The sequence below is a fragment of the Phyllobates terribilis genome, unplaced genomic scaffold (assembly GCF_046119375.1).
Source record: "Phyllobates terribilis strain yellow unplaced genomic scaffold, ASM4611937v1 Scaffold_259__1_contigs__length_2703414, whole genome shotgun sequence".
Taxonomy (NCBI): Eukaryota; Metazoa; Chordata; class Amphibia; order Anura; family Dendrobatidae; genus Phyllobates; species Phyllobates terribilis.
The window spans coordinates 882,580-954,668 of NW_027363019.1; the positions used below are offsets into that span (position 1 = coordinate 882,580).

At 44.9% G+C, this 72,089-nt stretch overlaps 2 protein-coding genes across 2 annotated transcripts; both read left to right on the forward strand.

The window, feature by feature from the left end:
* Positions 1 to 4,903: 4,903 nt before the first annotated feature.
* LOC141219288 (gastrula zinc finger protein XlCGF66.1-like) lies at positions 4,904 to 10,053 on the forward strand. Its single transcript, XM_073666060.1, has 5 exons — positions 4,904 to 5,089; positions 5,409 to 5,594; positions 5,841 to 5,964; positions 6,382 to 6,463; positions 10,041 to 10,053. Exons 1-5 carry the CDS (start codon positions 4,904 to 4,906, stop codon positions 10,051 to 10,053), a joined length of 591 nt encoding a protein of 196 aa, XP_073522161.1.
* Positions 10,054 to 17,238: 7,185 nt separating this feature from the next.
* On the forward strand, positions 17,239 to 55,028 carry LOC141219289 (uncharacterized). The gene is made up of 3 exons (XM_073666061.1): positions 17,239 to 18,338; positions 53,342 to 53,451; positions 53,621 to 55,028. The coding sequence occupies exons 1-3, from the start codon at positions 17,274 to 17,276 to the stop codon at positions 55,026 to 55,028; spliced, it is 2,583 nt and encodes an 860-aa protein (XP_073522162.1). The 5' UTR covers positions 17,239 to 17,273.
* The last annotated feature ends 17,061 nt before the right edge of the window (positions 55,029 to 72,089 follow it).

Sequence of the window (72,089 nt, forward strand, 5' to 3'; positions counted from 1 at the left end):
AGAGGCAGATTGGGAGAGGAGATCATTGATGGGGATGTTAAAGTCTCCCATGATGAGGGTGGGGATGTCACAGGATAGAAAGTGAGGAAGCCAGGTGGCAAAGTGATCCAGGAACTGGTGGGAGGAGCCTGGAGGGCAATACACAACCGCCACTCACAGGGAGAAGGGTTTGCGGAGTCTGACGGTGTGGACTTCAAAGGAAGGAAACATAAGTGAGGGAACTGGGGGGATGACCTGGAAAGCACATTGTGGTGAAAGGAGCAAACCAACACCTCCACCCTGTCTATTCTCAGGTCTGGCTGTATGTGAAAATTTTAGCCCACCAAATGAGAGAGCAGCAGCTGCGGTGGTGTCTGAATGCTGGATCCAGATTTTTGTAATAGCCAGAAGGTGAAGGGAATTGCTGAGGAAAAAATCGTGAATGTAAGTTAGTTTGTTACACACAGACCGTGTGTTCCAGAGAGCACAATGAAAGCAATAGGAGAGGGCAAGCACTGAATGTTACTAAGATTAGCAGGATTTCTATATGCAGCTGGAGGAGAGTATATGCTAGTGCAGGGAGGCCCAGGATTGGGGGAGATGTCGCCAGCGACTAGGAGAAGGAGAAAAAAAGAGAAAGAGCAGGTGGTGCAATGATTTGTATGAACATTTTGAGTGCTGCATGGAGGTAGTGGATGGTTTGGAGTGGGTGAGAAATGTCAGTAGAGCCTCAGAGTTATACATGAGAGAGGGGAGAAGGGAGGGGTGGATATGGAGAGAGTGCACAGAATGTGTTAAAGGGCGGACGAGATGTGAGAAAGCAGAAGTTAAAACAAGTAAGAGGCAGATTGCTATGACTAATGCATAATGCAATACAACTGACCAAGAAGCAGCATGTTTGTATGAATATCTTATGCACCTTACCTGTCTCCTGCCCTGTCCAACTGCCATTGTATAACTGCTTATTAAAAGCACTTTAAGCTATTGCACTTAGTCTGTTGCACGCATGACCCAGCACGCGTGCTATCCTGAGCCAGAGCTGAATATATATGAATTGAAATGTCTGCTAACATGCAGCACCTAATCTAATACTCTATATATACTCACCCTATAACTAACACATCAGACATTAGGTCACATACATACTCATATATAAACACAGGGTACAGCAATATGTGCAGAAAGAGGGAAGAGGCGCATGACCGTCCTTGTCTCCCTCTTACACATTTCCTCCCCCGTGATATTAATATCTCACTCCTCTGCTACGTGTTATCTCTTCTGAAATCTGCATTGTATTTCCATGTTACTTGCAATGCTCTGCAGCTAATCACTGGTATACACACTGCTCAAAAAAATAAAGGGAACACTTAAACAACAGAATATAACTGCAAGTGAATCAAACTTCTGTGAAATCAAACTGTCCACTAAGGAAGCAACACTGATTGACAATCAATTTCACATGCTGTTGTGCAAATGGAATAGACAATAGATGGAAATTATTGGCAATTATCAAGACACCCTCAATAAAGGAGTGGTTCTGCAGGTGGGGACCACAGACCACATCTCAGTACCAATGCTTTCTGGCTGATGTTTTGGTCACTTTTGAACGTGTAAACCTGCCGCCGTTTCACTTGGGTGCGCCAGTTACGTTGCCTTCACCAGCCTTTGTTGCGCCTTCACCCAGGCTGCATTGTACAGCGCCTCCTGCTCTGCAGCTTAGGAAACAAACCACTGACACACCCAAACCTTTGATGAAGGCTTTTTAATGGATTCTGTAGCCATGAGCCACTTGTAAGACTCGGCAGGAGGGAGTGGACCGCCCCACTGCCACCTGCAGATCACTCCCAAAATAAAAGCCCACGCTGGGTTTTCTTAAATCCAACTTGGTCAAATAGTTTGACTTCTGCATTGCTGATCACCATTATTGGCATCCCTTCATTTTTTCCATGGCCTGTACAATATCTTCAGAAATAATGAAAGTTACAGTATATCCTTAGGATTTTTTTAATTGGTGGTCCAAAGTAATACAACAATAGAACATTGTTTAACCTCCTTGTGGCAATTTCAAAGAAGAATCCGAATAAACAGCATGTGCAGCAATAAAGGCCCCCCTAAACCCCTAATTAATACTTGGCAGAAAAACAAGAACATCCTCCAGCGGTAGCCAAAAATATAAAAAGCAAAGTTTATTGATCACATTAGAAACTGTAGTAGCAAGTCACCAAAAGAGATCCATAGATATTCTATTCTATTTTCTGCTGTTTGTCTCCACGTCCGAGACTGGGACGGCTCCGCGCGCTGCCTTACAGATGAAGACTGCTAATCAACGTTGGGTGAGCTGACTATTCCTTTACCCCATTCCCCTCTGTTCTTCAAGTAATTAATACTTGGTTGCACACCCTTTGGCATTGCTGACGGCCTCCAAACATTTCTTGTAGCCATCTATAAGCTTCTTGCACTTCTCAGCTGGGATTTTCTCCCGCTCTTCCTTTGCAGTTTGTTCGAGCTCTTGAATGTTTGCAGGTTCTTTTTCCCAACGGCAGATTTCACCTCACCCCAAAGATTTTCAGTGGGATTGAGGTCTGGACTCGTTGCTGGCCATTATAAAACAGTCCATGTTTTTTCTTTTTCAACCCTTTTGGATATGTGCTTTGGGTCATTGTCTTGCTGGAGGACCCATGATCTTTGACTCAAACCAAATTTTCTTTCACTGGGTAGGACATTTCTGTTAGAACCCTCCTGTTTGTTTTTTCCATCTTGTGTTTTGCGGTCATGTGACCATCTGCCTTTATATTCCAGCTCCGCCCTTGTGGCTGTGCTGGACTTCAGTGTTTGACTGTTTCTCTAGCCTGGTGCTTCGGTGCGTTTCTCTATCAAGTTCGCTTGGTCCTCTGGGACCTCTAGTACATTTTTGTCAGTTTGTCTTTTTGTGTTCTGCAACAACTTCTCTGTTTAGGAGGTGTCCCATTTTTGTCCCAGTCCTTAGTTCTTTTAGGGACCCCTCCCTTTATTCTATAGGTCTTCGTTCTGACTAGCCGAGGACTAAGGCAGGTCTGTTCACTAGGAACAGGCTGCCTGCTACATCGTAGGGATTCAGCTTAGTCTTACTGTAGGGACAGCTTTCCCCTATCTTTGCTTAGTACTTGTTGCAGATCATAACAATTTCGCTCTAAAACCTCTTGATAATTCTTAGATTTCATGATTCCTGTGATATGGTCAAGGCCTCCAGTACCAGATGCTGCAATGCAACCCCACAGTATTGTGGATCCTCCACTATGCTTAAGTGTTGGTAAGGTTTTCTTTCCTTATATCAAAAGAATCTAGTCAGCACTCCGTACAGCTGGGGTGGTGCACGTGGAAAACAGTGTTTCTGGGAAAAGCAAATCCCGGCACTCACATGTTGATGATTAATTTGTTTATTCCACAACTCACATTGTGAGTTGTGGAATAAACAAATTAATCATTAACACATGAGTGCCGGGATTTTCTTTCCTTATATAACCTTCATTGCGTCGTCTGTAAACAAACTGTTGCTTTGCATTGTCAAAAAGCTCTATTTTTGTTTAATCTGTCCACAGAACATTTTCCCAGAAGGATTGAGGCTTGTCAAAGTACTCTTTGGCAAAGATCAGTCGTTCCTTTTTATGTCTTTTATTCAGCAATGGTTTCTTCCTTGGCCTTCGCCCATAAAGCTCTGCTTGGTTTAGTGTGCGGCGTATGGTACTTGTTTTAACCATGACCCCAGACTATTCCAGGTTGGCCTTCAGGTATTTGGATGTTTGACGTGATGGTTTTTTTCCACTATTTCCACCAATCTTTGAAGACCTCTTTTGCCAATTTTCCTCTTTCCAGGGAGGTTCTTGATGGTTCCATGCTTGGCAAACTTATTAATGACATTGCGCACTGTTGAAACTGGGATACCAAGGTTTTTGGAGATGGCCTTCTACCCTTTGGAAGTCTTGTGTTTGCTAATAGCAGTTCTGATGTCCTCAGGCAGCTCCTTTGTCTTCACCATTGCGACAAAGGAACGGGGCCTACCATGTGGCTTTTTAAAACACTGAAGTCATCATTCATTGGCTAATTCTTGTCACATGGGCACTGACAATCAAAGGAGAATCTCTTTTGTGATTTACCACAGGTGAGTCAAAATGTGTTTCCATACTAAATTAAGGTAAAGGTGGAAATACCAGTGACACAGAAAGCTTCAGATTTTTCTATTTTTCCCTCCCATTGGTTTTTGTTTTAAATTATCATTTGCTCTTTTGTATTTAACATGAGTCTCTATACAAAAAACTGTTTCACTTTATTCATTTTTTTCAGGAGATATTCCACATTATGTACTTAAAGCGCACCTGTCAGCAGGATTGTGCTTAGTAAACTACATAGACTGTCAGGTAGGCGACATTACACTGATTAAAATGATACCTTTTTTGATGAAATCCGTCCTGTGGTTCTTGTGTAATCTTTACTTTCAGTTTGGAGATAATGATATGCTCGTGCTCCAGGGCGACCTGTGGGGGGCACTCTATCTGGTGCTCTGATTACATATTCACCTGTATGCTCTTATGGCAGCTCACTGTGCCTTCACTGACCTGCCTCCTATTTTACCTAGCCACGCACTACTAGATGCATTATGTAAAATAGGAGGCAGGTCAGTGAACGATAAGTGAGCTGTCATAAGAGCATACAGATGAATATGTAAGCAGAAACCCAGATAGAGCGCCCCCCATAGGCTGCACCGGAGCACGAGCATATCATTATCTCCAAACTGAAAGTAAAGATTACACAAGAACCACAAGACGGATTTCATCAACCAAGGTGTCATATTAATCAGTGTAATGTCGCCCTCCTGACAGTGTATGTAGTTTACTGAGCACAATCCTGCTGACAGGTGCCAATAACGATTAGCAGGAATGTATCGCAAATGATGTTGTCCTCTATTTTCATCTTCTCCTTTTATTGTAAAGACGCCGGCAGGACGAGATCCCTCCAGCTGATCCAGTGTTCATCACTCCTTCTCCTGAATGACCCCCCGAGGATGGACGAGGACGAGACCACCAGAAGATTATTACACTTCACCCTGGAGATCATCTCCCTGCTGAGCGGAGAGGTAACTCCTCTACATTTCTATCAGCTTTATTGTGTTATGTAACAAGTCCGACATCGGGAAGAGGAAATCCAGAAGAGGAAGAGAAGGATTCTTTACTGTAAGAGCAGTGATTGTGTGCAGCTCTCTGCCAGGAGGAGTTGTCATGGGGATTCCCTATAAGAGCTGTAGAGGGGCCTGGATGTCTGTCCTGAGTGTAATAATATTCCAGGTTATGGCCCCAGATTACTGGAGACGGTTATTGATCCCGGGATTTTTACTGATTGTCAGATCTGGAGTCGGGAAGGAATTCTTCTCCCTAAGTGTCTCTCTCCATACACAGGATTACACAATAGTGAGGAAGACACCGGGGGAGGGTGTGACTCCCATCATCCATCTCCAGGAGTCAGGAGGGCGGAGCCCGGACCCCATAACACAGCCTCCCCCGCACCTCCCGATACATGAGAGAAGGAAGAAGAAGAAGATCCTAGTGCTCAGCAACAAGATGATTGAGCTGCTGAGCGGAGAGGTGACTGCTGGGACATTATACAGGACAGCACTGGAGGATTCTGGGTGATGAGCGGAGAGGTGACTGCTGGGACATTATACAGGATGGCACTGGATGATTCTGGGTGATGACTGGAGAGGTGACTGCTGGGACATTATACAGGACAGCACTGGAGGATTCTGGGTGATGAGCGGAGAGGTGACTGCTGGGACATTATACAGGACAGCACTGGAGGATTCTGGGTGATGACGGTGTCGTTGTTGTCAGGTTCCTATAAGGTGTCAGGACGTCGCTGTCTATCTCTCCATGGAGGAGTGGGAGTATCTAGAAGGACACCAGGATCGGTACCAGGAGGTGATGATGGAGGAGCTCCGGCCTCTGACATCACCAGGTGAGAGGAGACTCTTGTTGGCTCCGGTGGATGTGATGACATCTCTCGGCCTCGTCCTATAATAGATGATTTTTCTCCAGACTTGCTCTGGTTTTCTCTACATTTTCTCACAGCTTTCATTCCCTGATTATTCTCTTCTGATCTGTGAGTCGCGGTTTCTCCGCTGTCGTCTTCATCAGTCTTGAGTCTTCGTCCTCGGCGGCTTCTTTCAGAATCTTTCACCTTCCTTAGAGCATCGGTCACATTTTGTCTGCAGATGTCCCAGCGCTTCTGTCCCTTCTCTCCTATGGTATTTTTCTGTACCGGAGTCTGAACGTTACTCAGCATAGTCGGGGTTAATTTACTGTTGATTTTCCTCCTAATCTGCTGTCGCTCGTCCATACCTCTGAATCTGTGCCGGCTCAATGTCGTCATCAGTCGTGGTCGGGCTTCTTGCTTTTTGGGTTTTGTTTCTCAGCATTTATTGGGCGGTAAGAACGACGTCGCTGCCATTTTCCAGGTCAGTACAGTTACAGCAATTCCAAACTTGTCGGGTTTATTTTTTAGAATATATTTTATAGGTTAAATATTCAGAACTGTTCCTGACACCCATCACTTTATCTTCCGTTATCGGAGCTGTGTGAGGGCTTCTCTTTTTGAATGGCCGCTGACCTTTTTGTTGGTGACTTTTTTGATCGTTGTTTTTTCATTGCCTTTTTGGGGAGGTGTTTTTGATGTGTTTTTTTCTTTTGACGTTTACCGTGTGAGATAAAACCTGATTTGAAACTGCCAAATAATATATATATATATATATACAGTACAGACCAAAAGTTTGGACAGACCTCATTTAAAGATTTTTCTGTATTTTCATGACTTTGAAAATTGTACATTCACACTGAAGGCATCAAAACTATGAATTAACACATGTGGAATTATATACTTAACAAAAAAGTGTGAAACAACTGAAAATATGTCTTATATTCTAGGTTCTTCAAAGTAGCCACCTTTTGCTTTGATGACTGCTTTGCACACTCTTGGCTTTCTCTTGATGAGCTTCAAGAGGTAGTCACTGGAAATGGTTTTCACTTCACAGGTGTGCCCTGTTAGGTTTAATAAGTGGGAATTCTTGCCTTATAAATGGGGTTGGGACCATCAATTGTGTTGTGCAGAAGTCAGATGGATACACAGCTGATAGTCCTACTGAATAGACTGTTAGCTGCTTTTTTCTTGCCATAATACAAATTCTAAGTAAAGAAAAACGAGTGGCCATCATTACTTTAAGAAATGAAGGTCAGTCAGTGCGAAAAATTGGGCAAACTTTGAAAGTGTCCCCAAGTGCAGTTGCAAAAACCATCAAGCGCTACAAAGAAACTGGCTCACATGAGGACCGCCCCAGGAAAGGAAGACCAAGAGTCACCTCTGCTTCTGAGGATAAGTTTATCCGAGTCACCAGCCTCAGAAATCGCAGGTTAACAGCAGCTCAGATTAGAGACCAGGTCAATGCCACACAGAGTTCTAGCCGCAGACACATCTCTTCAACAACTGTTAAGAGGAGACTTTGCGCAGCAGGCCTTCATGGTAAAATAGCTGCTAGGAAACCACTGCTAAGGACAGGCAACAAGCAGAAGAGACTTGTTTGGGCTAAAGAACACAAGGAATGGACATTAGACCTGTGGAAATCTGTGCTTTGGTCTGATGAGTCCAAATCTGAGATCTTTGGTTCCAACCACCGTGTCTTTGTGCGACGCAGAAAAGGTGAACGGATGGACTCTACATGCCTGGTTCCCACCGTGAAGCATGGAGGAGGAGGTGTGATGGTGTGGGGGTGCTTTGCTGCTGACACTGTTGGGGATTTATTCAAAATTGAAGGCATACTGAACCAGCATGGCTACCACAGCATCTTGCAGCGGCATGCTATTCCATCCGGTTTGCGTTTAGTTGGACCATCATTTATTTTTCAACAGGACAATGACCCCCAAACACACCTCCAGGCTGTGTAAGGGCTATTTGACCAAGAAGGAGAGTGATGGGGTGCTACGCCAGATGACCTGGCCTCCACAGTCACCAGACCTGAACCCAATCGAGATGGTTTGGGGTGAGCTGGACCGCAGAGTCAAGGCAAAAGGGCCAACAAGTGCTAAGCATCTCTGGGAACTCCTTCAAGATTGTTGGAAGACCATTTCCGGTGACTACCTCTTGAAGCTCATCAAGAGAATGCCAAGAGTGTGCAAAGCAGTTGTCGTCACTGCATTCTGGGTCTTCTGTCCTTTGGATTACGATATCGGAGAGAATGAGACACAGGACAGGATGTTTGTGTCTAAACATGCTCTAAACTTTTTTACAAAACACAGGGTTAATATACACCCTGAAGGCAGGAAACGGATTTGCCATATATGGTTCGATTATACAGTTTAGCTGAACAAGCGAGAAAGCTAGTTTCTGTATGCTTTAAAATATTTAATTAGACGTATCTGGCTAGCAAGGCCACGTTATCTTCTTGCAAGAACACATTATTGCTACAAGAAGAAACATCTGGCCAGGGAGGACACGCTATTGATACAAGAAGGAACATTTCAACTGGTGTTGTTTTCACCTAAAATAACTGTCAGACTTATATAGCATAGATGGGGTCTTTGAACTTGAGGGGCCTCATCTTCTGCTATAACACAGTCATCAAAGCAAAAGGTGGCTACTTTGAAGAACCTAGAATATAAGACATATTTTCAGTTGTTTCACACTTTTTGTTAAGTATATAATTCCACATGTGGTAATTCATAGTTTTGATGCCTTCAGTGTGAATGTACAATTTTCATAGTCATGAAAATACTGAAAAATCTTTAAATGAGAAGGTGTGTCCAAACTTTTGGTCTGTACTGTATATATATATATATAGATATATTATATATATATATATATTATATATTTTTTTTATTTATTTTTTTTTTTTTATACAAAAACATTTGTTCTAATTTTGGGAGACAAAGCAAAAATAATAAGGACTTCAATCTGAGATCCTGGTCTGGTGATAATAATAAGTGTAAGTCTCCCTTAAAGGGATGTTTGTTCAGAAGAATATGTATTATGGAGCTTTTCTGTGGAATCTGACCAGACAATCTCTCCTTGGCTCCCCGTGTGCATCAGTAAGCGCCCATGACCCCGGTGCCGGCTCTCTAGTTGTCCTTTCTACACATTGATAGGTACTAACCGCTGTGTACCGGGTGCTCCCCACAACACCGTCCTTCCGGGTTCTGTGACTTCATCCGTCAGCCGTACATGTGCCCTTTTTTCCTCCTTTAGAGACAAACGCAGAACTTGCTGCCTATTTAAATGTTTATACCAAGGCGGATGTTGAGATTTATCTCTATTTAGAGAAGAAAAACACGGTAACCCGTCTTTTAATAGAACGGATGGCTCTCTCCTCTTAGTGGTCCCAGAGGATCCTGTCCAGGAGGGAGGCCGTGTCCTCATGGTGACATCATGAGCTCTCAAAAAACAATCACTGGTAAATGGTCACCATCCTTCCCCCAATCTCCATAAAGTGAATTAGGAGAGAAGAAACCATTGGATGGAAATGTGGAGCTTTCTCCAGCTCCTCTGTGGTTCCATCCCTGGTGGAGACGAGACTTGGAGAAGTTGTGTTTTTTAGTACGGTTCCTTCATCTGACTGACGAGGGTCTTCTCTGTCCCTCTCCTCAGGGTCCTCATCCTCCGAGTGCAGAGCATTAGGTTTTGGCCTCGCTGATTATCACTTCATACTTGAGGCCCACAATGTGCTGGGTCCTTGGTACCAGTGGTGAGGACCACAACAATGTAATTTATTCCCTGATACATAAACATAGAATTACCGGTTCTGAGAGACGAATCTAATATATATAGACAGATACACGGCAGGTCATGTATTCAGTCTCTGTGTCTCCACAGATGGATCCAGGAGGAGAAATCCACCAGAGAGATGTCCCCGTCCTCTGTATCCCCAGGACTGTCCAGAGGAGAATCACAACATCCCGGAGGATCATCAGGTAGATGACACTGAAGTCCCCACAATATCTGACCATGACGTGATGGGATTTGAGCTCATCTTACATTGTTCTTTTTAGGGTGAAGATCTGATTGATATTAAGGTTGAGGTTATACATGGAGTACAAGAGGCGACCGCAATATGGGCCGATCAGCAGGGTGAGGAGGGGAGACTGTCATGTCGGTTCTGTGGTCACCTACTACTGCTTCCATCATTGCATGACACAATCTACAGTGGCATGTAAACATTTGGGCACCCCTGGTCAAAATTACTGTTATTGTGACCAGTTGAAGATGAAATGATCTCTAAAAGACCTAAAGTTAAAAATGACACATTTCCTTTGTATTACTCTTGGAGATTTGTGTGCTCAGATAACTTTGACCAATGATTCAGACCTTACTTAGCCTGTTAGGGTTAGGGCTCGTTCACTATCATCGTTAGGAAAGGCCAGTGTTATAAAAACCCAGCCTACTCTAACAATGTGCCAAAAAAACAGCAGCCATGGCTTCTTCTAATACGCTGTCTAGCACTCTGAAAATGGTGGAGGCCCACAAAGCAGGAGAAGGCTATGAGCTAAGCGTTTTCAAGTTGCCCTTTCCTCGGTTCAAAATGTAATAAAGAAATGGCAGTTAACAGAAACAGTGGAGGTCAAGATAAGGTCTGGAAGACCAAGCAAATTTTCGGTAGGATTGCTAGAGAGGCAAATCAGAACCCCCGCCTGACTGCAAAAGACCGTCAGAAAGATTTAGCAGACTCTGGAGTTGTGGTACATTGTTGTACTCTTCAGAGACACCTGCACAAATATGGCCTTCATGGAAGAGTCATCAGAAGAAAACCTCTCCTGCGACCTCACCATGAAATTCAGCGTCAGAAGTATGTAAAAGTACATCTAAGAAGGTCTGATGCATTTTGGAAACAAGTCTTGTGGACCGATGAGGTTAAAATAGAGCAATGATCAAAGTTGTGTGGAGAAAAAAGTGCACAGAATTTTAGGAAAAGAACATCTCGCCAACCATTAAGCATGGTGGTGGATCAATCATGCTTTGGGGTTGTGTTGCAGCCAATGGCACAGGGAACGGGTAGAGGGAAGAATGGATTCCATGAAATTTCAGCAAATTCTTGATGCAAACATAACACCATCTGCAAAAAAGCTGGAGGTGAAAAGAGGATGGCAAATGATAATGATACTAAACACACGTCAAAAGGCGCAAGCTGAAGGTTTTACAATGGCCCTCATAGTCCCCTGATTTGAACATCATTGAAAATCTGTGGCTAGACCTCAAAATAGCAGAGGATGCAAGACGACCCAAGAATCTCACAGAACTGGAAGAATTCTCCAAAGAAGAATGAATGAAAATCCCTCAAATAAGAATTGAAAGACTATTGTCTGGCTACAAAAAGCATTTACAAGCTGTGATACTTTCAAAAGGGGGCGCTACTAGCTACTAACCTTGCCGGGTGCCAAAACTTTTGCATTTGCCCATTTTCCCTTATTGAATTTTTTTTTTAAATGTAAAAGATGAAAATATATATAATTTATTATTTATTGTTTTGCCTAAAATACAAAGGAAATGTCATCTGTAACTTTAGGCCGTTTAGAGATTATTTCATCTTCAACTTAACTGTTCGCAATAACAGTAATTTTGACCATTGGTGCCCAAACTTTTACATGTCACTGTATTCTGTCACTGTGTGTTTCCTACAGATGGATTCATAGAAAGAAATCCACCAGAGAGATGTCCCCGTCCTCTGTATCCCCAGGACTGTCCAGAGGAGAATCACAACATCCCGGAGAGTCATCAGGTAGACGGTGCTGAGCCCTGTACCGGATCTGTATATGGGGGAACATTTCTGATCGAGGTCATAGATGTCACAGATTTTGGTGGTTTCTTGTATTGTGCTGATTGTTACATCTGATATATCAGGAGGAAGATCCAACTAAGAATAAAGTGAAGGACGAGACAGAAGAAGAAGCGATGACGAGGAGGGATCAGCCGTGTGTGAGTGACGGGAAGGAGGAGATTCCTGTAGATGTTTCCACAGGTGTGTAATAATGACCGGCGTGTGATGATGATGATGACTGGCATGTGTCTATGATTAGCGGCGTGTGATGATGATGACTGGCGTATGACGATGATGATTGGCATGTGACTATGATTAGCGGCGTGTGATGATGATGACTGGCGTGTGATGATGATGATGATTGGCATGTGACTATGATTAGTGACGTGTGATGATGATGACTGGCGTATGATGATGATGATTGGCATGTGACTATGATTAGCGGCGTGTGATGATGATGATTGGCGTATGATGATGATGATTGGCATGTGACTATGATTAGCGGCGTGTGATAATGATGTCTGGCGTATGACGATGATGATTGGCATGTGACTATGATTAGTGGTGTGTGATGATGATGACTGGCGTATGACGATGATGATTGGCATGTGACTATGATTAGCGGCGTGTGATGATGATGACTGGTTTATGACGATGATGATTGGCATGTGACTATCATTAGTGGCGTGTGATGATGATGACTGGCGTATGACGATGATGATTGGCATGTGACTATGATTAGCGGCGTGTGATGATGATGACTGGCGTATGATGATGATTGGCATGTGACTATGATTAGTGACGTGTGATGATGATTGGCGTATGACGATGATGATTGGCATGTGACTATGATTAGCGGCGTGTGATGATGATGACTGGCGTATGATGATGATGATTGGCATGTGACTATGATTAGTGACGTGTGATGATTGGCGTATGACGATGATGATTGGCATGTGACTGATTAGCGGCGTGTGATGATGATGACTGGCGTATGATGATGATGATGATTGGCATGTGACTATGATTAGCGGCGTGTGATGATGATGACTGGCGTATGACGATGATGATTGGCATGTGACTATGATTAGTGACGTGTGATGATGATGACTGGCGTATGATGATGATGATTGGCATGTGACTATGATTAGTGACGTGTGATGATGATTGGCGTATGACGATGATGATTGGCATGTGACTATGATTAGTGGCGTGTGATGATGATGACTGGCGTATGATGATGATGATTGGCATGTGACTATGATTAGTGACGTGTGATGATGATTGGCGTATGACGATGATGATTGGCATGTGATTATGATTAGCGGCGTGTGATGATGATGACTGGCGTATGATGATGATGATTGGCATGTGACTATGATTAGTGACGTGTGATGATGATTGGCGTATGACGATGATGATTGGCATGTGACTATGATTAGTGGCGTGTGATGATGATGACTGGCGTATGATGATGATGATTGGCATGTGACTATGATTAGTGACGTGTGATGATGATTGGCGTATGACGATGATGATTGGCATGTGACTATGATTAGCGGCGTGTGATGATGATGACTGGCGTATGATGATGATGATTGGCATGTGACTATGATTAGTGACGTGTGATGATGATGACTGGCGTATGACGATGATGATTGGCATGTGACTATGATTAGTGGCGTGTGATGATGATGACTGGCGTATGACGATGATGATTGGCATGTGACTATGATTAGCGGCGTGTGATGATGATGACTGGCGTATGACGATGATGATTGGCATGTCACTATGATTAGCGGCGCCTGACGATGACCGGTGTGTGATATTGTATGAAGTCTCCGGTGCAGTGAAGCTTTATCCGCCGTCCACATCACAGCAGAAGCGTCCGGTGATGGCGCGGCTGCTCCTGTACAGAGTCCGATTGCGCACCGATGAATAACTGGGCCGCCTTCACACCTCTTAATGATTTAATAAGCACATTTTTAATTTTCCTAATTGTGTTTTTTAATATTACTTCCATCTTTTACTTCCATATTATTCTTACACAAGTCTCATGCTGCCATATAAATGACTGAGCTTGCGATTCGGACAGAACCCCGGGGGAAGATTCCGTATAATGAGGCGCTGTGGACGCCGTCTGGCCTATGATCCAGTGATGTCCATCTTTTTCAGCGTGCATAAAAGCGCAGTCGACCAGAGGCTAGACGGAGTCCGGTGTAACTCTGCTGCCTCATTATTCTGAATGGATCCCTCGGGGGTGTCATCTGAATCATGTATTTTGTAGATTTAGATGGAAACCCCGATGTACAGTGGGTACGGAAAGTATTCAGACCCCTTTACATTTTTCACTGTTTGTTTTATTGCAGCTATTCGGTAAGTTCTAAAAAGTTCATTTTTTTTTCTTATTGTAGTACACTCTGCACCCCATCTTCACTGAAAAACAAGAGAAATGCAAACATTTTTGTACATTTATTAAAAAAAACAAAACTGAAATATCACATGGTCATAAGTATTCAGACCCTTTGCTCAGTATTGAGTAAAAAGCCCCTTTTGAGCTAGTACAGCTATGAGTCTTCTTGGGAATGATGCAACAAGTTTTTCACCCCTGGATTTGGGGATCCTCTTCCATTCTTCCTTGCAGATCCTCTCCAGTTCCATCAGGTTGGATGGTGAACGTTGGTGGACAGCCATTTTCAGGTCTCTCCAGAGATGCTCAATTGGGTTTAGGTCAGGGCTCTGGCTGGGCCAGTCAAGAATGGTCACAGAGTTGTTCTGAAGCCACTCCTTTGTCATTTTAGCTGTGTGCTTAGGGTCATTGTCTTGTTGGAAGGTGAACCTTCGGCCAAGTCTGAGATCCACAGCACTCTAGAAGAGGTTTTCATCCAGGATATCTCTGTACTTGGCTGCTTTCATGTTTCCTTCAATTGCAACCAGTCATCCTGTGCCTGCAGCTGAAAAATACCCCCATAGCATGATGCTGCCACCACCATGTTTCACTGTAGGGATTGTATTGGGCAGGTCATGAGCAGTGCCAGGTTTTCTCCACACATACCGCTTAGAATTATCACCAAAAAGTTCTATCTTCGTCTCATCAGTCCAGAGAATCTTATTTCTCATAGTCTGTGAGTCCTTCATGTGTTTTTGAGCAAACTCTATGAGGGGTTTCATATGTCTTGCACTCAGTAGATCCTTCCATCTGGCCACTCTGTCATAAAGGCCCGACTGGTGGAGGGCTGCAGTGATCGTTGACTTTTGTGAGCTTTCTCCCTTCTCCCTACTGCATCGCTGGAGCTCAGCCACAGTAATCTTGGGGTTTTTCTTTACCTCTCCTACCAAGGCTCTTCTACCACGATTGCTCAGTTTGGCTGGACGGCCAGGTCTAGGAAGACTCCTGGTGGTCCCAAACTTCTTCCATTTAAGGATTATGAAGGCCACTGTGCTCTTAGGAACTTTGAGTAATGCCGAAATTCTTTTGAAACCTTGGGCAGATCTGTGCCTTGTCACAATTCTGTCTCTGAGCTCCTTGGGCAGTTCCTTTGAGCTCATGATTCTCATTTGGTCTCACATGCACTGTGAGCGGTGACGTCTTATATAGACAGGTGTGTGCCTTTCAAAATCAAGTCCTATAAGTTTAATTAAACACAGCTGGACTCCAATGAAGGAGTAGAACCATCTCACGGAGGATCACAAGGAAATGGACAAGGAAATATGAGTGTCTGAGCGAAGGATTTGAATACTTATGACCATGTGATATTTCAGTTTTTATTTTTTAATAAATTTGCAAAATTGTCTGCATTTCTGCTTTTTTTCAGTCAAGATGGGGTGCAGAGTGTACTTTAATGAGAAAAATAAATGAACTTTTTAGAATTTACTGCAATGAAACAAAGAGTGAAAAATGTAAAGGGGTCTGAATACTTCCCGTACCCACTGTAAGTGTTCAGCGTACAGCACAGGATAAATATGATCCAAAATGTTCTGTACCCCAAAATGCCACCATTAAGAGCTTCTACTCAACCCACAAAAAAAAGTCCCCACTCAGGTTCATCTGTAAACAGTAATATAGGGGGTGTCCATATCACTGGTAGCACAAAGGCTCTGGAAAAGTGACTTGGCTCCCACTTAAAGAAATCCAGTGACATCTGCACTCCCAAATCCAAATGCCCCCTCCTCCTGAGCCCCACCGTGTGCAGTTAGCATCCACATGTTTGGCATTACTGTAGCGAGGAGAGACAATTTATTTCTCCAGAAGGCACTAGCTGGGAATCATGTACTGGGCGCTACAACGTAAGGGCACTGCAATGTACCGGACACTACAATGTACTGGCCACTATAATGAAATATTTGCATTTTCACTTTGCAACATCCATTACTGCTCGTTTCTGGAAATCACCCATGGAGTCAGATTCATCACTACACCTGTAGATACATTTCCATAGGGGTGTAATTTCCAAACTGTTGTTCCTTACGGGGGAATTCTGCTCTTCTGACGCTTAGGGGCTCTGTATATGGAGTCTGCAAACTGTTCTACTAAAGTTTGTTCTCCAAGAGTCAAATATTGCTCCTTCCCTCCCGAGTCTCGCCATGTGGCTAAGCAGTACAGTACAGACACATATGGGGTATCGCGCCGTTCAGCAGAAATTGTATAACAAATTATGTGGTCATTTTTACCCATTTTCCCTTGTGAAAATGTAAAATCTGGGGCTAAAATAACATTATAGTGGTAAAAATGTAAAAAAAATTTTTCTTCACCGTTCAATTGTATAACATTTTGTGCATCACAATTACCTTGTATTCATTGGGAAAGTGCGCGGTGGATGCTGGGTGTGACGCGTGGGGAAACCCCACCCACAGCCCGGCATCCACCGCGGGGATCGCATCACCGAGTCACGCCTCACTTGACGTGACATCAGGGGAAGGAAGAGCCGGCTGCAGCCGGGGGTCGCGTGATGCCGGTGAGTGGCCAGCGATAGCGCCGCTCACAGCCAATAAAGACAAAGCTAGGTAATTAGAAAAAATCTTCTCTCAACGGGTTAATTACATTGGGGGCATTTTTAATAGTAGTGGACAACTTCTTTAATTGCATGGACACTTTTCTATACTGAGGGCAAGATAAGGAGCTTGAGAGAGTGAAATGGCACTGGAGGTCCATTAAGGGAACCTGTCATCAGTAATTACCACTTAAAGAGCTATTTGCTATCTAATCTCTGCCACCCCTGACTTGTGCCAATGTCACCAGTTTATAAGTGTCATTCACTTTACCCGTCATTGTGTTAATGTTATGGCATGTAGTTGTCTTCCTTATTCCCGGTACTTTCACTGACGAGGGTCTTCATTGTGAGATCCAGAAAATACATTCAGAAATCTCTTTTGTGTTGAAGAAAAAAACACATCTAATTTATCTTTCATCCTAATAGGAAATCCTTGTGAGAATAACGGTTCATCACTAAATTGTAAAAAAGAAGATCTCATGAAGCAGTCTAATGGAGAAAACCTCATCACCCTTCCTGCACCTCCTGGACTTCACAGCACTTCACTTTCTTATAATCCTCCTAATCATGAGGAATCATCTCCTGAGCAATCTCACATTATTACCAAAAGTCCAGGAGGCAAAGTAGATTCAAGATTTCAGTGTGACAAGAAATTTACAAAAAGCTCAGATTTTTTAACACACAGAAAACACAAAGGAAAAAAGCCATACTCCTGTTCAGAATGTGGGAAATGCTTTACATATAAATCACAATTTGTTATACATGAGAGAATTCACACAGGAGAGAAGCCGTATTCATGTTCAGAATGCTGGAAATCTTTTATGTGTAAATCAAATCTTTCTGCTCATAAGAGAATTCATACAGGAGAAAAGCCATTTTCTTGTTCAGAATGTGGGAAATGTTTCAAAAGTAAATCAGAGCTTGTTATACATCAAAGAATTCACACCGGGGAGAAACCGTTTTCATGTTTACAATGTGGAAAATGCTTTACAGGTAAATCACAGCTTGTTACTCATCAGAGAACTCACACAGGAGAGAAGCCGTATTCATGTTCAGAATGTGGGAAATGCTTTACAAAAAAAAATTATCTTGTGCAGCATGAGAGAAGTCACACAGGAGAGAAGCCGTATTCATGTTCAGAATGTGGGAAGTCTTTTATGCGTAAATCAACTCTTGCTGCACATAACAGAATTCATACAGGAGAAAAGCCATTTTCTTGTTCAGAATGTGGGAAATGTTTTATATATAAATCAGAGCTTGTTAAACATCAAAGAAATCACACCGGGGAGAAACCGTTTTCATGTTTACAATGTGGGAAATGCTTTACAAAAAAAAATTATCTTGTGCAGCATGAGAGAAGTCACACAGCAGAGAAGCCGTATTCATGTTCAGAATGTGGGAAATCTTTTATGCGTAAATCAATTCTTGCTGCACATGAGAGAATTCACACAGGAGAGAAGCCGTATTCATGTTCAGAATGTGGGAAATCTTTTATACATAAATCATACCTTGTAAAACATGAGAGAAGTCATATGGGAAAGAAAGTGTAATTATGTTCACTGTGTTTTATAAAGTTTAATAAACATTGTTCAGCATAAATGAGTACACCCCCTTTGATGAGTAAGATTTTATTTAATAGCTCACTGAACACAAGATCAATTTCTACAATTTTGCCAACACTAAGTTTCATAGAACATTTTTTTGTAATCAAAACATGAAAGTAAGGGTAATAATATAACTCTCATTACAAAATCTTCAGTTTTACTCAAATTAGTTGATGCAAAAATGAGTACACCCCACATCAAAAGCTACTACATCTATTATTTTGTATGGCCTCCATAATTTTAAAGGACGGCACCAAGTTTTCTAGGCCTGGAATGAACAAGTTAGTGACAATACTACATCTATCTTTTTTCTCTTTTTCAATAACGAGCTCTTAGAGCCTGGATGCTGGATGGAGCGATGACAACTTGTCTCTTCAGAATCCCCCATAGGTGTTTGGTTGGGTTCAGATCAGGAGACACTTGGCCACAAAATCACTGTCACCCTGTTCTTCAGAAATGTAACAGTGGCCTACCAAGGGAACAGAGTGATGGCAGCATCTTTTCTGTCACTACAGAGCAGAACATCTGTGAATTCACGATACCATCAATGAAATGTAGCTCCTCATGCAGCCGCACATAAGGACACGGCCACCACCAGGTCTCACTGTAGACACCATGCATTCTCATTGTATTCCTCACCTCTTCAATGTTATACAGTTTTGAAGCCATCAGTTCCAAAAAAAACCTTTATCTTGGTCTCATCACTCCAGAGTATAAAGTCCCAGGAGTCTTCATATGTTTCCGCATGTGTCCTGGCAGATTGTAGGGCGGCTTTTTTGTGCATGGGATTTAGGAGAGGCTTTCTATGTGGACAACACCCATGTCTGCCATTCCTCTATAGAAAACATTGTCTGCTTTCAGCTCATCTCTCAATGCTTGGTGAGATCCATGGGAAGTGCTCGGAGGGAAAATCACAGTTGGGAAGGAATGGACAGGACAAAGAAAGTTACTGATAATCCAGCACTTGTTTTCCAGTGTGAATAAAACCAAAAACTTTTATTGAAAAATCCAAATTAAAATCATAGAAACATTAAAAAACAGATAGGAGCAAAACATCTCTGCGTTTCTACCTGGTATTTGTGTTCAGTTCTTCTTCATGACATAATAAATCACCAGTAACCGGCTTCTTATACACATCATAGTGTCTAATGCACAGCAGAGACCCCCAGACCCAAATGGACATGTGTGCAAGTATGTCTACATTACCCCTATGGTCACATATGCTGTGAGCGGATATTATCAGGGTGGGAAGGTCCTCGGTTATTGGGCCCTTCCCAGCCTAAAAATACCAGCCCTCAGCCGCCTCAGAAATGGCGCACCAATTCAGGTGCTTTGCACGGCTCTTCACGATGGCCCTGGTGCGGTGGCAATCGGTGTAATGGTGGTTAGGGTTGATGACAGCTGTGATTTGTCAAAAAACACAGCTGTCTTCATGCCCTCAGGTTAGTAATGGAGAGGGAAAGGAAAGAGATCCCGGCACTCACCTGTAGTCAATCATTTATTCCACATCCACAGATCTGCAAAACGTTTCAGCTCCTCCAGAGCTTTTGTCAATTGTGGCCAATCACATAGAAATACAACATTTATATAGAAAAAAAACAAGGAAATGACATCACAATGAAATAAAAATGAAGAAAACTACAAACATTCATATAATCATATTAGTCTCATTATATAAAATATACACTGCTCAAAAAAATAAAGGGAACACTTACACAACAGAATATAACTCCAAGTAAGTCAAACTTCTGTGAAATCAAACTGTCCACTTAGGAAGCAACACTGATTGACAATCAATTTCACATGCTGTTGTGCAAATGGAATAGACAATAGATGGAAATTATTGGCAATTATCAAGATACACTCAATAAAGGAGTAGTTTTGTAGGTGGGGACCACAGACCACATCTCAGTACCAATGCTTTCTGGCTGATGTTTTGGTCACTTTTGAATGTTGGTTGGGCTTTCACACTCGTGGTAGCATGAGACGGACTCTACAACCCACAGAAGTTGTTTAGGTAGTGCAGCTCATCCAGGATGGCACATCAATGCAAGCTGTGGCAAGAAGGTTTGCTGTGTCTGTCAGCGTAGTGTCCAGAGGCTGGAGGCGCTACCAGGAGACAGGCCAGTACACCAGGAGACGTGGAGGGGGCCGTAGGAGGGCAACAACCCAGCAGCAGGACCGCTACCTCCGCCTTTGTGCAAGGAGGAACAGGAGGAGCACTGCCAGAGCCCTGCAAAATGACCTCCAGCAGGCCACAAATGTGCATGTGTCTGCACAAACGGTTAGAAACCGACTCCATGAGGGTGGTATGAGGGCACGACGTCCACAGATGGGGGTTGTGCTCACAGCCCAACACCGTGCAGGGCGCTTGGCATTTGCCACAGAACACCAGGATTGGCAAAGTCGCCACTGGCGCCCTGTGCTCTTCACAGATGAAAGCAGGTTCACACTGAGCACATGTGACAGACGTGACAGAGTCTGGAGACGCCATGGAGAGCGATCTGCAGCCTGCAACATCCTTCAGCATGACCGGTTTGGCAGTGGGTCAGTAATGGTGTGGGGTGGCATTTCTTTGGAGGGCCGCACAGCCCTCCATGTGCTCGCCAGAGGTAGCCTGACTGCCATTAGGTACCAAGATGAGATCCTCAGACCCCTTGTAAGACCATATGCTGGTGTGGTTGGCCCTGGGTTCCTCCTAATGCAGGACAATGCCAGACCTCATGTGGCTGGAGTGTGTCAGCAGTTCCTGCAAGATGAAGGCATTGAAGCTATGGACTGGCCGCCCGTTCCCCCAGACCTGAATCCGATTGAGCACATCATGTCTCGCTCCATCCACCAACGTCACGTTGCACCACAGACTGTACAGGAGTTGGTGGATGCTTTAGTCCAGGTCTGGGAGGAGATCCCACAGGAGACCATCCGCAACCTCATCAGGAGCATGCCCAGGCATTGTAGGGAGGTCATACAGGCACGTGGAGGCCACACACAAAACTCAGCCTCATCAGGAGCATGCCCAGGCGTTGTAGGGAGGTCATACAGGCACGTGGAGGCCACACACAATATTCAGCCTCATCAGGAGCATGCCCAGGCGTTGTAGGGAGGTCATACAGGCACGTGGAGGCCACACACAATACTCAGCCTCATTTTGACTTGTTTTAAGGACATTACATCAAAGTTGGATCAGCCTGTAGTGGGTTTTTCCACTTTGTACAGAACAAAGTATTCAATGAGAATATTTCATTCATTCAGATCTAGGATGGGTATTTCAGTGTTCCCTTTATTTTTTTGAGCAGTGTATATACACAAAGATGAAAAAAACGTCCAGAACAAAGTATAATAACTATCAAATTAAATATTTTATTTTACACCAATACACATTGCCACAAATATATATATAGGCGTATATACAGTGCTGGCCAAAAGTACTCAGTTTCTTCCTGAAAATGATTGCAATCACAAATTCTTTGGTCTTATTATCTTCATTTAATTTGCTTGCAAGGAAAAAACAAAAAAGAGAATGAAGCAAAAATCAAATCCTAGATCATTTCACAAAAAACTCCAAAAAAGGGCCAGACAAAAGTATTGGCACCCTCAGCCTAATACTTGGTTGCACAACCTTTAGCCAAAATAACTGTGAACAACCGCTTCCGGTAACCATCAATGAGTTTCTTACAATGCTCTGCTGGAATTGTAGACCATTCTTCTTTGGCAAACTGCTCCAGGTCCCTGATATTTGAAGGGTGCCTTCTCCAAACTGCCATTTTGAGATCTCTCCACAGGTGTTCTATGGGATTTAGGTCTGGATTCATTGCTGGCCACCTTAGAAGTCTCCAGTGCTTTCTCTAAAACCATTTTATAGTGCCTTTGGAAGTGTGTTTTAGGTCATTGTCCTGCTGGAAGACCCATGACCTCTGAGGGAGACCCAGCTTTCTCACACTGGGCCCTACATTATGCTGCAAAATTTGTTAGTAGTCTTCAGACTTCATAATGCCATGCACACGGTCAAGCAGCTCAGTGCCAGAGGCAGCAAAGCAACCCCAAAACATCAGGGAACCTCCGCCATGTTTGACTGTAGGGACCATGTTCTTTTCTTTGAATGCCTCTTTTTTTTTCCTGTACACTCTATGTTGATGCTTTTTCCCAAAAAAGCTCTACTTTTGTCTCATCTGACCAGAGAACATTCTTCCAAAACGTTTTAGGCTTTCTCAGGTAAGTTTTGGCAAACTCCAGCCTGGCTTTTTTATGTCTCGGGGTAAGAAGTGGGGTCTTCCTGGGTATCCTACCATACAGTCCCTTTTCATTCAGACGCCGACGGATAGTACGGGTTGACACTGTTGTACCCTCGGACTGCAGGGCAGCTTGAACTTGTTTGGATGTTAGTCGAGGTTCTTTATCCACCATCCGCACAATCTTGCGTTGAAATCTCTCGTCAATTTTTCTTTTCCGTCCACATCTAGGGAGGTTAGCCACAGTGCCATGGGCTTTACACTTGATGACACTGCGCACGGAAGACACAGGAACATTCAGGTCTTTGGAGATGGACTTGTAGCCTTGAGATTGCTCATGCTTCCTCACAATTTGCTTTTTCAAGTCCTCAGACAGTTCTTTGGTCTTCTTTCTTTTCTCCATGCTCAATGTGGTCACACAAGGACACAGGACAGAGGTTGAGTCAACTTTAATCCATGTTAACTGGCTGCAAGTGTGATTTAGTTATTGCCAACACCTGTTAGGTGCCACAGGTAAGTTACAGGTGCTGTTAATTACACGAATTAGAGAAGCATCACATGATTTTTAAAAGGGTGCCAATACTTTTGTCCACCCCCTTTTTTAGGTTTGGTGTGGAATTATATCCAATTTGGCTTTAGGACAATTCTTTTTGTGTTTTTTCATTGAAGGCAAATTAAATGAAGAGAATAATACCAAAGAATTTGTGATTGCAATCATTTTCAGGAAGAAACTGAGTATTATCTGACAGAATTGCAGGGGTGCCAATACTTTTGGCAAGCACTGTAGGAAATGCAAAAAAAACATACTAATAAGTTTTACTTATATAGCGCCAACATATTCCGCAGCACTTTACAATTAAGCGGGGACATGTACAGACAATAAATTCAATACAAGGTAAGACAGTTTAAACAGTTACATTAGGAGCGAGGGTCCGGCCGCTCGCACGCTTACAATCTACAAGGGAATGGGGGGACACAGTAGGTGAAAAGTGCTTGTTATTTCAGGTCTGACAATTATAATAAATAGGGATTTTTATATAAAGCTGCATGATCCGGTCATCAGCCCGTATGTATAAGTGCAATAATCAAGTATCGAGTGCAGTTATCTTGTGCATGGAGGGTGAGGAGACAGATGAATAGTAGGGAGCAGATTCTGAATAATATTTAGAAGGAGGAAAAAGGGGAAAGTTGGTTTACTGAGTAGTTGAGGTGGTGGGCTTGTTTAAAGAGATGGGTTTTTAAAGCGCGCTTGAAGACATGGGGGCTAGGCATCAGTCGGATCGCCTGGGGTAGAGCATTCCAGAGAACTGGCACAGCACGAGAGAAGTCTTGGAGACGGAGGTGCAAGGTTCAGATTATGAGGGATGTTAGGTCATTTGTAGAATGGAGGGCACGTGTAGGGCGATTTACAGAGATGAGAGAGGAGATATAAGGCGGTGCCGAACTGTGGAGAGCTTTGTGGGTGAGAGCTATGAGTTTATATTGGACCCTGTAGCGAATGGGCAACCAGTGTAATGACTGGCACAAGATGGAGGCATCGGTGAAGCGGCTGGACAGAAATACGACCCTGGCTGCCGCATTCAGGACGGATTGGAGAGGAGAAAGTTTGGTAAGAGGGAGACCGATCAGAAGAGAGTTGCAGTAGTCCAAACGAGAGTAAATAAGAGCGACAGTAAGAGTTTTAGCAGTTTCAAAGGTGAGAAAAGGTCGGATTCTGGAGATGTTTTTAAGATGCAGGTGACAAGAGTGAGTGAGTGATCGGATATAGGGAATAAAGGAAAGGTTAGTGTCGAATATGACCCCAAGGCAGCGGGCGTGCTGCTTGGGGGTTATGGTTGTACCATCCAAGGTAATTTCGATGTTAGGTAGAGTTAGGTTAGTAGAGGGGAGAAACACAAGAAGTTCAGTTTTGTAAAGATTCAGTTTAAGATAGAGGGAGGACATGATGTTAGAGACAGCGGACAGACAATCCTTAGTATTTTGTATTAGGGTAGGGGTGATGTCAGGTGAAGAGGTGTATAGTTGGGTGTCGTCAGCATAGAGATGATACTGAAACCCAAATATGCTGATTGTTAGTCCAATAGGGGCAGTGTATAGAGAGAATAGGAGGGGGCCTAGGACTGAGCCCTGCGGGACCCCGATAGTAAGGGGACGAGGAGAGGAAGAGGAGCCGGCAAAAGATACAGTGAAGGAGCGGTCAGAGAGGTAGGAGGAGAACCAGGAGAGAACGGTTTCCTTGAGGCCTATAGAGCGGAGCATAGTGAGGAGGAGCTGGTGATCCACAGTGTCAAATGCGGCAGAGAGATCCAGGAGAACCAGCAGGGAGCAGTGACCTTTGGATTTAGCTGTTAGTAGATCATTAGAGACTTTAGTGAGGGTAGTTTCAGTGGAGTGTAAGGAGTGGAAACCAGATTGTAGAGGGTCGAGGAGAGAGTTATCTGAGAGATAGTGGATTAGACGGGAGTGGACCAAGCGTTCCAGGAGTTTAGAGATTTAAGGAAGATTAGAGACAGGTCTGTAGTTAGCAGCGCAGTTCTGGTCCAGGGATGGCTTTTTAAGTAAAGGGGTTATGATGGCGTGTTTAAATGAGGAGGGAAAGATACCTGACGAAAGAGAGAGGTTAAATATTTTAGTCAGGTGAGTGGTGACCACCGGTGAGAGAGACTGCAGATGTGAAGGAATGGGGTCACTGTTGCAGGTTGTAGGTCGAGAAGAAGTGAGGAACTGGGTAACTTCTTCTGTAACAGGCTCAAAGATGGCTAGTGAGCTTGAAGTGCGGCAGGGAAGGGGATCCAGGCACTGAGGAGATTGGACCAAAATGACCTGATGGATGTGGTTGATTTTTTCTAGGAAATAAGTGGCCAGATCCTCACCGCTGAGGTTGGTGGTGGGGGCCTGTGCATTAGGTTTCAGGAGGGAGTTTAAGGTTTCAAAAAGTCATTTTGGATTGTTGGACAGTGAAGTGATGAGGGGGGTGTTATAGCAGAAGATGAGGTCCCCCAAGTTCAAAGACCCCATCTATGCTATATAAGTCTGACGGTTACCTTAGGTCAAAAACAACAACTAAATGTTCCTTCCTTGTATCAATAGAAACTAACGTGTCCTTGCTAGTCATCAGAATGTGTCTGATTAAATGTTTCAACACAAGCATAGGCATCACGAGAACAGAAACCGGTCTTTGTTTGCACAGCTAAATTGTATGATCGGACCATATATGGTAAATCCGTTTCTTCCTCCAGGGTGTATATAAACCCTATGCTTTGTAATAAAGTTAGAGTCTGTTGACGCATACTACCTGTCTTGTGTCTTATTCTCTCCGGGCCTGTATACTAAAGGATAGAAGAACCAGAAAGCAGTGACGACAAGCTGGCGCCCGAACAGGGACCTGAGTTAATCTGCCCAGGGGTGCTCGACCGGTCCGAGATGTGGGACGAGCGAAGCTCTCTGTTGGTGATATATACAGCGCTGAGGTAAGAATAACTGTTATATTCTACCTAAATTATATCACTACATAGAAGAGACTCCCTCACCCCCGAGCGGTCGGCTCCCAGGTAATTCACAGATTGTTGTCTGCCTCAGGTCCCTTTGAACCAGTAGAATCCCCTCAGATAAATTGTCAGTCCTGCCTTCTATCCTTTGGAAAAACGTAAGAATGACAGCATGGATCCGATGATTGTGTTGTGGGTGTGTCTCGGGATCGGTGTTTTTGGTCTGTTTTTCTGGTTGGCGTATAAGTCCTGGAGGGCAAGTAGTGGAGTGGTTCAGAAATCTTTGTGGCCCATTGTCTAAGTGACTGAGGAGTCTACTCTGAGTGAGGAGAACCAAAAGAATGGGGAACCAAAATGCCAAAGAAGGCGTTACAGCCAAAGACTTAGTAGTACGCAGAGAAGGGAAGCAGGCACTGATTGGAATTGACAAAATATTGTGTAAGGCGGGAATGAATGAAAATGGAGAGATGAACGGAGAGAAATGGAAATCCTTCTTTAACTCCTATCATGGATGGCTGAAAGATAAGGGACTGTTGGAGACAGTGGATGTATGGATGAATGCATGCGCTCATTTTGAAGGGAGAATTGAAGAATTAGGAAACGGATGTTACAGACTGACAAAAACCGGAATGACAGATTTTTCTCCCAATCTGCCCCCGACGTCACCCCCACCCCAGTACCAGAATTCCCAGGAACCCAACTGCTGGGTTTGCCCCAGATGTGGACAGCAGAATCCCTTGACTGTAGATATCTGTGTGGCATGCTGAGGACCAAGACCCCACCCAGCTAGTCTATTCCCAATGAGGACGGTAGTTGTGCCAGGAGCACCGGGAGCAGCAGCAGCAGCAGTAGGGGACGCAGTTGTTCCAGGTCAAGAAGCCCGTACAATGTTAATGTATAGACCATGGAGTCCCTCAGAACAATTGGCGTTGATTTCCCAGTTGCCAGATCCGTCCCAGTCCCCGATGGGTTTTACCAGAATGATAAGAACCATACAGGATACGTACAATGCAACTAGGTTGGATTTACAAGGGGTAATTAAGGGAAAATTGGCAGATGAAGCCCGCTATGATAGGTTGACAGACGAAACGTACAAGCAGTATAACAATGGGACCGGACCCGAAGACGCATAACCCAATAATGCAGCGGCCGGAGTCCTGTTCACAACAGCATTGGTAAAAGCATGTAAAGACAGGCAGGGAGAAAGGCAGGTTACACTAGAAGACCGAGTTCAGGGTAAGGAAGAGGACCCCAAAGACTACTTTTGGGCTCTAAGGAAGACTTGGTCGGAAATGGGGTTCATTCCTGAAAATAAGACTAGTGAGAGGGTATTAGCAAGTGCTTTCATGAACGGACTAAAGAAAGAGATTGCAGAAAAGGTAAAAGCAAGTAGACCAGAGTGGAGATCAGTGAAGGCAGAGGATTTGGCCAGGATAGCTCAGGGGGCACAGCATGACATAACGCAGGCAAAGAGAGCTGTCAGAATACACATAGTAGAGACGACCCCCAGAAACAACAGAGGCAGAGGACGGACTGCAGGAGGGGGACAGAGACTATGTTACGGATGTAGAAAGCCAGGACATTTTAGAAAGGACTGTAGGACCAACCCGTATCCAGATGCTCAGAGTACGGATCCTACAGCCAACCAAACAACGCCCCCATAGGATGAGGGTAGCTTGCACATGAACCCCCTCATCTCCTTACCCCCAACTCCCAGTTGTATAGTGCAGGTGAACCTACCAGGGGGACATGAAATCGATTTCCAAGTAGATACGGGGGCCGACAATTCAGTAATTACGCGAGGTGATTGGCCATACACTGACACTGATTTTTCACATCATGTCATTGCCACCCCTTTCAATTCCCCGTCTGTCCTGCTCCCTGTCACCAAGAGAATTCCCCTGCAAATTCAAGGAGCTACTGTACATAGCCAGCTCATGGTATCGCCCCGAGGCTAATGTAACCTTTTGGGAAACGATGTATTGTCTCAATTACAAGCACATATTGAATATCATCCTGATGGCACCGTCACCATGACCCCAGGTTTAAAACCAAGCACCCTTTGCAAAATTATGTCACTAGATATTGCCAGCATAGAAGAGAAACGATTTTCCCCTGATATTGGAGAAGGCTGTACCCTACGACTTTTGGGCCTCAGATATCACAGATGTTGGTAGGTTAAGAGTTCAACCAGTAATGGTGAATCTAAAACCAGGAGCCACCTTGCCTCAACAGAAGCAGTATCCCCTTAGCTCGGCTCAGGTGAATGCCATAGCCCGGCAAGTCCAAAAATTACTACACAGGGGAGTCCAAGTCAAAACCCAGTCCCCTTGCAACACTCCCCTGTTCCCAGTAAAGAAAAAGAGTGTGCCAGGACAACCAGCCGCATATAGAATGGTCCATGACCTCCGGTTGGTTAACAAAGCCACAGAACTTCTAACACCAGTTGTGCCCAACCCGCATACTCTCCTGTCACAGATACCTTCTAACTCTCTTTGTTTTTCAGAGGTCGATTTGGCAAATGCATTTTTCAGTGTACCATTACATCCTGACTGCCAGTACCTGTTGGCTTTCACGTTCCAGGGCAGTCAATATACATGGACAGTGTTGCCACAGGGTGCCCAGAATTCACCCACAATGTACACTGCAAGTCTGCAGGAAATACTGGAGGGATGGTCTGAACCACATATCGTTGTTCTGCAATATGTCGATGACCTGCTCATTTGTGCCCCCTCCAGGAAACAATGTCATAACGCAACTATATCACTTATGTTGTTTCTCTATCACGCTGGCTGCAAGGCATCGAAAGATAAGCTTCAGTTTTGTAAATCTTCAGTCACTTTTTTGAGACATTGCATTACACCAGGAGCCCGCCATTTGACAAATGCATGTAAACTAGCAGTACAGGCATTCACCGTCCCCATTAACGTTGCAGCCCTCAGAACTTTTCTTGGACATGCTTGCCATTGCAGACAGTGGATTCATGCCGTCTCTGTTTTAATGCAGCCCCTCTATGACTGTCTTACCCCAACACCTTTTGTACTAAAACCAGAGGCAATAGACTGTTTTTATTCTCTCAAAAACCGTATTTTGGCAGCTCCAGCTTTGGGTACACCTAATTATGAGCTCCCATTTACTCTGTACCTTCACGAACAAGCTGGACATGCAGCAGGAGTTTTAACTCTATCACATGGTGACAATCAGAGACCTGTTGCCTATTTTAGTGGCAGATTAGATGCGGTAGCCAGAGGTGCACCATCCTGTGTAGGTGCTCGGCATGCTGTTGGACTGCTACTCCACAAATCTGCAGACATTGTTCTTGACCACCCGCTCACTGTTCTAACACCTCATGATGTCTACACTATATTGAATCAAGTGCAACCCGCTCACCTCTCAGCAGCACGTCATCTCAGGTTACAATGTGCACTGTTAATGCCTCCCAATGTTTCTTTACAGAGGTGTACTACTTTGAACCCAGCAACTTTGTTACCTCTCTCGGATCTGAAGGAGGGGTCAGTTACTGTGCTTATTAAGGAAGATCCAAGAGAGGAAGTTCCTCATGACTGTGTACGAATGATGGCATAAGAAACGGCAGGTTTACCTATTGTATTTGAACATGAATTAGAAAATGCAGATTTTGAATTTTTTGTAGATGGATCCCGTCATCAGGACGATTCAGGTACCTTCCATACTGGATATGCAGTTGTCTCCCTCAATGCAGTAATCAAGGCAGAACCAATGCTCCCACACCAATCGGCTCAAGAGGTCGAACTCAGGGCCCTAACCGACTCCTGTAAATTAGCAGAAGGTAGTGTTGTTAACATTTACACGGATTCTAGGTACGCATTCGGTATAGCGCATGATTTTGGTCCAATATGGAAATCAAGAGGTTTCCTGACGGCAGCAGGACACCCCATAAAGAATGCTGATGCGGTCCAGCAGTTAATTGATGCGCTACAATTACCCAAACAAGTAGCTGTCATAAAGGTAAGAGCACATACCAGACGCACCGACCAGGTAAGCAGAGGTAATGCGATGGCAGATGCAGCTGCAAAAACAGCAGCCTGCAAGCCACAACAGTACGTCAGATAAGTGCCCCTAAAAACCCCTTTGTGTCGGAGGACATCTTATCCCAAATGCAGGCTCAGGCTCTGAAGGAGGAGGTTGATAAGTGGTTGAAGGAAGGTGCATGCCTGAATGAAGCAAATGGGGTATGGGGGAAAGGGACACGACGATGCCTTCCAAGGGCACTGTACCCAGCAGCTGCCCAGATACTACATGGGCCGGTACACCAATCTAAAACGGGTGTGATGAATGTGATGCAGAAATATTGGGTGTCACCAGGATTCTCCACCTGTATTGAACGACTGATAAAAGGGTGCATGATATGTGCTACACATAATCAGGGTAGAGTAGTTAAAACACCACCCAAACACCCCCCCCCGGCCCCTCTATCCATTCCAGAGACTGCAAATTGATTATATTCAGCTGCCGAAGTCAGGATCATGGGAATATGTGTTGGTCTGTATTGATTTGTTCTCAGGATGACCAGAGGCTTTCCCGATTGCCAAAGCCACGGCTGCGGCAACCGCAAAGAAACTGCTTGCGGAGGTGGTCTGCAGGCATGGGGTACCAGAGGTAATTGAGAGTGACCGAGGTACACACTTCACGGGTGAAATAATGAATGAAGTCATGTCAGCTCTAGGAATTCAACAAGCATTCCACACCCCATATCACCCACAAAGTAGTGGTAAAGTGGAAAGACTGAATGGGACATTGAAATTAAAAATTCAGAAAGCCATGGCTGAGACAGGAAAACCATGGCCGGATTGTTTACCGCTTGCTCTGTTTTCAGTAAGATACATGCCCAATAAAAAGACTGGACTCTCTCCATATGAGATATTGTTTGGCAACGTACCCAGCCTAGGGTGTTTCTATCCGCAAGCATTAGAAATGAACAACCATGTGCTAAGTTCTTACGTGAGGGCTTTACACAAAAAGATTAAGCAAGCACATGATAATGTCTTCAGTTCTCTTCCAGATCCAGATCAAGACTCTAGCAGCCATACGCTGCAACCTGGAGACTGGGTGGTTATAAAAAGACACGTGAGGAAAAGCCTAGATCCACGGTTTGACGGACCCTTTCAAGTTCTGCTGACCACAAGCACAGCTGTTAAGCTAGAGGGAAAAGAGGCCTGGATCCACGCGTCCCATTGCAAAAAGATACTAGGAGAACCAGCGGACAAAGAATGAAGACATTGTTTATACTTACCTGCATCATTGCGACCACAGGTGCATGGACTACGTTAGGCACCACGGATGGAGATGACAATAGATTCATTAAACACCATCTTGCTCTAATCGATGAACTAAAGGAGCAAAACCAGACTATTGCTAATTGTTGGATATGTACACATGCCCCTGTGACGTCCACTAGCATACCCTTTCTCGCTGTCCCAGTCTCATGGGAAGAGATAAACTTTTGGGTGAACTGCTCAGATACTTTGGCCAATAATTCCACACAGAGATTTTCCTTTCTGAATCCCGCCAATTGGTTTAAAGGTATCGGTGGGTGGTTGGCTGGTATAGTGCAAGCTATTTTTCAGGTTTTGCTAATGTGTCTTGCGGTTTATTTGGTTTTTAAGCTTTCTCTAATGTGTATTCAGCGTTGTACTAAAAGAAAAAGAAAATATAGAGATTCATATTGATAAATGAAGGAGCAAAAGGACAGAATGTTACAGCAGAAGATGAGGTCCCCCAAGTTCAAAGACCCCATCTATGCTATATAAGTCTGACGGTTACCTTAGGTCAAAACTACAACTAAATGTTCCTTCCTTGTATCAACAGAAACTAACGTGTCCTTGCTAGTCATCAGAATGTGTCTGATTAAATGTTTCAACATAAGCATAGGCATCACGAGAACAGAAACCAGTCTTTGTTTGCACAGCTAAATTGTATGATCGGACCATATATGGTAAATCCGTTTCTTCCTCCAGGGTGTATATAAACCCTATGCTTTGTAATAAAGTTAGAGTCTGTTGACGCATACTACCTGTCTTGTGTCTTATTCTCTCCGGGCCTGTATACTAAAGGATAGAAGAACCAGAAAGCAGTGACGACAGGGGTGAAGTAGGATTGTTTGGCCAGATGAAGGGCAGAGTTATAGGTTTTGAGCATGAATTTATAGTGGATGAAGTCCTCTGCTAAAAGAGATTTTCTCCACTGACGCTCAGCGCACCTTGAGCAACGCTGAAGAAAGCGTGTTTGCATTGTGTGCCAGGGCTGCCGTTGTCTGCGTCGGGTCTTTCTGCGTGTAGAAGGTGCTGCTTCATTTAGGGCGCTCTTCAGTGTATTATTGTAGTGTGACAATGCCAAGTTTGGACAGAAGAGGGAGGAGATGGGGGCTGAAGATGTGTGGAGATTGTCCATAAGCAGCTGGGTATTAATGGTACGTGTATTCCTAGAAGTGTGGTAAGTGGGGGTGTCCCGGGTGAGGAGACAGTTCTTGACAGAGAAGGAAAGAAGGTTGTGGTCCGACAGCGGGAGAGGAGAGTTAGTAAAGTCATGCAGCGAGCAGAGACGGGAGAAAACCAGGTCCAGAGTATTCCAGTCTTCATGTGTAGGAGAATTAGTAACCTGTGAGAGGCCGAATGAGGAGGTTAGAGAAAGTAGATGAGAGGCAGATTGGGAGAGGGGATCATCGATGGGGATGTTAAAGTCTCCTGTGATGAGCGTGGGGATGTCACAGGATACAAAGTGAAGAAGCCAGTTGGCAAAGTTATCCAGGAACTGGTGGGAGGAGCCTGGAGGGCGATACACAACCGCCACTCACAGTGAGAAGGGTTTGAAGAGTCTGATGGTGTGGACTTCAAAGGAAGAAAACATAAGTGAGGGAACTGGGGGGATGACCTGGAAAGCACATTGTGGTGAAAGGAGCAAACCAACACCTCCACCCTGTCTATTCTCAGGTCTGGTTGTATGCAAAAATTTCAGCCCACCAAATGAGAGAGCAGCACCTGCGGTGGTGTCTGAATGCTGGATCCAGATTTTTGTAATAGCAAGAAGGTTAATGGAATTAGAGAGAAAAAAATCGTGAATGTAAGTTAGTTTGTTACACACAGACCGTGCGTTCCAGAGGGCACAATGAAAGCAATAGGAGAGGGCATGCACTGAATGTTAATAAGATTAGCAGGGTTTCTATATGCAGCTGGAGGAGAGTGGTGTATGCTAGTGCAGGGAGGCCCAGTGTTGGGGGAGATGTTGCCAGCGACTAGGAGGAGAAAAAAGAGAAAGAGCAGGTGGTGCAATGATTTGTATGAACGTTTTGCGTGCTGTATGGAGGTAGTGGATGGTTTGGAGTGGGTGAGAAATGGCAGTAGAGCCTCAGAGTTATACATGGGAGAGGGGAGAAGGGAGGGGTGGATATGGAGAGAGTGCACAGAATGTATTAAAGGGTGGGCGAGATGTGAGAAAGCAGAAGTTAAAACAAGTAAGATAATAATCATCGAACCATTTAACTATACGCACCAACGTCTAAAAAACATATATCATAATTCACCCACAACAGATTCTAATTCTCCTCTGTATATCATAAATGGGAAGGAAAAATTATTGACCTAATTTATATATTACTTGTTTATTTTACATTTTTCGCAATCTCCACTTTTAAATCTGTATCTGCTGCCTGCAGTCTATCAGCAGTCAACAAGATTAAATCCAGGGAACACTTATTAATCTGCTCGAATTGATCGCAGAAAGTCCCATCCTCTGAAAACAGAGTGGGGCGCAGATGGACTCGCAGTCCTCGCGATAGGCGTTTTTCTCCACAGTATTCCATTAAAGTTGCAGCATGAAGTTCATAGGAGACTCACCTTTTGGATTCTTTTCCCAGTCACGTCTCCTGAATTCACTTGTGGATATTTTGAGAAAGTCCGTAGATATCGTTGTCTGAGACAAAATCCCAGGTGATAGAACAAGTGAGTGCTCCTAGGAGAGGAGGCGGTATTAAGAGAAGGTTATTAAGGAGGGAAGCCTTCTGGATATTGACTGTAAATCGTCTGTCTCCTAAAGGCCTGAATCTAGAGTATAATGTGAGTCCGTCAGTAGAGCTGGGGGACAAATGTCCCCTTTCTCTTCTTTCTTCTTGCAGACAGTACAGACACGGTGGTCTCGCTGGAGCGCAGATACCGCATTGTGCACTAACACATCTATGGTTATAGAAATGATCGGGGTCAGGAATGAAGTTGAGATTTGATGAAGGTTTTTTATGGATAGAGCAACATTGGATTCCGGGGAAGAAGCTTTCACATTACTATTTGTGGCTTCGGCTCTTATGTTGTGATAATGTCGGTATACTCATTGTTTTTTCAGTATGTAGACAGTGATCAGGTCATAGAAGGGTTATGGATTTAGAATTGCTTTAATTTGTCATTGGGTGAATATTTTAATATCTGAACGGATGACTAAATTATCAGCATTAGAACATTTTAATAACATTTTTTAAAATGAAAAAAATAGGAGAAAAAAATAATAATTAAAATATTAAAAATTCTCCAGACCCTGATCACAAGATGGCGCCGAGAACTCTGCACAACAACATGGAGAGGAGGAGATGGCGCGGGAGGATGCTGAGGCAGAGTCGCACCCGGAAGAACCTGAGCCTACGTAAAGACAGGTATCTGTACTACTCCGCTCTGCTATACAAGACACAGACGTATCTCTTAGGCCGGGGTCCCACTAGCGTACGGTATGCGATGCGAGACCCCCTGATGCGATATGCTAATGACACTCGCTGCTGCTCTGCTGCGAGCGGGAGCCGAATGTCAGTGCTCCATGCTCTGATCCTCTCGCACGGCTGCGGAGGGGACGGGGAAATCACTATCTCCATCTCCTCTGGTGCTGGCATTGGCGGGAATCGCACTGCACTCGGGTGGTATCTGAGTGCAGCGTGATGTTTCACACGCACCTGTAGATTATATGGGTGCGTGCGATCCGATCGGAGCTGGAAAACAAAACGCCACTGAGCACAGAAACATAGGAGTAAATGGGTACAATGGAGTCTGATGTTTTATCTGATCGCGTTCATCCGATTTAATCACAAGTGAGAGTGAGCCCTGACTGGGAAAATAGAAGAAGTTACTATAGATGTGGACCTGATGAGACTACTGGACTTACAGAACCTCCGGGAGCAGAGAAATCCTCATCATTGGAGAAAGCGGCCACTATGTGACGTCAGAGGGAGGAGGAGCCGGAGGAGCGACTGCACCGGGATCATCTGCAGATCTGGGCGGGGCAATGACCCCTGAGGGGGAGGAGCTTCGGTAACGTCATCACTGTCACATGACCACAGCCTCATCACAGCTCCTTCACCATTATAATAACTTTATAGTTTATAGAATCATTATAAAGCTAGGAGGGATAGCTAATACTAGAGAAGAGAGAGAGAGGATTCAAAAAGACCTAAATAAACTGGAGCAGTGGGCAGCAACCAACAGAATGGTTTTTAACAGGGAAAAATGCAAAGTACTACATCTGGGCAATAAAAATGAAAAAAGCATATACAGAATGGGAGGAAAAGAGCTAAGCAACAGTACATGTGAAAAAGACTTAGGTATACTAATAGATCATAGACTGAACATGAGTCAACAGTGTGATGCAGCAGCAAAAAAGGCAAATACAATTCTGGGATGTATTAACAGGAGCATACAGTCTAGATCACGTGAAGTCATTATCGGTCTTTACTCCTCTTTGGTCAGACCTCATCTGGAATACTGTGTACAGTTTTGGGCACCACATTTTAAAAAAGACATAGACAAACTGGAGCAAGTTCAGAGAAGAGCGACCAGAATGGTGACTGGTCTGCAAACCATGTCCTATGAGGAACGGTTGCAGGATTTGGGAATGTTTAGCTTGCAAAAAAGAAGACTGAGAGGAGACTTAATAGCTGTCTACAAATATGTCAAGGGCTGTCACATTGTAGAAGGATCATCTTTATTCTCATTTGCACAAGGAAAGACTAGAAGCAATGGGATGAAACTAAATGGGAGGAGACACAGATTAGATATTAGAAAAAACTTTTTGACAGTTAGGGTGATTAATGAGTGGAACAGGCTGCCACGAGAGGTGGTGAGTTCCCCTTCAATGGACGTCTTCAAACAGAGGCTGGACAGACATCTGTCTGAGATGATCTAGTGAATCCTGCTTTGAGCAGGGGGTTGGACCAGATGACCCAGGAGGTCCCTTCCAACTCTACCATTCTATGATTCTATGATTACAGTCTGTGAGGAAACACTGCGGAGCCAATCACCATCCGAAGCCCCGCCCCCTGATCACATGGCGGTGACGTCACCACAGGTCATTCACCACCTCTCTCCTGAGCTCCGCCCTCTGATCACATGGCGATGACGTCACCACAGGTCCTTCACCTCTTCTCTCCTGAGTTCCGCCCCCTGATCACATGGCGGTGACGTCACCACAGGTCCTCCGTCTCTCAGTGCAGCAGCTCGGTCCTGGTTGTGCGCAGCTCTTGCTCTCTGGTATCAGCCAGCAGCAGGTTTCCGCTTCCCGCCATTCCGGTGAGATTACAGGGAGGGTTTGTGGTGAATCTGTGAGAGGAGAGTGTGGGGTGAGATCAGAGCTGTTCCTGTGGAGGCTCCTGCTCCATGTGACTGCGGCTCCTCAGTGTTGTATGGGGGATGTGCAGCGGCTCCTCCTCACCTCACCGCCCCCGCTGGAGGTGGAGTTACCACGGTGACCGTCCCCCGCTGGAGGTGGAGTTACCATGGTGACCGTCCCCCGCTGGAGGTGGAGTTACCACGGTGACCGTCCCCCGCTGGAGGAGGAGTTACCACGGTGACCGTCCCCCGCTGGAGGTGGAGTTACCACGGTGACCGTCCTCCGCTGGAGGTGGTGTTACCACGGTGACCGTCCCCCGCTGGAGGTGGAGTTACCACGGTGACCGTCCTCTGCTGGAGATGGAGTTACCACGGTGACCGTCCTCCGCTGGAGGTGGAGTTACCACGGTGACCGTCCTCCGCTGGAGGTGGAGTTACCACGGTGACCGTCCCCTGCTGGAGGTGGAGTTACCACGGTGACCGTCCCCCGCTGGAGATGGAGTTACCACGGTGACCGTCCTCCGCTGGAGGTGGAGTTACCACGGTGACCGTCCCCCGCTGGAGGTGGAGTTACCACGGTGACCGTCCTCTGCTGGCAGTGTAGTTACCACGATGACCGTCCTCCGCTGGCGGTGTAGTTACCATGATGACCGTCCTCCGCTGGTGGTGTAGTTACCACGGTGACCGTCCCCCGCTGGCTGTGTAGTTACCACGGTGACCGCCCTCCGCTGGCGGTGTAGTTACCACGGTGACCGTCCTCCGCTGGCGGTGTAGTTACCACGGTGACCGTCCTCCGCTGGCGGTGTAGTTACCATGGTGACCGTCCTCCACTGGCGGTGTAGTTACCACGGTTACCGTCCTCCACTGGCAGTTACAACGGTGACCGACCTCCTACGAGGCTGATAATGAGCGGTCAGGTCGGCGGAGGAGGCCGCGGTGGAGTTTGTGGCTTTTCCTCCAGATTCTTCCTAATAAATGTCGGATATTTGGGGCAGAATTCAGTGATTGTCGTTATATCATCCCCTGTGATCTCCATCTTCTCCTTTATCATGAAGACGCCGGCAGGACGAGATCCCTCCAGCTGATCCCGTGTTCATCCCTCCTTCTCCTGAATGACCCCGAGGATGGACGAGACCACCAGAAGATTATTACACTTCACCCTGGAGATCATCTCCCTGCTGAGCGAAGAGGTAACTCCTCTACATTTCTATCAGCTTTATTGTGTTATGTAACAAGTCCGACATCGGGAAGAGGAAATCCAGAAGAGGAAGAGAAGGATTCTTTACTGTAAGAGCAGTGATTGTGTGCAGCTCTCTGCCAGGAGGAGTTGTCATGGGGATTCCCTATAAGAGCTGTAGAGGGGCCTGGATGTCTGTCCTGAGTGTAATAATATTCCAGGTTATGGCCCCAGATTACTGGAGACGGTTATTGATCCCGAGATTTCTACTGATTGTCAGATCTGGAGTCGGGAAGGAATTCTTCTCCCTAAGTGTCTCTCTCCATACACAGGATTACACAATAGTGAGGAAGACACCGGGGGAGGGTGTGACTCCCATCATCCATCTCCAGGAGTCAGGAGGGCGGAGCCCGGGCCCCATCACAGACCCTCCCCCGCACCCCCCGATACATGAGAGGAGGAAGAAGAAGATCCTAGAGCTCAGCAACAAGATGATTGAGCTGCTGAGCGGAGAGGTGACTGCTGGGACATTATACAAGACAGCACTGGAGGATTCTGGGTGATGACCGGAGAGGTGACTGCTGGGACATTATACAGGACAGCACTGGAGGATTCTGGGTGATGACTGGAGAGGTGACTGCTGGAACATTATACAGGACAGCACATGAGGATTCTGGGTGATGACCAGAGAGGTGACTGCTGGTACATTATGCAATACAGCACTGGAGGATTCTGGGTGATGACCGGAGAGGTGACTGCTGGGACATTATACAGGACAGCACTGGAGGATTCTGGGTGATGAGCGTAGAGGTGACTGCTGGGACATTATACAGGACAGCACTGGAGGATTCTTGGTGATGAGCGGAGAGGTGACTGCTGGGACATTATACAGGACAGCACTGGAGGATTCTGGGTGATGACTTGAGAGGTGACTGCTGGGACATTATACAGGACAGCACTGGAGGATTCTGGGTGATGAGCGGAGAGGTGACTGCTGGGACATTATACAGGACAGCACTGGAGGATTCTTGGTGATGACCAGAGAGGTGACTGCTGGGACATTATACAGGACAGCACTGGAGGATTTTGGGTTATGACTAGAGAGGTGACTGCTGGGACATTATAGAGGACAGCACTGGAGGATTGTGGGTGATGACCGGAGAGCTGACTGCTGGGACATTATACAGGACAGCACTGGAGGATTCTGGGTGATAACCGGAGAGGTGACTGCTGGGACATTATACAGGACAGCACTGGAGGATTCTGGGTGATGAGCGGAGAGGTGAATTCTGGGACATTATGCATGACAGCACTGGAGGTTTCTGGGTGATGACCGGAGAAGTGACTGCTGGGACATTATACATGACAGCACTGGAGGATTCTGGGTGATGACGGTGTCATTGTCAGGTTCCTATAAGGTGTCAGGACGTCGCTGTCTATCTCTCCATGGAGGAGTGGGAGTATCTAGAAGGACACCAGGATCGGTACCAGGAGGTGATGATGGAGGAGCTCCGGCCTCTGACATCACCAGGTGAGAGGAGACTCTTCTTTGCTCCGGTGTATGTGATGACGTCTCTCAGCCTCGTCCTATAATAGATGATTTTTCTCCAGACTTGCTCTGGTTTTCTCTACATTTTCTCACAGCTTTCATTCCCTGATTATTCTCTTCTGATCTGTGAGTCGCGGTTTCTCCGCTGTCGTCTCCATCAGTCTTGAGTCTTCGTCCTCGGCGGCTTCTTTCAGAAACTTTCACCTTCCTTAGAGCATCGGTCACATTTTGTCTGCAGATGTCCCAACTCTTCTGTCCATTCTCTCCTATGATTTCTTTCGGTACCGGAGTCTGATTGTTACTCAGCAGAGTCGGGGTTAATTTACTGATGATTTTTCACTTAATCTGCTGTCGCTTGTCCATACCTCTGAACTCTGTGTGGCATTGACCTGGTCTCTAATGTGAGCTGCTGTTAACCTGCGATTTCTGAGGCTGGTGACTCGGATAAACTTATCCTCAGAAGCAGAGGTGACTCTTGGTCTTCCTTTCCTGGGGCGGTCCTCATGTGAGCCAGTTTCTTTGTAGCGCTTGATGGTTTTTGCAACTGCACTTGGGGACACTTTCAAAGTTTGCCCAATTTTTCGGACTGACTGACCTTCATTTCTTAAAGTAATGATGGCCACTCGTTTTTCTTTATTCAGCTGCTTTTTTCTTGCCATAAAACGAATTCTAACAGTCTATTCAGTAGGACTATCAGCTGTGTATCCACCAGACTTCTGCACAACACAACTGATGGTCCCAACCCCATTTATAAGGCAAGAAATCCCACCTATTAAACCTGACAGGGCACACCTGTGAAGTGAAAACCATTTCCGGTGACTACCTCTTGAAGCTCATCAAGAGAATGCAAAGAGTGTGCAAAGCAGTCATCAAAGCAAAAGGTGGCTACTTTGAAGAACCTAGAATATAAGACATATTTTCAGTTGTTTCACACTTTTTTGTTAAGTATATAATTCCACATGTGGTAATTCATAGTTTTGATGCCTTCAGTGTGAATGTACAATTTTCATAGTCATGAAAATACAGAAAAATCTTTAAATGAGAAGGTGTGTCCAAACTTTTGGTCTGTACTGTGTATATATATATATATATACAGGGTGGTCCAAAAGTAGATGGACAGAAAGCGTAATAAGGTTATGAAGGGATTTATCAAACTTGGTGTAAAGTGAAACTGGCTGGAAAATTCTAATGAATCAAGTTGTTCCCCAGTTACATCCACAGCCTAATTCACATGACCTTTATTTCCAACAAGATGGGGCCCTCCACATTATTCAAGAGTAGTCCGCGAGTATCTTGATGAAACATTTCCTAATAAATGGTTTGACCGAAGAGGCCCACTTGATTGGCCGGCACGTTCACCAGACTTGACCCCAATGGATTTTTCTTTTGGGGAGTACTCAAGGACAAAGTTTATAGTCGAAAACCAAAAAGTGTCAGTGATTTGAAAAATTACATAAGAGATGAATTTCAAGAAATTATTACCCAAAGAGACTTGTGCAAAAAAAGTTTGTTAAAGCGAAAGAGGCGACTTCAAAGCTGCGCAAATTGTAATGGAAAACAGTGTGAGCCCCTGCGCTGATAACATTTAAGGGCTTTTGTATTATTGTTCAGAATAAAATGTAATTGTCAATGCTATGCTTGTGTTAGTAAATATCATTTTATATATAAATCAAAATAAATGTTATTATTTTCTGGCCACCTCATTTTGGACCACCCTGTATGTGTGTATGTATGTATGTGTATATACATATGTGTATGTGTGTATATATATATATTTTTATATTATTATTATTATTATTATTATTATACAAAAACATTTGTTCTAGTTTTGGGAGGCAAAGCAAAATTAATGGGGACTTCAATCTGAGATCCGGGTCTAGTGGTAATAATAAGTGTAAGTCTCCCTTACAAGGATGTTTGTTCAGAAGAATATGTATTATGGAGCTTTTCTGTGGAGTCTGACCAGACAATCTCTCCTTGGCTCCCCGTGTGCATCAGTAAGCGCCCATGACCCCGGTGCCGGCTCTCTAGTTGTCCTTTCTACACATTGATAGGTACTAACCGCTGCGTACCGGGTGCTCCCCACAACACCGTCCTTCCGGGTTCTGTGACTTCATCTGTCAGCCGTACATGTGCCCTTTTTTCCTCCTTTAGAGACAAACACAGAACTTGCTGCCTATTTTAGTGTTTATACCGAGGCGGATGTGGAGATTTATCTCTATTTAAAGAAGAAAAACACGGTAACTCGTCTTTTAATAGATCAGGTTCTCTCCTCTTAGTGATCCCAGAGGATCCTGTCCAGGAGGGAGGCCGTGTCCTCATGGTGACATCATGAGCTCTCAAAAATACAATCACTGGTAAATGGTCACCGTCCTTCCCCCAATCTCCATACAGTGAATTAGGAGAGAAGAAACCGATGGATGGAAATGTGGAGCTTTCTCCAGCTCCTCTGTGGTTCCATCCCTGGTGGAGACGAAACTTGGAGAAGTTGTGTTTCTTAGTACGGCTCCTTCATCTGACTGATGAGGGTCTTCTCTGTCCCTCTCCTCGGGGTCCTCTTCCTCCGAGTGCAGAGCAGAGAGCATTAGGCTTTGGCCTCGCTGATTATCACTTCATACTTGAGGCCACAATGTGTTGGGTCCTTGGTATCGGGGGTGAGGACCACAACAATGTAATTTATTCCCAGATACATAAACATAGAATTACCAGTTCTGAGAGCCTAGTCTCATATATAGACAGAAGATACACGGCAGGTCATGTATTCAGTCTCTGTGTCTCCACAGATGGATCCAGGAGGAGAAATCCACCAGAGAGATGTCCCCGTCCTCTGTATCCCCAGGACTGTCCAGAGGAGAATCACAACATCCCGGAGGATCATCATGTAGATGACACTGAAGTCCCCACAATATCTGACCATGAAGTGATGGGACCTGAGCTCATCTTAAATTTTTCTTTTTAGGGTGAAGATCTGATTGATATTAAGGTTGAGGTTATACATGGAGCACAAAAGGTGACCGCCATATGGGCCGATCAGCAGGGTGAGGAGGGGAGACTGTCATGTCGGTTCTGTGGTCATCTACTACTACTCCCATCATCTCATGATCACATGACACAATCTACGGTGGCATGTAAAAGTTTGGGCACCCCTGGTCAAAATTACTGTTATTGTGACCAGTTGAAGATGAAATGATCTCTAAAAGACCTAAAGTTAAAGATGACACATTTCCTTTGTATTACCCTTGGACATTTGTGTGCTCAGATAACTTTGACCAATGATTCAGACCTTACTTAGCCTGTTAGGGTAAGGGCTCATTCCCTATCATCGTTAGGAAAGTCCAGCTTTATAAAAACCCTGCCTACTCTAACAATGTGCCAAAAAACAGCAGCCATGGCTTCTTCTAATCCACTGTCTAGCACTCTGAAAATGGTGGAGGCCCACAAAGCAGGAGAAGGCTATGAGCAAAGCGTTTTCAATTTGCCCTTTCCTCGGTTCAAAATGTAATAAAGAAATGGCAGTTAACAGAAACAGTGGAGGTCAAGATAAGGTCTGGAAGACCAAGCTAATTTTCAGTAGGATTGCTAGAGAGGCAAATCAGAGCCCCCGCCTGACTGCAAAAGACCTTCAGAAAGATTTAGCAGACTCTGGAGTTGTGGTACATTGTTGTACTCTTCAGAGACACCTGCACAAATATGGCCTTCATGGAAGAGTCATCAGAAGAAAACCTCTCCTGCGACCTCACCATGAAATTCAGCGTCAGAAGTATGCAAAAGTACATCTAAGAAGGTCTGATGCATTTTGGAAACAAGCAATGATCAAAGTTGTGTGGAGAAAAAAGTGCACAAAATTTTGGGAAAAGAACATCTCGCCAACCATTAAGCATGGTGGTGGATCAATCATGCTTTGGGGTTGTGTTGCAGCCACTGGCACAGGGAACGGGTAGAGGGAAGAATGGATTCCATGAAATTTCAGCAAATTCTTGATGCAAACATAACACCATCTGCAAAAAAGCTGGAGGTGAAAAGAGGATGGCAAATGATAATGATACTAAACACACGTCAAAAGGCGCAAGCTGAAGGTTTTACAATGGCCCTCATAGTCCCCTGATTTGAACATCATTGAAAATCTGTGGCTAGACCTCAAAATAGCAGACGATGTAAGACGACCCAAGAATCTCACAGAACTGGAAGAATTCTCCAAAGAAGAATGAATGAAAATCCCTCAAACAAGAATTGAAAGACTATTGTCCGGCTACAAAAAGCATTTACAAACTGTGATACTTTCAAAAGGGGGCGCTACTAGCTACTAACCTTGCCGGGTGCCAGAACTTTTGCATTTGCCCATTTTACCTTATTGAATTTTTTTTTAAATGTAAAAGATGAAAATATATATAATTTATTATTTATTGTTTTGCCTAAAATACAAAGGAAATGTCATCTTTAACTTTAGGCCGTTTAGAGATTATTTCATCTTCAACTTAACTGTTCACAATAACAGTAATTTTGACCATTGGTGCCCAAACTTTTACATGTCACAGTATTCTGTCACTATGTGTTTCCTACAGATGGACTCATGGAAAGAAATCCACCAGAGAGATGTCCCCGTCCTCTGTATCCCCAGGACTGTCCAGAGGAGAATCACAACATCCCGGAGAGTCATCAGGTAGACGGTGCTGAGCCCTGTACCGGATCTGTATATGGGGGACATTTCTGATCGAGGTCATAGATGTCACAGATTTTGGTGACGATGATGACTGGCGTATGACAATGATGACTGGCATGTGACTATGATTAGCGGCGAGTGATGATGATGACTGGAGTATGACGATGATGATTGGCATGTGACTATGATTAGCGGCGAGTGATGATGATGACTGGAGTATGACGATGATGATTGGCATGTGACTATGATTAGCGGCTTGTGATGATGATGACTGGCATATGATGATGATGATTGGCATGTGACTATGATTAGCGGCGTGTGATGATGATGACTGGCGTATGACGATGATGATTGGCATGTGACTATGATTAGCGGCTTGTGATGATGATGACTGGCATATGACGATGATGATTGGCATGTGACTATGATTAGCGGCGTGTGATGATGACTGGCGTATGACGATGATGATTGGCATGTGACTATGATTAGAGGCGTGTGATGATGATGACTGGCGTATGACGATGATGACTGGCATGTGACTATGATTAGCGGCGTGTGATGATGATGACTGGCGTATGATGATGATGACTGGCATGTGACTATGATTAGCGGCGTGTGATGATGATGACTGGCGTATGACGATGATGATTGGCATGTGACTATGATTAGCGGTGTGTGATGATGATGACTGGCGTGTGACGATGACGATTGGCATGTGACTATGATTAGCGGCGTGTGATGATGATGACTGGCGTATGACGATGATGATTGGCATGTGACTATGATTAGCGGCGCCTGACGATGACCGGTGTGCGATATTGTATGAAGTCTCCGGTGCAGTGAAGCTTTATCCGCCGTCCACATCACAGCAGAAGCGTCCGGTGATGGCGCGGCTGCTCTTGTACAGAGTCCGGTTGCGCACCGATGAATAACTGGGCCGCATTCACACCTCTTCTTAATGATTTAATAAGCACATTTTTATTTTTCCTAATTGTGTTTTTTAATATTACTTCCATCTTTTATTTTCATATTATTCTTACACAAGTCTCATGCTGCCATATAAATGACTGAGCTTGCGATTCGGACAGAACCCCGGGGGAAGATTCCGTATAATGAGGCGCTGTGGACGCCGTCTGGCCTATGATCCAGTGATGTCCATCTTTTTAAGCGTGCATAAAAGCGCAGTCGACCAGAGGCTAGACGGAGTCCGGTGTAACTCTGCTGCCTCATTATTCTGAATGGATCCCTCGGGGGTGTCATCTGAATCATGTATTTTGTAGATTTAGATGGAAACCCCGATGTACAGTGGGTACGGAAAGTATTCAGACCCCTTTACATTTTTCACTCTTTGTTTCATTGCAGCTATTCGGTAAGTTCTAAAAAGTTCATTTTTTTCTCATTATAGTCCACTCTGCACCCCATCTTGACTGAAAAAAACAAGAAATGTAGAAATTTTTGTAAATTTATTTAAAAAAAAAACAACTGAAATATCGCATGGTCATAAGTATTCAGACCCTTTGCTCAGTATTGAGTAAAAGCCCCTTTTGAGCTAGTACAGCCATGAGTCTTCTTGGGAATGATGCAACAAGTTTTTCACCCCTGGATTTGGGGATCCTCGGCCATTCCTCCTTGCAGATCCTCTCCAGTTCCATCAGGTTGGATGGTGAACGTTGGTGGACAGCCATTTTCAGGTCTCTCCAGAGATGCCCAATTGGGTTTAGGTCAGGGCTCTGGCTGGGCCAGTCAAGAATGGCCACAGAGTTGTTCTGAAGCCACTCCTTTGTCATTTTAGCTGTGTGCTTAGGGTCGTTGTCTTGTTGGAAGGTGAACCTTCGGCCAAGTCTGAGGTCCAGAGCACTCTGGTAGAGGTTTTCATCCAGGACTTCTCTGTACTTGGCTACTTTCTTGTTTCCTTCAGTAGCAACCAGTCATCCTGTCCCTGCAGCTGAAAAATACCCCCATAGCATGATGCTGCCTCCACCATGTTTTACTGTTGGGATTGTATTAGGCAGGTCAGGAGCAGTGCCTGGTTTTCTCCACACATACCGCTTAGAATTATCACCAAAAAGTTCTATCTTCGTCTCATCAGACCAGAGAATCTTATTTCTCATAGTCTGTGAGTCCTTCATGTGTTTTTGAGCAAACTCTATGCGGGCTTTCATATGTCTTGCACTGAGTAGAGGCTTCCATCTGGCCACTCTGCCATAAAGGCCCGACTGCTGGAGGGCTGCAGTGATCGTTGACTTTTGTGGAACTTTCTCCCATCTCCCTACTGCATCTCTGGAGCTCAGCCACAGTGATCTTGAGGTTTATCTTTACCTCTCTCACCAAGGCTATTCTCCCACGATTGCTCAGTTTGGCTGGATGTCCAGGTCTAGGAAGACTTCTGGTGGTCTCAAACTTCTTCCATTTAAGGATTATGAAGGCCACTGTGCTCTTAGGAACCTTGAGTAATGCAGAAATTCTTTTGTAACCTTGGCCAGATCTGTGCCTTGCCACAATTCTGTTTCTGAGTTTCTTGGGCAGTTCCTTTGAGCTCATGATTCTCATTTGGTCTGACATGCACTGTGAGCTGTGAGGTCTTATATAGACAGGTGTGTGCCTTTCCAAATCAAGTCCTATCAGTTTAATTAAACACAGCTGGACTCCAATGAAGGAGTAGAACCATCTCAAGGAGGATCACAAGGAAATGGACAGCATGTGACTTAAATATGAGTGTCTGAGCAAAGGGTTTGTATACTTATGACCATGTGATATTTCAGTTTTTCTTTTTTAATAAATCTGCAAAATTGTCTGCATTTCTGCTTTTTTTCAGTCAAGATGGGGTGCAGAGTGTACTTTAACCCCTTAACAACATCTGACGTACTAATACGCGTCTGTGCCCTGGGACTTAAGAGCCAGACCCGTATTAGTACGTCATCGCGATCGCGCGCGCACACAGGCTGTGCGGGCGCGATCGCCGCCGTGTGTCAGCTGATTGTCACAGCTGACACCCGGTACTATGTGCAGGGAGCAGTCCTGCACCGCTCCCAGCACATTATCCCCTGCGATGGTGCGATCGAAGTCGATCGCGGCATTGCGGGGGCAAGGGGAGGTGATCGCCGATACTCACCTTCTCTTCCGGCTTCCAGCGCAGTCTGCAAAAGCTTCCCGGGTGTTGCCATGATGACCCGATGTCGTCATGACAACATCCGGGTCACCAGACAGCAGGAAGATTGTTTGGACATGCGCAGTGCATCTCCAAACAATCTTCACACTGTGCAGCGCTGATAGCCTGCATAGCACAGGGATGGTGCTCCATTCCTGTGCCATGCAGGCGATCAGGGAAAAAAAAGTGAAAGTCCCAGAGTGGAACAAAGTAATAAAGTGTATAAACTGTCTGAAAGTGGAAAAAAAAATTAAAAAAAATTGCAAAAATATAAAAAAAAAAAAACAAATCCACCAAAAATAAAAATGTAATGTACCCATCAATAAATATTATTATAAAAAAAAAAAAAACAATAAAAGTACACATATTTGGTATCGCCGCGTCCGGAACAACCTGACCTATAAAACTGTCCCACTAGTTAACCCCTTCAGTGAACACGGTAAAAAAAAAAAAAACGAAGCAAAATACAATGCTTTATCACCATACCGCCAAACAACAAGTGGAATAACACGCGATCAAAAAGACGCATATAAATAAAAATGGTACCGCTGAAAACGTCATCTCGTCCCGCAAAAAACAAGCCGCCATACAGCTCCATCAGCCGAAAAATAAAAAAGTTATAGCTCTCAGAATAAAGCGATGCTAAAAAATATTTTTTTCTATAAAATAGCTTTTATTGTGTATAAGCGCCAAAACATAGAAAAATGATACAAATGTGGTACCGCTGTAAACGTACTGACCCGAAGAATAAAGCCACCTCATCAATTTTACCACACGCGGAACAGAATAAAAAAAAAACAAAAAAAAAAAAACAATTCCTGAATTGTTGGTTTTTGCTTATTTTGCCTCCCAAAAATCGGAATAGAAAGCGATCAAAAAATGTCACGTGCCTGAAAATGGCACCAATAACAACGTCAAGTCATCCCGCAAAAAACGAGCCGTCACATGACTGTCTGCCAAAATCTGGAAAAATTATAGCTCTCAAAATATGGCGATGCAAAAAGTAGATTTTACAAAAAATGCGTCTTTTAGTGTGTGACAGCTGTCAGTCATAAAAACCCCATATGATTCTGGCATTGCTGTAATCACACCGACCTGAAGAATAAAGTCGTCTAATCACTTATACCGCACAAGGAACGGCGTCAAAAATAAACTCTTGGGTTAGGATTGGGCTAGGGTTAGGGCTGGGTTTGGGGCTAGGGTTGTGCTGGGGCTAGGGTTGTGCTAGGGCTAGGGTTGTGCTATGGTTAGGGTTGTGCTAGGGTTAGGGCTGGGGTTGGGATTTTTTTCAAAAGTAAGAAAAAAAGATGACGATATGGCGACTAGTGTTGAGCGCAAGTGCTCGCTACTTGAGTTTGCATCCGGTGCTCTGGTATGCATAGAGTATCGTGGGTATTTGAGTGACATGCTCGAGTCTCTGCCCCATATGCTTCGCGGCCAAAAAAACTTTATGGGGATTGCCTGCCATGCACGAGCGATCCCCGCATGTTTTTTTTTGGGTGTCTAATAACCGTGAAACATGCGGAGCAGGGACTCGAGCATGTCACTCGAGCACACGCTGTACATGGTGCATACCTGAGTACCCGATGAAAACTCAAGTAGCGAGCACTTGCGCTCAAGAATAATGATAACTTATTCAATATGATGACCTAATGTAAACAAATTCTGTGCCGTACCTCTGGGTTCAAAATGTTCACTATACACCTTAATAAAATCCTTGAGGGGTATAGTTTCCAAAATGGGGTCACTTGTGGGGGAGCTCCAATGTTTGGGCACACAGGGACTCTCCAAATGCAACATGATATCCGCTAACAAATTGTCGGCTCAAATTGTTAGCGGACACCGTGTTGCGTTTGGAGAGCCCCTGTGTGCCCAAACTTTGGAGCTCCCCCACAAGTGACCCCATTTTGAAAACTAGACCCCGCAAGGCACCTATCTAGATTCATAGTGAGCACTTGGAACCCCAGGTGCTTCACAAATTGATTCATAAAAATGAAAAAGTGTTTTTTTTTTCACTTTTTCATTTTTACGAATCAATTTGTGAAGCACCTGGGGGTTCCAAGTGCTCACTATGTATCTAGATAGGTGCCTTGGGGGGTCTAGTTTCCAAAATGTGGTCACTTGTGGGGGAGCTCTAAAGTTTGGGCACACAGGGGCTCTCCAAACTCAACATGGTGTCTGCTAACAATTTGAGCCGACATTTTGTTAGCGGATATCATGTTGCATTTGGAGTGTCCCTGTGTGCCCAAACATTGGAGCTCCCCCACAAGTGACCCCATTTTGGAAACTAGACCCCCCAAGGCACCTATCTAGATGCATAGTGAGCACTTGGAACCCCAGGTGCTTCACAAATTGATTCATAAAAATGAAAAAGTGTTTTTTTTTTCACTTTTTCATTTTTACGAATCAATTTGTGAAGCACCTGGGGGTTCCAAGTGCTCACTATGCATCTAGAAAGGTGCCTTGGGGGGTCTAGTTTCCAAAATGGGGTCACTTGTGGGGGAGCTCCAAAGTTTTGGCACAGAGGGGCTCTCCAAACGCAACGTGGTGTCCGCTAACAATTTGAGCCGATTTTCCATTCAATTTGTTAGCGGATACCATGTTGCATTTGGAGAGTCCCTGTGTGCCCAAACATTGGAGCTCCCCCACAAGTGACCCCATTTTGGAAACTAGACCCCCCAAGGCACCTATCTAGATGCATAGTGAGCACTTGGAACCCCAGGTGCTTCACAAATTGATTCATAAAAATGAAAAAGTGTTTTTTTTTTTCACTTTTTCATTTTTACGAATCAATTTGTGAAGCACCTGGGGGTTCCAAGTGCTCACTATGCATCTAGAAAGGTGCCTTGGGGGGGTCTAGTTTCCAAAATGGGGTCACTTGTGGGGGAGCTCCAAAGTTTGGGCACAGAGGGGCTCTCCAAACGCAACGTGGTGTCCGCTAACAATTTGAGCCGATTTTCCATTCAATTTGTTAGCGGATACCATGTTGCATTTGGAGAGTCCCTGTGTGCCCAAACATTGGAGCTCCCCCACAAGTGACCCCATTTTGGAAACTAGACCCCCCAAGGCACCTATCTAGATGCATAGTGCGCACTTGGAACCCCAGGTGCTTCACAAATTGATTCATAAAAATGAAAAAGTGTTTTTTTTTTCACTTTTTCATTTTTACGAATCACTTTGTGAAGCACCTGGGGGTTCCAAGTGCTCACTATGCATCTAGAAAGGTGCCTTGGGGGGTCTAGTTTCCAAAATGGGGTCACTTGTGGGGGAGCTCCAAAGTTTGGGCACACAAGGGCTCTCCAAACGCAACACGGTGTCCGCTAACAATTTGAGCCGACAATTTGTTAGTGGATATCATGTTGCATTTGGAGAGTCCCACAACATGGCGTCCGCTAATTATTCAAGCAAATTTTACAATCAAAAAGTCAAATGGCGCTCCTTCCCTTCCGAGCCCTGCCGTGCGCCCAAACAGTGTTTTTTCCCCAAATATTGGGTATCTGCGTACCCAGGGGAAATTGCACAACAAATTTTGGGGTCCATTTTTTCTTGTTACCCCTGTGAAAATAAAAAAAATTAGGTCTAAAGTAACATTTTTGCGAAAAAAGTTAAATGTTCATTTTTTTCTTCCACATTCAAAAAATTCCTGTGAAGCACCTGAAGGGTTAATAAAGTTCTTGAATGTGGTTTTGAGCACCTTGAGGAGTGCAGTTTTTAGCATGGTGTCACTTTTGGGTATTTTCTGTCATAAAGACCTCTCAAAGTCACTTCAAATGTGATGTGGTCCCTAAAAAAATGGTTTTGTAAATTTTGTTGGAAAAATGAGAAATCGCTGGTCAACTTTTAACCCTTATAGCTCCCTAACAAAAAAAAATTTTGGTTCCAAAATTGTGCTGATGTAAAGTAGACATGTGGGAAATGTTATTTATTAACTCTTTTGTGTGACATATCTCTCTGATTTCAGGGCTTAAAAATTCAAATTTTGAAAATTGCAAAATTTTCAAAATTTTCGCCAAATTTCTGTTTTTTTCACAAATAAACGCAAGTGATATCGAAGAAATTTTTCCACAATCATGAAGTACAATATGTCACGAAAAAATAATCTCAGAATCAGGGGGATCCGTTGAAGCGTTCCAGAGTAATTACCTCATAAAGTGACAGTGGTCAGAATTGTAAAAATTGACCTGGTCATTAACGTGCAAACCACCCTCGGGGCTTAAAGGGTTAATGAGAAAAATAAATGAACTTTTTAGAATTTACCAAATGGCTGCAATGAAACAAAGAGTGGAAAATGTAAAGGGGTCTGAATACTTCCCGTACCCACTGTAAGTGTTCAGCGTACAGCACAGGATAAATATGATCCAAAATGTTCTGTACCCCAAAATGCCACCATTAAGAGCTTCTACTCAACCCACAAAAAACAAGTCCCCACTCAGGTTCATCATCTGTAAACAGTAATATAGGGGGTGTCCATATTACTGGTAGCACAAAGGCTCTGGAAAAGTGACTTGGCTCCCACTTAAAGAAATCCAGTGACATCTGCGCTCCCAAATCCAAATGCCCCCTCCTCCTGAGCCCCACAGTGGGCAGTTAGCATCCACATGTTTGGCATTACTGTAGCGGGGAGAGACAATTTATTTCTCCAGAAAGCACTAGCTGGGAATCATGTACTGGGCGCTACAACGTAAGGGCACTGCAATGTACCGGACACTACAATGTACTGGCCACTATTTGCATTTTCACTTCGCAACATCCATTACTGTTCTTTTCTGGAAAGCACCCATGGAGTCAAATTCATCACTACACCTATAGATACATTTCCATAGGGGTGTAATTTCCAAACTGGTGTCACTTGAGGGGGGATTCTGCTCTTCTGCCACTTAGGGGCTTTGTATATGGAGTCTGCAAACTGTTCTACTAAAGTTTGTTCTCCAAGAGTAAAATATTGCTCCTTCCCTCCCGAGTCTCGCCATGTGGCTAAGCAGTACAGTACAGACACATATGGGGTATTGCCCCGTTCAGCAGAAATTGTATAACAAATTATGTGGTCATTTTTACCAATTTTCCCTTGTGAAAATGTAAAATCTGGGGCTAAAATAACATTATAGTGGTAAAAATGTAATTTTTTTTTTCTTCACTGTTCAATTGTATAACATTTTGTGTATCACAATTACCTTGCATTCATTGGGAAAGTGAGCGGTGGATTCTGGATGTGACGCGCGGGGAAACCCCACCCACAGCCCGGCATCCACCGCGGGGATTGCATCACCGAGTCACGCCTCACTTGACGTGACATCAGGAGAAGCAAGAGCCGGCTGCAGCCGGGGGTCGCGTGATGCCGGTGAGTGGCCAGCGATAGCGCTGCTCGCAGCCAATAAAGACAAAGCTAGGTAATTAGAAAAAATCTTCTCTCAACGGGTTAATTACATTGGGGGCATTTTTAATAGTAGTGGACAACTTCTTTAATTGCGTGGACAATTTTCTATATTAAGGCCAAGATATGAAGCTTGAGAGAGTGAAATGGCACTGGAGGTACATTAAGGGAACCAGTCATCAGTAATTACCACTTAAATAACTATTTGCTGTCTAATCTCTGCCACCCCTGACTTGTGCCAATGTCACCAGTTTATAAGTGTCATTCACTTTACCTGTCATTGTGTTAATGTTATGGCATGTAGTTGTCCTCCTTATTCCCGGTACTTTTACTGACGAGGGTCTTCATTGTGAGCTCCAGAAAATACATTTAGAAATCTCTTTTGTGTTGAAAAAAACCCTCAGATCTAATTTATCTTTCATCCTAATAGGAAATCCTTGTGAAAATAACGGTTCATTACTAAATTGTAAAAAAGAAGATCTCATGAAGCACTCTAATGGAGAAAACCTCATCACCCTTCCTGCACCTCCTGGACTTCACAGCGCTTCACTTTCTTATAATCCTCCTGATCATGAGGAATCATCTAATGAGCAATCTCGTATTATTACCAAAAGTCCAGGTGGCAAAGTGGATTCAAGATTTCAGTGTGACAAGCAATTTACAAAAAGCTCAGATTTTTTAACACACAGAAAACACAAAGGAAAAAAGCCATACTCCTGTTCAGAATGTGGGAAATGCTTTACATATAAATCAAAATATGTTATACATGAGAGAATTCACACAGGAGAAAAGCCATTTTCATGTTCGGAATGTGAGAAGTCCTTCAAGACATAAAGAGTATCTTATTACACATCAGAGAATTCATACAGGAGAGAAGCCATATTCATGTTCGGAATGTGGGAAATGTTGTAGAAGTAAATCAGACCTTGTTAAACATCAAAGAATTCACACAGGAGAAAAACCTTTTTCATGTTTACAATGTAGTAGGTGCTTTCCAGATCAATCACAACTTGTTATACATCAGAGAATTCACACAGGAGAAAAGCCGTATTCATGTTCAGAATGTGGGAAATCTTTTACTTGTAAATCAAGTCTTACTACACATGAGAGAATTCACACTGGAGAGAAGCCATATTCATGTTCAGAATGTGAAAAGTCGTTCACAAATAACTGGAGTCTTATTAACCATCAGAGAATTCATACAGGAGAGAAGCCATTTTCATGTTCGGAATGTGGGAAATGTTGTAGAAGTAAATCAGACCTTGTTAAACATCAAAGAATTCACACAGGAGAAAAACCTTTTTCATGTTTACAATGTAGAAGATGCTTTTCAGATAAATCACAACTTGTTATATATCAGAGAATTCACACAGGAGAAAAGCCGTATTCATGTTCAGAATGTGGAAAGTCCTTCACAGGTAAAGGAAGTCTTATTATACATCAGAGAATTCACACAGGAGAGAAGCCATATTCATGTTCGGAATGTGGGAAACGTTTTACATTTAAATGGAGTCTTATTACACATCATAGAATTCACACAGGAGAGAAGCCATATTCATGTTCAGAATGTGGGAAGTCCTTTACATATAAAAGGAGTCTTATTCCACATCAGCGAATTCACACAGGAGAGAAGCCATATTCATGTTTAGATTGTGGGAAATGCTTTAGAAATAAAGGGAATCTTATTACACATCAGAGAAATCACACAGGAGAAAAAACATTTTCATGTTCACTATGTGAGAAGTCCTTCACAAATAAAGGGAGTCTTATAACACATCAGAGAATTCACACAGGAGAAAAAACATTTTTGTGTTCACTATGTGGGAAGACCTTCACAGCTAAAGGGCATCTTAGTAGACATCAGAGCATTCATACTGGAAAGTCGCCATATTCATGCTCAGAATGTGGGAAGTGTTTTAGTTATAAATCAGATCTTGTTAAACATCACCGATTTCACACAGGAGAAAAGCCGTATTCATGTCCAGAATGTGGGAAATGCTTTACAGAGAAATCAACACTTGTGACACACGAGAAAATTCACACAGGAGAGCAGCCGTATTCATGTTCAGAATGTGGGAAATCTTTTATACATAAATATCAACTTGCTACACATAAGAGAATTCATACAGGAGAAAACACATTTTCATGTTCAGAATGTGGGAAATGTTTTATATATAAATCGGAACTTGTTATACATCAAAGAATTCAAACAGGAGAGAAGCCGTATTCATGTTCATTCTGTGAGAAATGCTTTACTAAAAAAAATTATCTTGTGCAGCATGAGAGAAGTCACACAGGAGAGAAGCCGTATTCATGTTCAGAATGTGGGAAATCTTTTATACATAAATCACACCTTGTAAAACATGAAAGAAGTCATACGGGAAAGAAAGTGTAATTATGTTCACTGTGTTTTATAAAGTTTAATAAACATTGTTCAGCATAAATGAGTACACCCCCTTTGATGAGTAAGATTTTATTTAATAGCTCACTGAACACAAGATCAATTTCTAAAATTTTGCCAACACTAAGTTTCATAGAACATTTTTTTGTAATCAAAACATGAAAGTAAGGGTAATAATATAACTCTCATTACAAAATCTTCAGTTTTACTCAAATTAGTTGATGCAAAAATGAGTACACCCCACATCAAAAGCTACTACATCTATTATTTTGTATGGCCTCCATAATTTTAAAGGACGGCACCAAGTTTTCTAGGCCTGGAATGAACAAGTTAGTGACAATACTATATCTATCTTTGTCCTCTCTTTCGATAACGAGCTCTTAGAGCCTGGATGCTGGATGGAGCGATGACAACTTGTCTCTTCAGAATTCCCCATAGGTGTTTGGTTGGGTTCAGATTAGGAGACACTTGGCTACTGAATCACTGTCACCCTGTTCTTCAGAAATGTAACAGTGGCCTACCAAGGGAACAGAGTGATGGCAGCATCTTCTCTTTCACTACAGAGCAGAACATCTGTGAATTCAAGATCCCATCAATGAAATGTAGCTCCTCATGCAGCCCCACCACCAGGTCTCACTGTAGACACCATGCGTTCTCATTGTATTCCTCACCTCTTCAATGTCATACAGTTTTGAAGCCATCAGTTCCAAAAAAAACCCATTTATTTTGGTCTCATCACTCCAGAGTATAAAGTCCCAGGAGTCTTCTTATGTTTCCGCATGTGTCCTGGCAGATTGTAGGGCGGCTTTTTTGTGCATGGGATTTAGGAGAGGCTTTCTATGTGGACAACACCCATGTCTGCCATTCCTCTATAGCGAAAAATTGTCTTCTCTTAGCTCATCTCTCAATGCTTGGATGAAAAATCACAGTTGGGAAGGAATGGACGGGACAAAGAAAGTTACTGATGTTATGGAGACCCTCTTTGCTTTAAGGAGAACTTTGGAATAGACAGCAAAAGGGTCTTCACATTGCCAGCGAGATTCAAATTAAGATACTTCATTGTTACAACTGAACAGAAAACCGAAAACAGCCTTATCAGTAACAAACACATTTCCCTTGGCCCAAGGTAAAAACCTTCTCAGGGACTTAACAGGAAGCCAGTATCTTAATCAGATATTTCACAATGTATGTCTTAAACACTCAAGCAGAGGCCTCATGGAATAGATGGTTTATATAAATTGATTTTCTAATTAACCCCTTTACCCCCGAGGGTGGTTTGCACGTTAATGACCAGGCCAATTTTTACAATTCTGACCTCTGTCACTTTATGAGGTAATTACTCTGGACCGCTTCAACAGATTCCCCTGATTCTGAGATTGTTTTTTCGTGACATATTGTACTTCATGATAGTGGTAAAATTTCTTCGATATCACTTGCGTTTATTTGTGAAAAAAAAACGGAAATTTGGCAAAAAGTTTTGCAATTTTCAAAATTTGAATTTTTATGCCCTTAAATCAGAGAGATATGTCACACAAAGGAGTTAATAAATAACATTTCCCACATGTCTACTTTACATCAGCACAATTTTGGAACCCAAATTTTTTTTTTATTGGGGAGCTATAAGGGTTAAAAGTTGACCAGCGATTTCTCATTTTTCCAACAAAATTTACAAAACCATTTTTTTAGGGACCACATCATATTTGAAGTGACTTTGAGGGGTCTTTATTACAGAAAATACCCAAAAGTGACACCATTCTAAAAACTGCACCCCTCAAGGTGCTCAAAACCACATTCAAGAACTTTATTAACTCTTCAGGTGCTTCACAGGAATTTTTGGAATGTGGAAGAAAAAAATGAATATTTAACTTTTTTCACAAAAATGTTACTTTAGACCCAATTTTTCTTATTTTCGCAGGGGTAACAGGAAAAAATGGACCCCAAAATTTGTTGTGCAATTTCCCCTGGGCATGCAGATACCCCATATGTGGGGAAAAACCACTGTTTGGGTGCACGGCAGGGCTCGGAAGGGAAGGAGCACCATTTGACTTTTTGATTGTAAAATTTGCTTGAATAATTAGCGGACGCCATGTTGCGTTTGGAGAGCCCCTGTGTGCCTAAACATTGGAGCTCCCCCACAAGTGACCCCATTTTGGAAACTAGACCCCCCCAAGGCACCTATCTAGATGCAAAAAACCAAGCAATGTGAACTGAGGTCTAAGATGGTACACATGCAAGAAATAAGAGTATGTTCACACTAGCAAAAAGAAACAAAACCTACAAAAGACAAAAAATATATCACATACCCTACCATCATTATATATAAATGTAAAGCAAAGTTGCATATGAAATATAGGGTACTTAGTGAACTATTTTTGATCAAAAAATGTATACAAGCCGTCCCACCAGCGACAAGGTGACCCTAATTGGGACGGTCCTACACTGTCTATATTAAAAACCTTAGGAAAGATGGCACCGGAATTTTAATGCTTCGGTCGCGGTGCCGCATTAAAGATAGGGCACATAAATACGTATCTGGTCCATAAGGCCCAGGGCACAGATACGTATTAATATGCCCTATGTCGTAAAGGGGTTAATAATGATATCTAGATATTAAAAATTAACCATAACAACTCCTCCCTTTTTATTATTTTACAAAACAATTTATTCATCAGCTACTTCCCCATGCTATAAAAGCCTGGAGGGGACGAATCCCGTTCACCGACAAATATCTTGCTGTAGCATCGGCGTCTCTGCCCCCTGACAGGCAGAGACGCTGTCCCACTCACCTCCTCGCTCCCCGTTCACCAGTGCTCCTCTTCCTGCTGCCAGTGCGCAGCTCCACGGGCACTGTGCTTAGGGCGCGCGCTCCCTCCCTCTTAAAGGGGCCGTGCGCGCCGTCCTAAGGAGTCCCCGGCCAATAGCCGAGGGTCCTCCCATATATAAGGCACCTCCTCCAAAATGGAGGTGCCCGAGCAAAAGTTGTTGCACAGTGTTTCTGACCTCTGCTTCAGCCCTCAGGTCTCGCTGCTAGCCTGACTTCCAGTCTTGCCCGCCAGCCTGTTACCTGCCTGTTACCAACCGTGCCTGCCTGTCCGCTCACCTGGGAGCACTTGCCTGTTGCCTGCCTGTTACCTGCCGTGCCTGCCAGCCTGCTCACCTGGGAGCACTTGCCTGTTACCTGCTTGTTACCTGCTGTGCCTACCCGGAGGCTCCTGCTGTCACTTGCCGTGACCACCTGCCAGCCTACCCGGAGGCTCCTGCCGTCACTTGCCGTGACCACCTGCCAGCCCACCTAGAGGCTCCTGCCGTCACTTGCCGTGACCACCTGCCAGTCTACCCGGAGACTCCTGCCGTCACTTGTCATGACCACCTGCCAGCCCACCTAGAGACTTCTGCCGTCACTTGCTGTGTCTACCTGATAGCCTACCTGGAGGCTTCTGCTCGTCAGCCTGCCTGCTGTGCCTACCTGCTATTCCAGTCAGTCCCTGCCATCTGTACTGTGGGAGTCACCTGCTCCCTTACAAGGTCGTCCCCAGAGTAGCACCTAGTCCCTCGGCTCGGTCTCTCCCTGGTCACGGAGTCGTTAGCCGCCGTACGACCAGGGTCGGTCCGAGTTGATACTTAGTTACGCCCCTCTGGGTCCCTCCTTGCACCGTAGCACAGAGGTTCCACCTCCCTGACCTGTAACAGTTTGCTTGGGCCATGGAACCCGGTGGCAACCAGACCCCCGCAATCTCCGACCTGCACTAGGAGGTCTTACGTCAGAGGGCTCAACAGGAGTCGGTCCTGTCCTTCCTGCAGTCTGTTAACTCTCGCCTAGGCGAATTGTCCGATCTGTCTGTGTCCATTTATGGTCAGGCAGCGCCTGCTTCCGTGGCACCACAACCTAGTCCTATTAGGGCGTCCGGCTATTGACCCTGGCTCACGGCACCCCCACGTTTTGCTGGCATCCCCGACTTAGCTCGAGGTTTCATAAACCAGTGCACCCTGCACTTTGAACTCTTGGCACATCAGTTCATCTCCGACCGGGCCAAGGTGGCATTCATCATGTCCCATCTCACTGGGGAAGCACTGGCATGGCTAAATCCCCTGTGGGAGAGAGGGGATCCCCTGGTGTCTGACCTATCATCTTTCCTCGCTGCTTTCCGGAAAGTTTTCGATGATCCAGGACGAAAATCCTCTTCAGCCTCCTCTCTGCTACGTCTCCGCCAAGAGAGTCTCACCGTGGGCCAATATGCCATACGGTTCCGTACCCTCGCTTCTGAGCTTGCCTGGGACAACAAGGCTCTGGTGTCCATCTTCTGGGAGGGTCTTTCCGGTCGGATTAAGGACGAGTTAGCCGGTCGGGACATTCCTACCACCTTGGATGACCTAGGGTCACTAGCTACTTGGATTAACATCCATTTCAAAGAACGTACCAAAGAGACTACCCGGGAGAAAAAGTTTCCTCGCCTTGCTCCTACTTTCCAGAGACCTGCCTCTCAACCAGTCACTCCCCGGGCGCACTCGCCCGAACCTATGCAGATCGACCAGACCAAGATGGTCAAATCTCGCCAAGAGTCACGCCGAGCCGAGGGGAGCTGTTTCTATTGTGGCAGTAAGGAGCACTTCATCCGTTCCAGCCCGGAGAAGCCGGGAAACTCCAGTGTCTAGGACCGCTCGGAGAGGTCATCCTAGGCAAAAGTAAGCCCTCTCCGCCCCTGACTTTGTCTGTCTCTATCTCCTGGGGAGAGAACCATCACTTTGAAATTGCTCACCTGGATTCTGGAGCTGCTGGAAACCTCATTTCCCAGTCCCTGGTAGAGAGATACCAGATTCCCACCAAACCTCTGGCTGAACCATTGTCAGTTACCTCCGTGGATGGAAGACTCCTTCCTGTAACCATCCTGCTCGTCACTGAACCCATAACCCTGCAGGTGGGAATGCTGCACTCTGAGAAGATCTCCTTCCATGTGCTGTCTGGACTCTCTTACTCCCTATTGCTAGGTCTACCCTGGCTCCAGACACATGAACCCGTGCTGAACTGGCAATCTGGTGAAGTACTCCGGTGGGGGCAGGACTGCCATAGGACCTGCCTGGTTCCGGTTCGCCTGGCTCATCCTCCACCTACCCCGGCTAATTTACCCAGTCTTCCGGCACCTTACTGGCCCTATGCAGATGTCTTCGGTAAAAAGGAAGCAGAGACACTGCCATCTCATAGGCCATATGATTGCCTGATCGACCTGGTACCCGGCGCCACTCCACCCCGTGGGCGTATTTAACCGTTGTCGTCGGCCGAAACCCAGGCCATGTCGGAGTACATCGAGGAGAATCTGGCCAGGGAATTCATCCGGAAATCTACCTCCCCGGCTGGAGCCGGATTCTTCTTCGTTAAGAAGAAAGATGGTTCATTACGCCCCTGTATTGACTATAGAGGACTCAACCAAATCACGGTAAAGAACAAATACCCCCTGCCGCTCATCTCCAAGTTGTTTGACCGTCTTAAGGGAGCTAGGATCTTTACCAAGCTAGATCTATGTGGGGCATATAACCTGGTCCGAATCCGTCAAGGAGACGAGTGGAAGACGGCATTCAATACCCGGGACGGGACGTGTGATGCCCTTCGGTCTCTGCAATGCTCCTGCAGTCTTCCAAGAATTGGTCAACGATATCTTCCGTGATCTTCTTTACTCTTGCGTGGTGGTGTACCTGGACGATATCTTGGTCTTCTCTCCGGATCTTCACACACACCGGAGGGATGTTCGTCAGGTCCTGCTTAGGCTCAGGCAGAATCACCTCTATGCAAAGTTCGAGAAATGCCTCTTCGAGCAGACCTCTCTTCCTTTCCTGAGCTATGTTATCTCCCAGACAGGCCTACGAATGGATCCCGAGAAGCTCTCTGCTGTCCTAAAGTGGCCCCGTCCGGAGGGGTTGAAGGCGATTCAGCGATTCCTGGGCTTCGCCAACTACTATAGTCTCTTCATCCCGCACTTCTCTTCCCGGACTGCTCCCATATCTGCGCTCACCCGGAAGGGAGCAAATCCCAAGGAATGGTCGCCCGAAGCTGAGGAGGCCTTCCTTTCCTTAAAGCAAGCCTTCTCCTCTGCCCCAGTGCTGCACCGTCCGGATAGCAACAAACAGTTCTACCTGGAGGTTGATGCTTCCTCCTCCGGAGCCGGAGCGGTGCTCACCCAAAAGTCTTCATCCCGGAGAATGGTAACCTGCGGCTTCTTCTCCAAACTCTTCTCCTCGTCTGAGCGCAACTACTCCATAGGAGACCGAGAACTCTTAGCCCTTAAATTGGCGCTGGAGGAGTGGTGTTACCTGCTTAAAGGGGCTCTATACCCAGTGATCATCTATACGGATCACAAAAAACTGGCATATCTCCAGAATGCCCAAAGACTCAATCTGCGTCAGGCCCGGTGGTCTTTGTTCTTCGCCCGCTTCGACTTCGTCCTACATTTCCGCCCGGCGGACAAGAATGTCAAAGCCGATGCCTTGTCCCGATCCTTCCTGTCCTCCAATCAAGAGGAGGAGCCTATGCACATCATCGACCCCTCCAAAGTGATGAATGTGGCCCCTTTGGATCTGACTCGTCTTCCATCCGGTAAGACGTTTGTAGCGGTACCAGATCGTGAGAAGGATCTTCACTGGGGTCATTCATCTAAACTAGCCGGCCATGCTGGCCAAAAGAAGACCTTGCTACTCATTACCCGGCATTACTGGTGGCCTACCCTGCGCAAGGATGTGGTAGACTTCTTCTCGGCCTGTTCATCTTGTGCCCGCAACAAAGTTCCCAGACATCTTCCAGCCGGTCGCCTCCTGCCTCTTCCCGTACCTGCTGCCCCGTGGTAGCACATTGCCATGGACTTTATTACTGATCTCCCTGTTTCTGCCGGTTGTACAGTCATTTGGGTGGTCGCCGACCGCTTCTCTAAGATGGCCCACTTCATTCCTCTGCCTGGTCTCCCGTCTGCATCGGAGCTGGCCAAGGATTTTTTCCGTCATATTTTCCGTCTCCATGGCCTACCCCTCCACATTGTATCGGATCGAGGGGTTCAGTTCACCTCACGTTTCTGGAGAGCTACCTGTAAGCTACTGGATGTCACCCTGGATTTCTCCTCCGCCTACCATCCACAGTCCAATGGCCAAGTGGACAGTATCAACCAAATCCTTATCAGCTACCTCCGGCACTTTGTTAACGCTCACCATACTGATTGGGTGGAGCTCCTACCATGGGCCGAATTCTCCTACAACAACAATGAGTGCGAATCTACTTCTAAATCCCCGTTCTTCGTGGGCCACGGTCAACATCCCCAGATTCCGTTTCCCATCTCCGCATCGGTGGACAACCCTGCTGCGGAGGCTCTTGTCAGCGAATTCTCCACCATTTGGGAAAATAATAGGTCCGCATTTCTTCAGTCCTCCGAGCGGATGAAGAAACATGCTGACAAGAGACGTCTGGATCCGCCTCAATTCCGCCCGGGAGATAAAGTCTGGCTCTCTTCCAAACATGTCCGACTCAAAATACCCTCCTATAAGTTGGGTCCTCGGTTTATCGGTCCATTTGAAGTTCTCAAACAAATCAACCCAGTGACCTACAAGTTAAAACTCCCGGCCACCTTACGGATTCCCAACTCCTTCCATGCATCTCTCCTTAAACCAGTTGTGTTTAACTCTTTTTCCAATCTAGGTACTCCCCCTGCTCCAGTTTCCGCTGAGGACGTTTTTGAGGTAGAGAACATTCTGGCCACTAAGAGGGTAAGAGGAAAGACCCTTTTTCTAGTGGATTGGAAGGGGTTTGGCCCAGAGGAGAGAACTTGGGAACCCAGGGAGAACATTCATGCCCCGCTTCTCCTTGAAAAATTCCTTTCTGGCCTAAAAAAGAGGGGGCATAAAGGGGGGGGGGTACTGTAGCATCGGCGTCTCTGCCCCCTGCGAGGCAGAGACGCCGTCCCACTCACCTCCTCGCTCCCCGCTCTGCTTTCACCAGCGCTCCTCTTCCTGCTGCCGGGCACTGTGCTTAGGGCGCGCGCGCGCTCCCTCCCTCTTAAAGGGGCCGCGCGCGCCATCCTAAGGAGTCCCCGGCTAATAGCCGAGGGTCCTCCCATACATAAGGCACCTCCTCCAAAAAGGACTTACCTGCCAGCCCGCTCACCTGGGAGCACTTGCCTGTTACCTGCCGTGCCTACCCGGAGGCTCCTGCCGTCACCACCTGCCAGCCTACCAGGAGGCTCCTGCCGTCACTACCTGCCAGCCCACCTAGAGGCTCCTGCTGTCACTTGCCGTCACCACCTGCCAGCCTACCAGGAGGCTCCTGCCGTCACCACCTGCAAGCCCACCTAGAGGCTCCTGCTGTCACTTGCCGTGACCACCTGCCAGTCTACCCGGAGGCTCCTGCCGTCACTTGCCGTGACCACCTGCCAGCCCACCTAGAGACTCCTGCTCTCACTTGCCGTGTCTACCTGATAGCCCACCTGGAGGCTTCTGCTCGTCAGCCTGCCTGCTGTGCCTACCTGCTATTCCGGTCAGTCCCTGCCATCTGTACCATGGGAGTCACCTGCTCCCTTACAAGGTCGTCCCCATAGTAGCACCTGGTCCCTCGGCTCGGTCCCTCCCTGGTCACGGAGTCGTTAGCCGCCGTACGACCAGGGTCGGTCCGAGTTGATACTTAGTTACGCCCCTCTGGGTCCCTCCTTGCAACGTAGCACAGAGGTTCCACCTCCCTGACCCGTAACACTTGCTTGTAAATCTCATCATATATGTTTATAGGAGAAGTGGCATTATATTTCGCAGGCCTGTGTTGCTTAATCTTGTGTGTTTTCTTGCATAGTCTCTTAATAAAAAATATACTAATCCTGGCAGCTATATACACTAGTAATATCAAAATTCCCATCTGTAGAATACCTTGTAGGATACCCATTAGCCATCCACCTAAACCCTTGAACCAATTGACAGGATTAAGAAATGAGAAGGTGTCGCTCCACCAGGAATCTTTGTTGACATGATGTTCTTGGAGCCACGCATTCCTCATTTCTCTAACTATCTCTATCTTTGTCTTTACCTGGAAATTTCCTGCAGGGTCTATGTAGTGGCTACAGGTAGGGCCTATTATCTGACACATCCCGCCCTCTCTAGCAGTCAAGTAATCTAGCACTATGGTGTGTTGGTTAGTAACTGCAATTAGTTGTTTCTGTACAATATTAGATGTATTGAGAACGTCAAGAATCTGGAAGATCTGGTCATCTAGATAATCAGTCGCTTTTACCAACTTATCCCACATTTGCATTATGAATGGGTAAATGTATAAAACACTAAAAAATTTGTTAGCCACCCCCATTTCTACAAGATGCGGTTTACCATTTGGTCTGGGCTTGTCGTCTGCAGCTCGTCTGTACAGTGTGTGTAGTGGGATTGCTTTAATATCTACTCTTGTGTGTGGTACTATAAAAGTAGAAGGTGTCAGAAAGGCCAGGGTGCAAACTCCTGTGAAATTGTTGGGTAACCACTTGTAAGCCTGATGTCCACATACAATGTATAAACTCTCTGGTGCTCCAACCACAGTGTTGTTGATCAGACTAGCAATCCATTTAGATAACAAGGTGATGCTTAATTGTTCCATAATTCTTTCCTGATACTGAGTGTCATTTGAGGTAAAACCTGATATTAGATTTTGCAAGGTGACATTTACACTATGAAGCTTAGGATTGAGAGTGGCATCAACCGCTATACACTGCGTAGTAGTGGTAGCAGATCCATTACACTCTGAATAGTCAGCTGTAGAGAAAGGAAACCCTCTGGATTTTATCTGAATACAGCTGCAAGAGGTAAAGTTTGGATAACGGGAGAGGTCGACACGACTGGTCGCCCAAGGCATTTCAGTCTGACTTAGAGGTGGACCACTCCTGTTAAACAACAACCATGGCTCAGTCACCCAAGCAGCTACAGTTAGACCTACAGCCTTCGTTTTCTTTGTTGTTCTTAATCTAATAGGAAGACTGTGGTTACTTAAGTAAAACATTTCATTCAAAGTCACTGGAATAGCTAAATAAGGCATAGTATTGGAGGATATTGGACTATGGGTGCATATCCAACAGTTCTTAGGGCGGTCATTGGAGTTCATGTCTTGGAGTAAGACTTCGTGATGCTTTATCAGTTTGTTATCCCAGTTCTCTTTAAGTACTTCATGGAGAGTTAGGGCAAGGGGTACGGTTGCTATCACCATAGTCCAAACAAACAGGGTCATCATCTTTGCTGCTGCTGGGGTTCAAAATCTTTTTACAATGGCTGGCATGGATCCAAGTGTTCTTGCCTTGAAGCTTGACCGAAGTGGCAGTGGTTAACAGCACTTGGAATGGTTCACTGTATCTGGGCTCCAGTGGTCTCCTCATATGTCTCTTTACCACGACCCAGTCTCCTGGTACCAAAATGTGAGTGCCGCTGAGCCAATTGGGGTCTGGGATAGAGGAAAGAACACGATTATGAGTAACAGTCAAATGTTTATGCAACTCCAGAACATATTCAGTGAGAGAACCATAGGAGGCTGCAGCTGCTGTGGGAAATACAACCCTGTCTTAGGGACACTACCAAACAGTATTTCATATGGGGACAGCTTCTCCCTCCCCCTTGGGGCAGTCCTCACTGAATACAATGCTGTGGGCAAACAATCTACCCAGGACAAGTATGTTTCTTCCATGCACTTTTGGATTTTTAGCTTCAAGGTACCATTGAGACGTTCCACCTTCACACTACTTTGTGGATGATAGGGAACATGGAAAGCCTGTTCTATCCCAAGAGTGACCATGATTTGTTTCATTAGTTCCCCAGTAAAGTGGGTTCCACTGTCACTTTCTATAGTTTCGGGCACCCCATATCTACAAACCACCTCACTGATCAATTTTTTAGCAGTAGTTTTTGTGTTTGCTTTAGTCACCGCCCAAGCTTCTGGCCACCCAGGGAAAAGGTCAATGCATACCAGGGCGTATTCATAATTACCCACCTTAGGTAGCTGTATGTAGTCCACCTGCAGTCTCTGAAATGGGTAATCTGGTTTTAGTGTGCATTTTCGTGGGACTCGAATAGGCCTACCAGGGTTATGTTTTGCACAAACTAGACATTCTTGAACATACTTTGCAGCCGTATTCGGAAACCCTGGGGCACACCAGTTTTGTAGCACCACTGCACACATAACACCCTTTGAGTTATGCACCGGAGAATGTGCAAGGGCAGCCATCATGGGGAACAGGCAGCGTGGAAGGCAAATACGCTTGTTTACCTGCCATACCCCTGACACTGACTGTACGGCGCCCGCTTTGACCCATGCATTCTGCTCGTTGAGGGAAGCCTGGGTCTGGAAGACCTGCAGTAGTTCGAGGTCCACGGCCACTGGGACCGGTGCAGAGGATGTCTCCTTATTTGAAAGGGGGCTTCCTGCACTCCCTGACTCTGAGTCTCCTGGGGTTCCTGCACTTGCGATAGCCAGTATCTCTGTCAGAGGTAATCGTGCTGCTTCCTTAGCCGCCTGGTCGGCCAAGGCATTCCCTACTGCAAGGGGAGTTTGTTCCCGAGTGTGTGCTGACACTTTGACTATGGCTGCCCTTCGGGGAAGGGTGAGTACTGTGAGTAGCTGCTCTACCGCTTGTGCATACCTTATAGGTTTGCCAGCAGAGATCAAGAAATTACGGCTTCGCCAAATGGCGCCAAAGTCATGTGCAACACCATAAGCATATTGCGAGTCAGAAAATACATTAATTTCTTTACCTTTTCCCAGATTGCACGCTGCAGCGAGTGCTTTAAGCTCTGCCTCTTGCGCAGAGCAGCTGGAGGGGATTGGTTCTTGTATCACTGCCTTACCATTGTGGACTACTGCATACCCGGTGATGAATCATCCTTGTTCACTGTCCCAAGCTCTGGAACCATCTACAAAACACTCAGCAGAGGGGTTAGTGAGTGGTACATCAGTAATATTTGCCAAGCCCTTTATTTCAGCTTTCATCAATGCCTGACAATCATGTTCATGTGCCATATCAAACTGAGCTTCCTCATCTGCTAATTTGAAAAACAGGGGCAAATCTTGTCTCATGGTCTCTCCCTCTTCCCCATCCTGATACTTTCCTCCCTTTTCTAAATCCACTGGAAGTAGTGTAGCTGGATTTAGAACATTACAGCGTTTGATAGTTATATGGGGAGGTGTAAGGAGTGAGACTTCATATTTTGTCAACCTTGATGCTGAGAGGTGACGGGTCTGAGCCTGTTGAAGTATTTCAGATACAGCATGAGGAACTTGAAGTGTGAGGGGGCTTCCTAACACTATGTCCTCTGTCTTTTTAACAAGTTCTGAAGCAGCTGCCACAGCTCTAACACAAGTAGGAGAACCCATAATGACTGGATCAAGGGTTACAGAGTAATACCCTAGAGGGCGCTGCCTACCACCATGTTCTTGGGTAAGGACACCAGACGCATGTCCAGCCTGTTCGTGGCAGTACAAAGTAAAAAACTTGTCATAAGTAAGAGGTCACTGCCTTTCTGCAGAATGACAGAAACTAGATCATCCCATGTGGCCCGATATGCCTCCTGAACACCCTGGAGGCGCATTCTGAATGTTAAGGGGGTTTTTTGGGGATCTGGGAGCTGTGTAGCGAGGGCAATAAGTTCACTGGGGGACCAAGGCCGATATGTTTCTATTGGCCATACTTGGGGGGGATCGTGTACCGGAACATTATCAACCATCCTAGGAGGTTGAAACTGTACATGACTAGTGGTCCTCATAGGTAACAGAAGCACCCTGGGTGTTGTCCCTGGGTGTGAAGACCCACAGGATCTAAAACAATTTACCCCAGGGGGATTCTGATGACCACAATGTCTGCAAGTCCATCCCATTGACCCAGCATAAGGCGGTGGTGCTGAAGGGGATGCAGAATTTACATCAGGTACTGAGACTACAGGGGTCTGAGAGTTTTTCAAACTATCATAGATTACATAGACAGTTCCATGCCTGGTTTCCTCTGATTTATGTTCACTCATTGAGAGACGTTTTGCTACTTCTAACCACATCCTAGCCTGCTCTAGTTTGCTTTTATCTTTCAACCATCCTTCCCAATTGCAGATATAGTTCTCCCATTCCTTCTCTTCCAATTTCCCATACCAAATTTCCTCAATATTACTTCACATCCTTCTACCGCTTCTTTCCCTTTTAGTCTCTCCACTATCTCACATGCTGGAACTGGGGCCTTGCCCTTTAGGTTAGTCAATTCCTTACTGTTGCCAGTCCCCATGACTGCAACCACTGTGCCAGAGTTACCGCAGAACTCTCTTCAGCACACCTAGAGCCTCTCAGACCCTAAATTTGATCCCGTCCCAGTCTCCTCTGATCCTCGAAAGACGGATCTGATCCTGTCTCAGTTTCCCCTGAGCCTCGGAAGACAGATCTTTAAGGAAGTACTAACACCGATTTTCCAGCCCTGTGAGCTAGGGAGACTCTTACACACAACCAAACAAATAACAATACCAAGCCTACTGCTCCACTTACTATTCCAATTATTTCTACATGATCATATAACATTTCCCAGTTCAGAGGTTTTCCTTCTACACCTTGTAAATGCACTGCATGACAACTATATCTGCAATAAGTGTTACTTTTTATACTATATGTTTCCCAGTCTGGGTATACAGGCTAAGCAAGAACTTCAGCTACTATGATTTTCCCTCTTTTGAGCTTACACAAAACATAACACAGACACTGAGGACAACGATTCTGATTCATCAAAAACGACTTAACAATACGTCAATCATTCAATGCACACTGCACAATCGCTGATATTAATCCCCCTACTATATTCGGGCTAAAAACTGCATTCAGTTACCCCTTTCTTGAGGGTGCCCTTATCAATTTACAGGGGAACTCAATACCCTCAGAGTACTACCTTACCATGAAGGATTCCTCTGTTATAGGCAATCACACTTCCCTGATCCTCTTACGGACCGATTTTCCTCTCCACCACATGTGAAGGAACACACCTAACGGGATCCCTTATCAAGCAGAAACCGTAGTCCCTTATTGGTCAATCAAAAATCATTCGGTCCCACATTCAAGGATCCTCATAGTTTACAATATTATACCAGACATTTATGACGTAGACAAAACAAACAACATAAAACAATCCTCTGACTCCTGAAATATACAGAAGAACTGCAGAGGTGCCTAATCCCGACACGCTGGGCAAGGTTGGTTACTCGTCACGTCATTCAATTATCATTCAACCGTCATTCAATCGTCAATTATACATCTAAAAACCACATTGAAACATATAAGACAACAAAATCAATCACTGGCAAGGGTTCAAAAATGATTGTTAGGATCACCAATTACCCGTCCTGGAGCCCTCTAGGTAGTACTGAATTAGTAGTAATACAAGGGATTACTTACCGCGGATTTCATTCAGTAATTCCCAGAGAGATCCTTATTGACGGGTCAGAGGAGGTCCGGTTATGATAAATCCCGGGTTTCGGCACCATGTACTGTTATGGAGACCCTCTTTGGTTTAAGGAGAACTGTGGTTTAGACAGCAAAGGGTCTTCACATTGCCAGCGAGATTCAAATTAAGGTACTTCATTGATGAAGGGAGAGAGACAAAATACATGTGACATTCATTGTCAGCAAGTAGAGTCTTCTGGTGTGGCAACCTAGACTCACCAATTTATTAGCTAGACAAAAAAGCGGAACTTCGTTTTTGTATACAACTGAACAGACAACCAAAATAGCCTTATCAGTAACAAACACATTTCCCTTGACCCAATGTAAAATCTTCTCAGAGACTTTCACAGGAAACCAGTATCTTAGTCAGACATTTCACAATGTATGTCTTAAAACACTCAAGCAGAGGCCTCATGAATCAGAATTGTTTTATCTAATTAATAATATATAGGTCTTAAAAATTAACCATAACACTATCATGGCAAAATATTTTATACCACTATCATGTATGAGTCTGCCTTGGGGCACGACTATTCACCACGTGATTAACATGTATACATAAGCTGACATTTATCTAGCGGTTAGTGATATTATGGCAGTGATAGATATCAACTATCATCACTCACTCTCTGCCCAATCCCGCAGTTGTCCATAATGAATTGCACAGTGTGTGTATTTGTACTTGTTATAGCTGAGCCGACACCATTTGAAATCATTAGCAGGAGGAAAACCTCATTGCCAAGCGATCATATCTCTTATAACACTGAGGAGCCAGATTTATTAGTAGGTACCATCTTTATACTCCAATAGATGGTTACCTTATATGCATCTATTGATGCATGAGAAATTTTGTGTTTAAAAGTATTTTAATAAACTAATAAAGTTTATAAATTTTAAATATTTCTATATATCCACACTTCTCCTACTTCCCCTTTCCTCTACCTAACATGACTATTTTGGTGGTGCACACCTGTGGATATAGATCTGATGAGAATAGACCATCCTTTTGACTTTATGGGCTGCAGTCAAGAACTGGAAGGAGACCATACATTGTAGGCTACATTCTGCTAGCTTCACTAACATATACCTGGGAAAGGATCATAGATTCTGCTGGCTCCAATAATATACAGTTAGGTCCATATATATTTGGACAGAGACAACATTTTTCTAATTTTGGTTCTAGACATTACCACAATGAATTTTAAACAAAACAATTCAGATGCAGTTGAAGTTCAGACTTTCAGCTTTCATTTGAGGGTATCCACATTAAAATTGGATGAAGGGTTTAGGAGTTTCAGCTCCTTAACATGTGCCACCCTGTTTTTAAAGGGACCAAAAGTAATTGGACTGATTAAATAATTGTAAATAAAATGTTCATTTCTAGTACTTGGTTGAAAACCCTTTGTTGGCAATGACAGCCTGAAGTCTTAAACTCATGGACATGGACTCATGACACTACGGATGTCCTAACATGGGTCGACGGCGTCCGCCTGGATGAAGGCGTCTTGCTCGTCACGGCAGATGTTGAGACTTTGTATACCTGCATTGAACATGCAATTGGTCTGGACGCGGTCTGTCTCTTCCTCGGGGCATCCGACCTGGGCGGCCCTTTGTGCAAATTAACTCTCGAGCTGCTGCACTTCGTGCTCACACATAATTATTTTTTGTTTAAAGATATGATATATCTGCAGAGGCGTGGCACGGCCATGGGGGCGGCCTGCGCTCCCTCGTACACCAATCTCTTCTTGGGCGCATGGGAGAGACAGATTTTTGGCTACAGGGGTGCCCGGGCTGCGGACCGTGGGCTCTGCTGGCTCCGCTATATCGATGATATTTTATTTTTTTGGCGTGGCACGGTGCCGCAGCTCGAGAGTTTTATGGCACAATTAAATTGTAATATGTGGGGAATTCGGCTGACGTACAAATTTGACAAGCACAAGACGGAGTTCCTGGATGTCTGTCTTGAGGTGGACAGCGCCGGGCACCTCCAGACAGACATACACAGGAAACCTACGTCGGTCAATTCCCTCATTCATGCCACAAGTGCACACCATCCCACAACCATTAGGGCTGTTCCAGTCAGACAGTTCCTGAGGGCGAGATGGATCTGCTCTTCAGACCCTAAATTCGAACAACATGCTACCGATTTAAAAAACAGATTTGAACTACGTGGTTATAGCAAAAGATGTATAAAGCAGGGATATGACTATTATATCCCAATAAACAAAATACATCTGAGGATAGGCAGAGAAAGATACGTTATATATCTACCTATAATCAATCATGAATGGGAGAACATGAGAAAAATAATGAGGAAACACTGGGACATCCTGACGACCGATACCTCCCTGGGACCAATCCTTGGGCGTTATCCCCTCATGACCCCCAGACGATCCCACAACCTTAAGGATATGCTGGTCTCCAGCCTTTATATTCCAGCGAAACCTAACCCCTTTGGCTCGCATGGCCCCACATTGGGGACATTCCCATGCGGCCACTGTCGTGCCTGCACCAATGTCCTACGCTGCACCACATTTACGTCCTCGGATGGTAAAAGTGAATTTAATATTAGACATCATATCTCCTGTAGTATAAGCAATGTA

Coding starts and splice junctions, on each gene's coding strand:
- LOC141219288 (XM_073666060.1), top strand. CDS start 4,904: ATGATGTTGTCCTCTATTTTCATCTTCTCCTTTTATTGTAAAGACGCC. Junction 5,090..5,408: donor TCTCCCTGCTGAGCGGAGAG/GTAACTCCTCTA, acceptor CTCCATACACAG/GATTACACAATAGTGAGGAA. Junction 5,595..5,840: donor TTGAGCTGCTGAGCGGAGAG/GTGACTGCTGGG, acceptor CGTTGTTGTCAG/GTTCCTATAAGGTGTCAGGA.
- LOC141219289 (XM_073666061.1), top strand. CDS start 17,274: ATGAAGCAGTCTAATGGAGAAAACCTCATCACCCTTCCTGCACCTCCT. Junction 18,339..53,341: donor GAAGTCATATGGGAAAGAAA/GTGTAATTATGT, acceptor AAAGGAAAAAAG/CCATACTCCTGTTCAGAATG. Junction 53,452..53,620: donor TCATGTTCGGAATGTGAGAA/GTCCTTCAAGAC, acceptor ACAATGTAGTAG/GTGCTTTCCAGATCAATCAC.